The following is a 72,089-nucleotide window of genomic DNA, read 5'->3' on the forward strand; positions in this document are numbered from 1 at the left end:
AGCAAAACGTTATTCGTGCATTCTTTAGTATGGGTCGGCATAAATATGTTGATTGCATCTATTTGTGCCAAACCTATTCTCGTGTGCCTAAGCAGTTGATACGCGACAACGCAAATGTTATTGTGCTTTTTCGGCAAGATGAGCGCAACATGCGACATGTGTATAACGATCATGTTAACTCTGATATGACATTCGATGACTTTAAACGTATGTGTGCTAAATGTTGGTCATTACACCGTTACAGCTTTTTAGTTATTGATAAAGAAAGTGATGTACAGCATGGACGATATCGCATGGGTTTCGATCATTTTATATGCATTAACACAGAATTACAGTAACTACTTGATAAAAAACCATCATCATGTTAACATCTAGCAAGGAGATCACAAAACATATCATCCAAGCTCGAAACAATATTCGACGGAAATTTAAAGAGCTTAAACGTATTCAAGCAGACACGGATTTATTTTTAAAAACACAACTAAGTACACCACTCAAAGAAATTTTTAATTCTACTTCATTACCGCAGTCTACTTCAAGTTTTGCTTCTATGCAAACATCATATCATAAAGAGAAGCGTGAAGAAGAAAAGCATGAAGAAGATACGGAAGAGAAGAAGCAGGATGTAGATCAAGAAGAGGAAGAGGTAGATAAGGAAGAAGAAGAAGAAGAAGAACTTAATGATACATCACCATCTAAGCGTGTTGAGTTTTTAACTACAGATGTTATTGCTGAAACACCTACTACATCGACGCAAAATCTACCATCTTTGTCTGAGGTTATGATTACACCAGAGTATCGCAATCAGTTTAGAACTTTTATTCAAGATACCTATGGATCTCTCTTTGCACCTTATATAGAAAACTTTTTACAGGACAAACTGACACTACCTACGGTATTCGCTACGAAGATGACTGTTTCCGGATAGGAAATTCAAATGTTAAGATTAATAGCAATAAGCTCATTGTAAAAGGTGTTACCTATAAACCTACGAAAGGACTCTTAGAACTTCTTTCCTCACGAATACCTGACAAGGATATAATTTTAAAAGATGATCTTAAAAAATATAAAGCAATACTTTTTGCTACTGACGCAACACGACGTAATTACAAGAGAACAGAAGCTGTAAATGCGAATAAGAGTTACAAGTATCGTGAGTTTATTTCTAAGCTGTTTCCGACTGCACGTAGTCTAGATGTTATCTACAAGCCTTTGTTGCCGTATGTGGATGTAAGATACTGGAATGACCCAAACTTACTCGTTGAACGATTATAACTTTTAAGAGCATCGCAAGAGGCTGGTCACACTGGTCACGGATCAGAAATTCTAGAAATAGAAAGAGAACTACGTTATACCGGTATTATTTTGTAATGGCTCGTCAAGAGAAGATCTCACCTGTACAGGTAAACATCGCACATGAGTTACATAAACCAGCACGTCGCACCTACTGTCACAGACGCGTTATTACACGAGGAAAAGATGATCTCTGGCAAGCAGACTTAGTAGAAATGATTCCATATGCTTCTAGTAATAAGGGGTATAAGTATCTACTTACTGTTATCGATGTGTACTCGAAGTTTGCTTTTGCACAACCCGTGCGTTCTAAAACAGCAGCTCAAGTTAAAGAAGCATTTAAACATATTGTTGAAGAATCGAAACGCTGCCCAAGGCTTCTTCAAACTGATCAAGGTAAAGAGTTTTACAACAAGGATTTTTCTTCTTACCTCAAGTTACTTGGCATTCAACACTACTCTACGTTCAGCAATCTCAAGGCAAGTGTTGTAGAACGCTTTAATCGTACACTCAAAACAATGATGTGGCGAGAATTTACAGCGCAAGGTTCATATCGTTGGATTGATCTGCTACCTAGACTTTTATCTACCTACAATGATACACCTCATCGCACTATCGGAACAAAGCCACGTCTTGTTACAAAGAATACACCTCGTATAAATGCTATTCATCTTGTAATTAAAACAGCTGATCCACGTCGTCATCGCTTTAAAGAAGGTGATTTTGTTCGCATCAGCAAACACAAGTCTATCTTTGCAAAAGGATACACACCTAACTGGAGCACTGAAATTTTTCAAATCAGAAGTGTTAAGCTTACTAATCCAGTTACGTATTTACTTCGCGATCTCAGAGGACAGCCTATTGAAGGAGGATTCTACATCGAAGAACTGCAGAAAACAAAATATCTTGATCACTATTTAGTTGAACGTGTTATTCGACGTCGTGGCAATAAACTGTATGTTAAATGGCTTGGTTTTAATAACAGCTTTAATTCATGGATTAATAAAGAGGATGTACTCTAAATCTTATGTGTGTTTTCGTTTAATCCTCTACGTTTCCTTTCTTCTAAGTCACTAGGATATGCTGTAGGATTAAACAACACCTGTAATATGTTTTGACAATTCATATTTATTTTAGAATATATATATATACATTTTTATCCTTTGTTTATTTTGCGGTCTTTGTCACTCAGTTTTCGTTTTATTACACCAACAACGACAAGTGCTGCTATATTCTTCTGAGCAGCTAAAGCACTAGGTAATAACACACACACACAGCATAACTGTACGAAGAAGATTTTAACAGCTACACGACATACTCTATGCAGGCAGCATGTAACTACGTGGCAGGCGAACGTGTTCTAGGGGCGCAGGGGAGATGAAGCACGAAGAAAAGAAGATCAATCACTCTATTGATGAGTCCACGCCCAATATGCTTCCTCATCTTTCTCCCAGCACGTTTCTTCACCTTTTCCTTGTTTACTCTCTCCACAGCCATGATAAGTGTTTATAAGCGAAGACAACTCGTTAGTTTTAGGTCGTGATACAGTTTAATTAGTTGACATGTACGGCACTGTCTCACAGAAGGTCGTCTACCTAAACTCACGTGTTCATGATGTAAACTACACGTTTGAAGCTCTGACAAAACAGGATCTTGAGTCCACTCACGAGGCAGCTTATCCCAAATCTTCTTTACAGCATTTGCAGCTACATTAACCAAAAATGCCTTTGGTAATGCATTTAACTCTTCTTCAGTAAAAGTGTTTAGTTTCTTTTTGCATGCATAAAACTTTACGATCGCCTTTTCAACTGCGTTATACTTAGTATCTGTTAGAAATGACATGATGTCTTTACTCTACAAATGTTTCTTTTACACTAAGGTTATTTCGACACTGCAGTTTACATATGTTGTTCACTTCCCGGCATGCACTGCGACACAACCAATCAAAGAGCATACATACATGTTGTAAAGACTGTTTACTTGTTTCTCTACTATGCTCTTTCGGAAGAGTTTTAAATGATGGGCACCCCAATTCATGCATGTCGATAACTTCACACGATGATGGTAGAAAATCACGCAACCATTCTTTCTTTTCACAACCCTTTAAAAGAACAAGATCTGCTCTTGACAAATGTGCATTCATCATTAAAGGTAGAAAACGATAAGGTATTCCTTTTTCTTCCCACTTCAAACCTAAATTGTTTTCAATCCACTGAGTCTGCTTTTTATCTCCATCTGTTTGCAAACAGTAAGGGAACAGTGGACTAAATACTAAACTAACAAGTTTTGGAGCCCACAACACAGTGCAATCTAACACAGCCACCTCTTTAAACACAAATTTGTTTCCGTTTACTTTAAAGCCTTGCACATCAACTATTAATGTTTTCGTCATGTTTGCACTCCACACTCTATCACTGTTTCTCGAAGACTAAAGCTTTTAGTCAACGAACGGGTTTAAACATGCACAATGACGTCATCACTGCAGCACGTCCTTACTCTAGCTTGCCCGATGCGTGATTAAACTTGTTCGAATCAACCGCCTCCACATTTCAACTAAAGAGTGCAGCAGCGAGGTAAGCGATGTGAGATGGCGGTAGTTAAAGATGGCAGCACTGTTCTCTCTGGATTAAAGATGGCTGCTTGTCATAAAGATTTTTTCAAATTATCCGCCACTACATAGAGTGCAGCACTGAGGTTTGCGATGCAAGATGGCGGGTGACAGCTTGTCAAATAGATTTTTTTTTCAAAGGTAAGTAGCTAAAGAGGGCAGCACTAAGGTTAGCAATGCAAGATGGTGGATGACAGCTGTGACGTAAAAAATTACCTGCAAGATAGCACCACGATGCTCTTTTCATTAAAGATGGCAGCTTTTCAAATAGAATTTTTCAAATTAACCGCCTCAAAGGTAAGTAGCTAAAGAGGGCAGCACTGTTCTCTCTGGATTAAAGATGGCTGCTTGTCGAAAAGAATTTTTCAAATTATCCACCACCACAAAGAGGGCAGCACGGTGCTCTCTTGATTAAAGATGGTGGATGACAGCTGAAGAGCACATAGAATTTGTTTCTAAACAAGAGTACGTGGAATTTACCACCACCACATAGAGTGCAGCACTGTTCTATGTAGGTTAAAGATGGCGTATGACAGCTGACGAAATTACCCGCATGATAGCAGCAAGTGCTCTGTTGATTAAAGATGGCAGATGACACCTGTCAAAAAAAGCACATGGCTTTGTTTCCAAACAAGAGCACGTAGAATTTGCCGCCACCACATTTCAAACTAAAGAGGGCAGCACTATGCTCTGTTGATTAAAGATGGCGGATGGTAGCTGTCAAAAAAGCGCGTGAGTTTGTTTCCAAACAAGAGCACGTGAAATTTTTCAATTTGCCGCCACCACATTTCAAAGGTATCTAGCTAAAGATGGCAGCACGGTGCTCTCTTGATTAAAGATGGCGGATGATAGCTAACAGAACTTTTCAAATTGCCCGCTACTACGTGCTTAAGGTAGTAGCCATAAAGAGGGCAGCACGGTGTTCTGTAGATTAAAGATGGCGGATGACAGCTGACGAAATTACCCACATGATAGCAGCACGGTGCTCTGTTGATTAAAGATGGTGGATGACAGCTGTCAGAAAAGCACATGGCTTTGTTTCCAAACAAGAGCACGTGGAATTTGCCGCCACCACATTTCAAACTAAAGATGGCAGCACTGTGCTCTGTTGATTAAAGATGGCGGATGACGGCTGTCAAAAAAGCGCGTGAGTTTGTTTCCAAACAAGAGCATGTAGAATTTGCCGCCACCACATAGAGGGCAGCACGGTGCTCAAAGATGGTTGCTGTCATGTGGAATTGCCTGCCACCACAGGTATCTAGCTAAAGAGGGCAGCACGGTGCTCAAAGATGGCTGCTGTCAAAAAGCATTTTTCAAATTATCCGCCACCACATTTCAAAGGTAAGTAGCTAAAGAGGGCAGCACTGTGCTCTATAGATTAAAGATGGCGGATGACAGCTGTCAAAAAACACGTGGCTTTGTTTACCTCGCGCTAGTTAGGTTAAGTTGGTAGCACTAAGGTTTAGACCCGTCAAGATGGCAGCACTGCGGATGAGAGGTGACGAATTTTACATCTACTACGATAAAGAGGGCAGCACAGTGCTCTGTAGTTTAAAGATGGCGGATGACAGCTGTCAAAAAAGCACGTGGCTGTCAAAAAGCACGTCGTTTTGTTTACCACACGCTAGTTAGGTTAAGTTGGTACTACTGAGGTTTAGGCCCGTCAAGATGGCAGTACTGAGGTTAGCGATGCGTTGTTGTCTGTCAAAAAGCACGTGGCTGTCAAAAAACACGTGGCTTTGTTTACTACGCGCTAGTTAGGTTAAGTTGGCACTACTGAGGTTTAGGCCCGTCAAGATGGCAGTACTGAGGTTTGCGATGCGTTGTTGTCTGTCAAAAAGCACGTGGCTGTCAAAAAACACGTGGCTTTGTTTACCTCACGCTAGTTAGGTTAAGTTGGCACTACTGAGGTTTAGGCCCGTCAAGATGGCAGCAGTGAGGTTAGCGATGCGTTGTTGTCGATGACAGCTGTCAAAAAGCACGTGGCTTTGTTTATAAATTCAAATCTCGCGCCAAAATTCAAATTTCCCGCCAGAATTCAAATTTCCCGCGGGAGGAGGAGGAGGCGGCGGCCGAACTCTCCTATTATACTACTACAGTCCTTTTAATGCGACGCATCACGAACCGCCTTATTTATTTATTTATTTATTTATTTATTTATTTATTTATTTATTTATTTGTTTATTTATTTATTTATTTACTATTTATCTATTTAGTTACCATAGCGTAATTTATGGATTTTCACTTTTTACGCTTTCTCAAAGACCATATTCCAGAACAAAGCAACTTCTCCAGATCCTGTCTGCGGTACATTCACGGAAAATTAGCGTTTGTTTACCTATATTTTTCATGTCGTTGTAAAAACACATCTTTAGATCTTTCCTTTCCGTAGATTTGGTCCTGCATGGCACACATAGTGATACCGCGGACAGACTGAATCTGGCTCCTCGTGTCTGAGACAGAAAATGGCTTCCTACGCCATGGACTTAAAATGGCTCCTTGACTTGTAGCCTACTCTATTACCTATCTTACGTACGTTGCCTATTCACAGTGAATCTGTGCATTCAATCTTGGTGACAGCACTTTGGATTGTCATATCCTAACACACGTTTCCGATGGTTTTTCGTTCATAACTCACCAATGAAAGCGAAAATAAGAAATTCGGCTTCGAACTGTATTCGGACCCCCTTCCATCTACGTATGTGCTGTAATTTTGCTCTGCATCGCACACTCTCTCCCTCTCTCTCTCTCACACACACACACACACACACACACACACACACACACACACACACACACACACACACACAAATACTTCCTTTTATTATTGTATATATAGACAACTGATCTGCATTTAGGTATTTCGCCCACGTGGCAAATTTCACATCATTTATTTACCTTTTTTAAAATCATTTCAAGAAACTTGGAAATTTATCGAATATCTCCCTTGGTCAATTACTCCAAGCCGGGCTGAGTGGCTCAGAAGGTTGAGGTGCTAGCCTTCTGATCCCAATTTGGCAGTTTCGATCCTGGCTCAGTCTGGTGGTATTTGAAGCAGCTCAAATACGTCAGCCTCGTGTAGGTAGATTTACTGGCACGTAAAATAACTCCTGCCAGATTAAATTCCGGCACTTCCGCGTCCCCGAAAACCGTAAAAGCAGTTAGTGGGACGTAAAGCCAATAACATTATTATTATTATTATTATTATTATTATTATTATTATTATTATTATTCCTATCGCTAATTCCTCTTCCTATGAATGAATATCGTTCCAATTAGTCCTCTCGAATTCAAACTTTAACTTCCTGTTATGATCTTTCCTAGTCAAGCTTATTCGTTTACTAATGTCATTCCACGCCATCTCTGCTAAAACCTCGAGACATACCGCTTAGTCGAACAGGTCGTCTCCTTACTTCTAAGTCTTCCCAGCACAAAAATCGTTGAGAACCATATTAACGCTTAAGCAGTATTATGTTAATCACCCATCAATTAACGACCAATTGTTTGATATTTACTTGAAAGCCGTAAGAAATAGTAAGATTGACGATATTCCTGACGATAACTTACCTGGAATAATTATATGCCAACCACAGTAGACTTCCTGTTTCGGCCCCAGCTGAGATAGGTGGCACTTCCTCTCCTCGTGGCCCATATCCGCTCCGCATGTTGACAGCCTCAGATTCTTAATTAATTCCTTTCCAACTAGCATCTTTATTTCTCAGTAATATTGTCTGTAGAATAAGCTGATATCTGAATAAAGTATAGAGATCCACAGGGTGGTCGGAAACAACGCGAGCCGGGTATATGAGTGTTAAGCAGTTGGCCATACCGATAAATAATTTGAAAGGAATAATTTGTTATCTCACACCGTTGTCATTTTATCAACTACTGAAGTTAGCCAATCAGATCGCTTCGCGGGCGAATTCAAATGGGCTTTGCGAGGCGGTGTTGCTGAATCTGCGCGAGACGGCATGAGAGCACAAGTCGAAGAATATATCAGCAGGGGAGGGGTTTGAATACGGGCCTCCGAGCTGCCAGGATTGTGCCATACAATTACGGCACGTTGACACCGGCTGAAAACAATGGGAAGGTGTGGCTGAAACCCACGGTATGTTTGTGTCTGATGCCTCTCAGACCGGTCTTAAGCATTTTTAGCAACCCCGCGACCTGATTGCCTAACTTGAGCAGCTGATAAAATCACAAAGGCACGGGATGTCGATTTATTTTTTTCAAATTATTTATCAGTATGACCAACCCTCTAACGCTCATATGCACGGTTCACATTCTTTCCGATCACCCTGTAGGTCTATAGAAGTGTGTGTCTTTGTAACCCCCCGTGCTGGGATGAGTGGCTCAGACGATTGAGGCGCTGGCCTTCTGACATCAACTTGGTAGGTTCGATCCTGGCTCAGTCCGGTGGTATTTGAAGGTGCTCAAATACGTCAGCCTCGTGGTGATAGATTTACTGGCACGTAAAATAACTCCTGCGGGACAAAATTCTGGCTCCTCGGCGTCTCTAGAAACCGTAAATATAGTTGGTGGGACGTAAAGAAAATAACATCATTATTACTAACCCTCCGTAATGTAGCTTGATCACTTGTCTCGACGAGTCACTCCTGCGTATTGTAAATTGCTTGTTGCAGGTTCTCTCCAGATGCAGGTTCTCTTTAGCTGATCTGTCCATCTCAATGGAGCACGTCCTCTGTGCCTTTGGTCAGTGACTTCTCCTTCAATTATCGTCCTCTCCAGTCCGTTGAGTCTTTTGACAATGAGATTAAGTGAATCGGTAAGGATGTGTATATTTCTCCTAAGTAATTTTCTATCATATCTGAGAGATTCATTGATTACAAAATATCCACTTCATAGTCGTATCGATGATGATTTCGTAAGAAAATATTTTCTACCTAATAGATACCTTTTTATTTTGCCTTTGGCAATTTGTAATATCATTAAAAGTAACAGTACATGTTTCGATCGCTTAGCTGATGATGATGATGGTTGCTAAGCGATCGAAATATGTACTGTTATTTTTAATTATATTATAAATTGCCAAAGGCAAAATAAAAAGGTATCGATTAGGTGGAAAATATTTTCTTATGAAACCACTAGAGCTTCATTGATTACAATTGCTTCTGAGGAATAAATCGGTACATGATCTAGAAGAAGAAACTCTGTTCTCAGGGCAGTATTATGGGCATCCTACGCCATTAACTTAGTTCTTGGACATCAGTGGAGATTTGAACGAAGAATGGTCACCGTACATATTAATATTCCAGACATAGTTTTGGAAATTCTGGTCTATTTCGTATTGAATCCATAATCCTAGTGACTGTGAGGGAATTCACAAAAACATTGAAATGGAACTTGGTGTATCATTAGTGCTCTCCTCCGTAGAGGTTGTTCGGAAAGAAATAATGAGAGTTACAGAAAACTTCGTCGCAAAGGACATTTTTGGATGAGGGGAACACGTTCGCTTCGTTTTCCTAACAAGTTATGTACTTTTTAAAGATGGTAAGAATTGCAGGCCTTGGAGAATGAAAAAGCTTTCAACCGTACTTGTCGGAGAGCTTCTAGCAGAAGTGTGTCAGAAAGAGCTGTTTCCATTGCGCCGAGGCATATTCGATTACTCTAATTTCGAATCGTGTTCAGTTTATTTAACAGGTACTTGTTACCATTGTGATAACAAATGCTCTCAAAATTCAATCGAAGAGATGAGCGGTAAAGTTCTTTTTTACAAGTTGCTTTACGTCGCACCGACACAGATAGGTCTTATGGCGACGATGGGGCAGGAAAGGGCTAGGAATGGGAAGGAAGCAGCCGTGGCCTTAAATAATGTTCAGCCGCAGCATTTGCCTGGTGTGAACAGGGAAGCTGCAGAAAACCATTCTTCTGGAATGCCGACAGTGGGTTTCGAACCCACTGACTCCCGAATACTGAGCGGTAAAATAAGAACGTAACAGACGGATGAGCTCTCCACCAAACTCGTGTGAGTGTGAGGAGGATATTAATGCATTTTTCCGGTTTTGAGAGAATCCTTTATGTCAGCCTAGAGTCATATACAAAGTCTAGAAATTGTAAGGTTTGACCAACATATTATGATGTATCAGTAGGAAGTTAATGTACTGGATGATTCATTTTTCTTCTCGTGAATATTAGAGCAGGTAATTTACTTTCCGAGAACTCCAGGCCAAGTTGGAGTTGCCAGAAATGTATTGATTGAATAGCATCAGCAAGTCGACGCCTGGTATCCAGGTGTGTTGTGTTTGTCACAACAGGTCACTTGCTCTTGTAGCTGCCTCTGAGGATCCGTGGTAGAGTGTCGGCCTCCGGATCCCAAGATAGGGGGTTCAAACCCGGCAGAGGTAGTCGGATTTTTAAAGGGCGGAAAAAAGTCCATTCGACACTCCATGTCGTACGATGTCGGCATGTAAAAGATCTCTGGTGATACATTTGGTATTTACCCGACAAACTTAATTAAATCTCAGCCATAGACGCCCAAGAGAGATCCGGTTTACTCTAGGTCCGCTAGATGGCAGACAGAGTAAGCCGGAACGTCGAAATTGACGAGCAGACAGCCAGATGGCGTCAAATCGAAATGTCTGCAAACGGTAGCTGAGGCCATACGATTATTATTATTATTATTACTTGCTCTTGTGACTGAAGTGACTCACAGCATACAGAAGCAATCCACTCTACCGTGTAGTCTTCCGACCCCAACTTGACAGGTTCGATCCTAGCTCAGTCCGGTGGTACTTGAAGGTGCTCAAATATGCCAGACTCGTGTTGATGGATTTACTGGCGCGTAAAAGAAACTCCTGCAGGACTAAATTCCGGCACCTTGGCGTCTCCAAAAGCCGTAAAAAGTAGTCAGTGGAATATAAAGCCAATAAAATTATTATTATTATCATTTTATTATTATTATTATTATTATTATTATTATTATTATTATTATTATTATTATTATTATTATTATAATTTTTTAACGTACCGGTATGTCTTGTAAATATCATTCTCTGCTATCCGTTATGACCGGGGTACAACATTACCTTTCACTCTGTATATCGCTACCCGTTCGACTTTCATTTATTGGTAGTCTATAGATAGATTAGTGGCTGCCTGGCCGAGGCGGTGATCGCGTGTTCGGTTCAGCCGAAAGGACGTGGGTTTGACTCCCCGTTAGGAAGTCGAAAACGTTAAAAAACAATATTTCCACTTCCGAGGTGCACATGGCCCTGAGGTTCATTCAGCCTACACCTAGAATGAGTACCAGGTTAATTCCTGGGACAAAGGTGGTCGAACGTGGAGCTAGCCATTCTGCCCCCACCAATTGCCTTTACTTTCCACCCATCCAAGTGGCTTCATGGCTCGTACACAAATGTCTTTCCTTTTTGCTTTGCTATAGACAGATAGAACCATATTAACAGTTCAAGAGGACAATGCTGTAAGATTAGAATACTGAAGAAAAAGCGAAATTATATTTTTACAATCATTTCAATTATTTAGGATGTGTATTTTCCTAGGATGATAGTATAGTAAGTGAGAGTGTATCAAGATGCAGAAAAACTAATGCAGTGAGCTCGCAGTTGCGATCAACAGCATTCTGTAAGAAGGAAAGCAGCTCCCGGATGAAACTGTGTTTGCATCGGTCTGTTTTAAGAGCATCTTTACTTTACGGGAGTAAAAGCTGAGTGGACTCAGGATATCATATTCATACATTAGAAGTAATAGACATGAACGTAGCGAGAATGATTGCTGGTAAAGCAGGTGGGAACGATGGCAGGAGGATGCTCGGAATGAGGACATAAAGGCTAAATGAGGAATTAACCCTTAAATTCTCTGCGTGTCCATATGGACATGTATGCAGGGCCGGAACTAGCAGATTTGTGAGGGGGCGCAAAGATCAGTTTGCCGCCCCCCCCCCATCCCCTGATTTCCCCCTCCCCCTTCCCCAACCTCTGAAATATAATACCTCCGCAAGCTAGTTTTTAGATGTAGCCATTGAAATTACACACCATATGTATACTGTTAAGAAGTTTTATTTATGAAAAACACTTATATTAATACACTTATACATATTAATACATACATTCCACTTGTATTGAAAAACACATATTAATACACTTATACATGACTAATACAAATAATTTGTTTGTAGTGTAACTCAATTGAAACTACGCAAAAATTTCTTATGTATTGTACCTCAAAATTGAATTCTTCGAGCTTTCTTAGCTGCAAATGTACTGATGATGTCTTCAAAGTTGATAAGGGATGCTCGTTTGTGTTCGGTTGATATTATACTTAAATTAGACAGTCCCTCCTGTCCCATTGTACTTCTCATGTAGTTTTTGATGATTTAGAGTTTGCTAAAACTTCATCCTCCAGATGACACTGTAACTGGAAACGTGAGAAATATTCTCAGTGCAGTAGTAATGTTAGGGTAGCCTTCCTCTAGTTTATTGTTATAAATAAGACTTAACATTTCTCTTGTTCTGTTTCCTTTAAATTTTCGTCAACTGATAAAGCGTGATGCTTGAAACTTCCTATTTCAAATTTAAATTCTCAATGTTGAGATCAGCAGTGCAGATATTTGCCAATTCTTCTGCTTTCATTTTTAGATTTTTTGCTTGCATTTCTTTAATTCGAACTGCATTCAAAAATCCAAACTTGCTGTTTATGTTGTCCAAAGCCTTAAACCTGTCACTGAGTTCCGTAATCATCTGGTCAATAACCTCTAGCATAGTTACTTGGTACACATTCTCAGTACTTGTCGGAGCTTCATCGCCACACAGCTCATCAGGCATTTTTCTTTTTTTCTGAGAACTCAGATGGTAGATCACTCGTGCTTGCTAGTAATTTACCCTCAGTACTGGCCTCAAATGGAGCAAACTCTCTGCAAGACTTCAAGAGCGTTAAAAGACCTTGAAGTTTCCGGGCAGGCAAATCTACTGTTACATCTTTCATTTGCAAAAACTCATTGACATTATTGATCTTTTTGGACAAAGCATGCCGAAAACATGTCAAAACGATGAATTCAAGTTTCCGAATATTTTTAAAAGGGGTATGGCCTCACTCTTAGTTTGAGGTGTTGAGAGATCATGGTTTTTAAGATCCTCTAGAGCCTGCACAACTTTACCGTACTGTTTATACACAGGTTCGACCGCATCTAATCTTGCAGATCATCTTGTATTGCTTTCAGGTTTCAATGTCAGTGGCACATATTTTCGGAGGACTTCCCATCGTGAAGTTGAAGCCGCAAAGAAAGAATACATACTGTTCAAAGTTCCGAAAAAAATCTGAGCCTCTACAGAATCACTGGCCGCATTAGCACCAACTAAATTGAGGGAGTGAGCAGCACATGGGACAAAATATGCTAGCTCGTTCTCCTGAAGTAGTCTGGACTGAACTCCTTTACACTTCCCGGCCATATTTGTCCCATTGCCGTAGGATTGGCCTCTACAGTTCTCTAAGTTTAGTCCATCTTTGTCTAATTTTTTTTAGGATTTCTTGGATGAGTCCTTCACCTGTTTTGTCACTAACTGGGAAAGAATCACTAAAACTTTCTTCTATCTCGGATGTATTTGTTTTGACGTAACGAACTACTTGAGTCATTTGCTCACTGTGGCTGATATCCGGAGTGCCGTCAAATATTAAGGAATAATATTTCGCATCCAAAATGTCTTGTATTATCTTTTGCCTTATGTTATTGGCAATAATTTCTAGGAACTTATCTTGTATTTTATGTGAGAAATACTAGATTTGCCCTTTCTTATGCTGCTCAATATGTTGTAGAAGAAGGACATTGGAATGCTATATAAGTTCTACTGTGTTCAAGAACTTTCCACTGGATGGGTCGCTGAAATCACAGTCTTCTTTAGTTCCTCGGAATGGACTCCCTTGCTTTGCTAGGAATAGAATAGCATCGATAATGCAGCGCAATACCGCCCTTCAGTGAGACTCCTCTTGATGGATCTGGTTTTGGAGTTCTGCATCAATACCTCCCTTTCCTAAACAAGATTCTAAAGCGTTCCACGAACAAAAGCAAAGTTTGTTGGTTGGATGAATTTTCATGTTTGGGCAATTTTTCACTGAGTTTTCTCAAATTAGTAAGTCCTTTTTCTTTAGCTAATGAAAGCACTTGATTTGAACACAATATAGAGCTTTCTTACTTTCACTAGGATAGCCTAACCATGATCTCTTTACTTTTCCTCCATTTTTGAGAACTTTATAAAACCAATCTTTGGTTAAGTTACGTCCATCTCTGCTGCTATTACTTAAATTTGGCTCGGTCATATTTTCAAAGCTCATTTTTGTTAATGTAACACCTTTAAGAATCTGAAAAACTCTGTGGCCATGAACCAGGATCCCTAATATCAAAGGAAAACTCGGACATTTCTTGAAGACCAGTTGTAGGGTCTGGACGAGATAATAATTCATCTTCATTCGCTTCACCAGTAGGACTGAGTTTCTTGCAAAGTTCGACATGTTGCGTACCTTCCTCTCCAGCTTCAACGTCATCTAAAATATTAAAAGCCGGGATTAAAATTCAATCAGTAATATGATATATTACAAAATGAAGTATTAAAAAATTGTCGTAAAGTCCGATAAGGCACAATTAATTCATCTCTTCCCTAATGTGCTATAATTTAATTATTGAAATAAAAATTAATATTTACCTGATTTTTCTTTTGAGCCTTCATCTTCATTAACATTAGGTTTTTTAAATGCTTCTAATTTTGGTGTTTGTGACAGCACATCGCTTTCTTTCTTCCTTTTCTCTTTGGCAAGTTTTCTATACTCGGCTCCACTGAGTAGTTTTCTGCCATCCATAACTTGGAACCTGATAAAAACGCAGCTCAAAGTGTACTGAACAATTTCGTTTTCCAAACGCTGATAAACGGTAACACGAATAAATAATCAACATTCCGAACACTAATAACTAAATACTAAATGCAAATAAAATAAAACAACTGTCGGTTCGTATCAACACACGCAGACAACAGTGTACGCAGGCTACATGTGTAGTCCTCGATAACGACAACGATGACTGCAGGTGTCTGTTTAGTTTACTGTTTATTGGAAGCAGAAAAGGGGTGAGATAGTTGATGAACTGGGCAACAAAATTAAATAAAATTAAACAATATTAATTGAGGTATTATTATTTTGAAAAAAATTAAACTTACTATTTTTTAAATATACTTTTCAAATTTTGCCGCCCCCTGAAATCTGCCGCCCGGGGCACGTGCTCCCCCTGCCACGCCCTAGTCCCGGGCTTGCACGTATGTAATATCATCCTAATTCTTCGTTGGTCATTTTTGTCTTTAGCAATTTGGGTTGGTAAGAATTCAAACTGGAAAGGGAAACTTTAATCTATCTAATGTTTCATTTTCTGTTGCTGGTTCATTGTTGAGTGGCAGTTATGAGCTTCTGAGTTGGGAGTTTAAACTTTGATGTGGAAATGATGGACATTGACACAGAGTAAGTAGCTTTCTTAGTTCATATTTGTTTAAGTTTCTTATTTAGTTGTTTGTGGCAGTATAAAACATTGTAGTTATTACAGGCTATGTGCCTAAATGGCAAATTATCAATTAATCTAGTGTTCAGGACCTAGTTTATCCTACCGTGTCCATATGGACACGGTGGGCAGATGTAGAGTCACAAATTCTATTCATTGCAGTTGTGTTATATGCATAAGATGTATTCAGTCATAAATATAACAGCACATATAATAATACAAATTTTATTATTACTACTATCATGAACATGACGGAGTACTACTGAAGTACTGTACTACTGCTCTATTATCTCCGTAGGTCGCTGTCAAGGATATTTCTGATCTAACAGTTCAGGAGGCTCTCGACATTCTCTTCAAAGAAGACGACAGTACCCCCAGAAACAGATACAGTGTGCGTAGCACGTCTTGATCCAGCAATTTTGACGGATGAAGATTCTGGGGATGAGGATGGAGGTATACCTGACAACCTAAATTCTCGACAACTTCGTTCTCAAGCAGAAGTGAGACTAGTTGACAAGGAAGTGGAAACTGAGCCACGAAACCTTGTTTACTTGACCAAACACAGGCAAAAACAGTGGGTAGATGGTGATTTAGAGTGTAATCTTAGGACATTTCTTGATCCCGACTTTAGTATTTATTGTGCAAAAACCCCAGTTCAGATTTTTGAAGAATTCTTCGATGATGACATTGATAAATTATTGGTTGAATAGTCAAACAACTATGCTGTTTTCAAAAACTGTCCAAATCCGTTGATAACTTGTGAAGAAATGCGTTGCTTCCTTGGTATCCTTATTTTAAGTGGTTACAACCCTCTCCCTAGTAAAAGATTATATTGGGATTCTAAGTATGATACAAGAAATGAGCTTGTAACGCATTGTGTGAGAAGAAACCGATTTGAACAAATACTTCAGTTCCTCCACTGTATAGACAGCAACACAATTGATGTAAATGACAATCTGTGGAAACTTCGACCTCTCCTTGACAAAATACAACTAAAATGCAGAGAACACTTTGTCCCTGAACAGCAGCTGTCTTACGAGTCGATAATAAATTATTTTGGGAGACATTCTATCAAACAATTTATTAGGGGCAAACCAATCCGGTTTGGCTACAAGGCATAGTGTTTATGCACAACGTCTGGATACTTGGTTAATTTTTCTACCTATCAAGGAAAGTGTCGCCATCCCAACACCGAATATGAGACCCACTTTGGAAAGGCAGCCATGCCGTTGATTCAAATGATCGATGACTTCAGTATTGAAATGAAAAGGTTGCCCTTCCTGTTTTTCTTTGATAACCTGTTTACAGGTTTTGACCTGTTGTCATATCTACGTGAAGAAGGATATGGTGGAACAGGTACAATTAGGGAAAACAGGATTCCCAAAACCTGTCCTTTACCTCCCAATAAAAGTATGATCAAGAAAGAGAGGGGACATATTGAACAGTCTTTGTGTAAGGACGATGGGGTTCTGGTAGTAACATGGGTGGATAACTCTGTTGTGGCCGTGGCATCAACCTGCGCTGGTGTACATCCATTGTCTTCAGTAAAGAGATATTCGGTAAAAGATAAACAGTTTATCTGCATTGAACGTCCTGATATGGTTGGAGCATACAACAAGTTTATGGGTGGCGTGGACCGAATGGATCAGAATACTGGCATGTACAGGATAAACATTATAAATAAGAAATGGTACTGGCCGATTCTGTCCTGGCTCATTGATGTATCGGTCCATAATGCTTGGCAGTTGAAAAGGCAAGGAGGAGTCAGACTAAACCAACTAGATTTCAGGCGAGAAACTGTACTAACCTACTTGAATCGATTCAAGAATCCCATCAGTGCAATAGGAAGGCCATCTGCTGGCTTAGGTTCCACATCTAAGAAGCGAGTTCGAAGCGACATCCGGTACGATGGCTACAAACACTACATTGTGAAGATTGAAAAGAAGAGAAGGTGTGTAGGAGCGTGCTGTGCAAAAAAAAAAAAAAAGAAAAGAAATCATCGGCTGTACGCACCAAATGCGGTAAATGTAATGTTGGACTCTGTGTGGAATGTTTCGCGAAGTACTATGAATGCCAATGAACTGACTGTATGTATGACAGATCTTCAATGCAGGCAGCAAGAAGTTAACTAATATCTTCACCGGGCGAGTTGGTAGAGGCGCGCGGCTGTGAGCTTGCATCCGGGAGATAGTAGGTTCGAATCCCACTATCGGCAGCCCTGAAGATGGTTTTCCGTGGTTTCCCATTTTCACACCAGGCAAATGCTGGGGCTGTACCTTAATTAAGGCCACGGCCGCTTCCTTCCAACTCCTAGGCCTTTCCCATCCTATCGTAGCCATAAGACCTATCTGTGTCGGTGCGACGTAAAGCCCCTAGCAAAAAAAAAAGCTAATATCTTCTATCAATGTTTATTTGATTTTACAATAATAAGGAACTCTCAGAATACAGATAAAATCGATTGTTTCTGCCAACAATGTCTCCTTGGTGCATTATTTTCACAATCTCTTGCGATAAATTTATACCAGGAAATCTGTATGATACTTAGAATCAGTCCAGGGTTACTCATGAATAGTGACTATCTAAGTGCCCAGTGTGTCCATATGGACACGTTCAGTTTCACCAATTCTGTGCAATAAATTATTTTAATAACTTATTTTTAAGTTGTTTTAGATGCATTTGAAGTTACTTATCCCAAAACATTACAGAAAAATTCAAATAAAATTATCTGGGCAGTCAAGGGTTAACTCGATGGACGAAGCCATACGCATAAAACGGCTCCGGTGGTGGTGTCATGTGAGACGAGTGGAGGATAGGTTACCTAGGAAAATAATGGACTCTGTTATGGAGGGTAAGAGAAGTAGAGGGAGACCAAGACGACGATGGTTTCACTCAGTTTTTAACAATTTAAAGATAAGAGGTATAGACTTAAACGAGGCTACAGAACTAATTACAAATAGAGGATTGTGGCGGCCTAGTACATACACAGAGGCTTGCAGACTGAACGCTGAAAGGCATAACGGTCTACACTGATCAGCCAGAACATTGTGACCACCTACCTACTATCGATATAAACCCGTTCAGGCGATAGCAGCGTCACATGACGAAGCATGACTGCTAGTCAGACACACGCATAATGCATGTAATATCAGTGAGCATGCTGAGAATGGGGAAGGCGCGCGATCTATCTGAGTTTGACCGAGGGCAGAGTGTGATGGCCCGGAGGCTCGGCACGAGCATTTCGGGAACTGCACGACTTGTCGAGTGTTCGAAGAGTGCTGTGATGAGTGACTTCAACAAGTGGCGAAACCAAGGTGAAATCACGTCCAAACGCCGAGGGGTTGGGCGGCTCCTCTCTCATTACAGATGTCGGACGTCGTAGGCTGTGCAGACTGGTAAAATAGAACAGGTGGCGAATTGTGGCGGAACTAACATCAGACTTTAATGGTGGGCAGAATACAAGTGTGTCAGAACACATATTGCACCGAACACTCCTAAGGATAAACCTCCGCAGCTGACGACCCATGCCTGTGCCAATGTTAATACCACAACACCAGCAACTACGACTGAAATGGGCGCAATGGCAGAGCGTTGCATGGTCTAAAGAATCCTAACCTCCTTGATCATGCCGATAGGAGGGTGCGAATCCGTAGTCTTCCAGGAAACAGCTCCTTGATACCTGTACTGCGGGACGGAGACAATCTGGCGGCGGCTCAGTTATGCTCTGGGGACGTTCACGTGGCCACCCATGGGTCCAATGGAGCTCGTGCAAGGCACCATGGCAGCCAAGAAGTTTCTTACACTGGTTGCGGACCACGTACAGCCCTTCATGACGATCATGTTTCTCAACGGCAGTGGCATCTTTGAACAAGATAATGCACCATGTCACAATGCCAGGAGTGTGATGGAATGGTTCGAGGAACACAGTGGCGAGTTGCAATGGATGTGCTGGCCCCCCAACTCGCCAGATCTTAACCCGATCGAACACATCTGGAATGCGATTGAACGTGGTGTCAGAGCTCATCGCCACCCTCCCCGGAATTTACGGGAATTGAGTGACTTGTGTGTGCAGATTTGGAGTCAGCTCCCTCCAGCGACCTACCAAGGCCGCATTCCTTCCATGCCAAGACACGTCGCCGCTGTTATCCGTGCCAAAGGTGGACATACCGGCTATTAGGTAGGTGGTCATAATGTTCTGGCTGATCAGTGTATAATGAAGATGTATGTATGATGTATTTTTACCATTTGCTTTATATCGCTCCGGCACACATAGATATTATGGCGACAATGGGTTAGGAAGGGGCTAGGAGATTGAAGGAATCGAACGTCACCTTAATTAAGGTACAGTCGTAGCATTTGCCTGATGTGAAAGTGGGAAACCACGGAAAACCATCTTCAGGGCTGCCGAAAGTAGGGTTCTAACCTACTATCTTTCGAATGCAAGCTGACAGCTACGGTACGTAACCCAAACCCCGCAGCCACTTCTTCGGTTTAACTGAATTAAAACGTTGTGTGTTCAGCAGGGTTCCTTCACTTCTTCTACAACCAACCTCGACTAATATAGAATTCGCGACAAGGTTTTGTACAATAAGGAAATGCGCACGATAACCCATAGACTTTTCGTGACGGTTTGCAAAATAACTCAGCACCTGACAAAAGTTCATTTATTTCAAAACAATCATTAAATTATTCTACTTGCTGAGTCCTATTTGGATGGATTGTTTTCGGCCGCCTTGTATGAGCACGAATAGTGATGCAGAAGAAAGGAATGTAGAATAACAGACAAATTACTTGAGATTACTGTATTATCTGCCTAATGACTGTAGTTGTTAGTATAGGTCATTCAAACTTAGAGGACATAAAATGTTATTGCTTTTATTTAAATCAAGATACATCTTCATATTCTATCCTGTGATATTTATGTAGTAATGCGCTGAGCATTGGCTGAATGAACAGCGTCGTGGCCTTCGGTACAAAGAGCTCTGCTTTCGATTCCGAATTGGGGAAGGGATTTCTCCTTCCTCTCAGAGATTGAGTTTTTCTGTTCATCTCTATACATCTCTCATCGTCTGTACACAACACAACCACCACAGCAACATTCGGTAGTGAATACATCCCCCCACGTACATTTGGCGTCAGGAAGGACATTCGGCTGTAAATCTGTGCCAAATTCACATGTAGTGATCACTACAAGAAGGTGAAAAAGGCCACAGATGAAATAAAAATAGATAATAAGTATAATCGTGTGGCGTCCGCTACCAAGTACTAAACTTCTGAGTGGCTGCTATCAAGATGGCCTATTCCGATTGTGTTATTGTCCAGCATAGGAAGTGAAATTCTACTGGACGGTTCCTATTGTAAACGTACAGTGTCCTGTACAGTTAATTGACAGAATCTGATTCTTTCTATCCCATTAAAATCTCTGCAGAAATCACGTTATTTGTAGCATGATGGGCAAACGGAATATCCCAGAGGGTCAATCGGCGTGTGGTCAGAACCGGACCCGCGAAAGATAGCCCGAAAAACAATGGGAGAGTGTGGCTGAAACCAATCCCCACGAGAAAAGCGCTGTCAAGTGTAAGACAAAGTAGGAGATAAGACGCGACGCAACGAACAGTTTAATACGCCCAGTGGTATAGTCTAGTTACAGGGTTCCACACTAAAACAAGAAACTTCCTGCTTTTTCTGCATATTTCGCGAGTGCCAACGTCGAATTTTGGCGCGCAAAATTATGTAATATTCTGATCCAGACATAGGAAAAATATATGGGGGCACATCAATGAATAGAGCGGAATTTTCTGTGTATCCTAGACTGCAAATATGGAATACTTTATTCACGGGTTATTTGAGGTCACCAGATGCCCAGCTGTAGTGTATTGCTAACACGTGTGTATACCGAATCCCCCAAGCCGAGAATTGAGCTCAAAGTTAACTCCTCCCACGAAGGGACGCGGATGCCCTAATTAAAGCCGGGAGCTCGATTACTTAAAAAAGGCCGATCGTATTGTGATCACATTTGGCTCGAGTGAAAGAGGGAATCCAATACGCACCCTTTAAATGTCTTGAACTCCAGTTATTAACGGAGCCGAATTCCTTAATTCAGCGTGAAGGAGTCTCCCGCTCCAAGGACCAGCGATTTGACAATATAAGGTCGGTCCTGGCCCTCACTGAGCAGAGTCTATTGACCACTTACAAAAGACAAAATTATTTTGTCCCTCGCGACCGTAAACTTTATAACCCGGGAGTGCATTTTGTGAACTGTGTATTAGGAATTTGAACAATAGTCAATCGAGCCTAGGGAAGTGGCTCAGTGCTGTGCGTAAATTAAGTAGGCCGCCAGAAAAATGTGTGTAAATGTACAGCGGTAGTTGGCTATGAACAATGCCAGCATAAATTAGAATGTGCTATCAGTCAATTAGTGGTATCCAATTTGGAACAGTGAAATTCGGTGGTAGATTAGCGTCGACGGGGTCAATCCGCTATTCAGAGTAAGGGTTTCTCATACCTTATGAGTCACCCTATTTACTGTGTTAATGCGTGCCGCCGTTGATTAAAGTGACCTGCCTCCATAAGGCAAAACCCTTACGTAAATTCTGTGTATGTGTCGTCGTAGACAAAGGGAATCTGTGGCGAGTGCTGGAGCTGATATCAATTGGATCAGGTTGATGGGCTGTCGCAGACCAGGTTCGAAGGCTGATACTCTCGTCTACATCGCGGAGAGGATGGACGAGTAGAACTCTACCATGCGGTTCCAGTGGAAGGAAAAACGACCACCAAACAGATGAGTTGATGTCATTTTATTTCTTAGCACGATAAAATATAACCTGGATGATATAACATAGAATTTTCTTTTGTTTAATACATAAATGCTGTAAATGATGCATGTCTTAATATGGAATTTGAGTTTTCCTTTGTCATGTTAACGTAAAATTAAGAGAACTAAACTTTTTGGACGAACCATATTTTTCTTTCTGATAAGTATTTCGTGAGGAGTAGTTTGTTGTCAGTTAGTAGTAATATCCTAGTGAGTATGGGAAGCAAGGATAGAACAGCATTCTCAGTTCCCCTAAAACTGGTTGGAAACAGTAGTGAGTGATGAATGAGGGATAACATGTCTATGAAGTTACTATTAATGTTCAATATGGTTGTCGTAGAGAAATGGCCGTGGAACTCACGGGTCATTTAGAAAATGCATGCCTAGCTGATACGTACTATTAAGGCATGTACATAAACAGTGAAGAGTTCTGACTGAGATAGATAAAAAATTGTGTTATTTAGGTAGGTAATATCAGTGACAACATGCAAATTTCCCTTAATTGTTGATTTTTACCAGAATCTGTCTGGATTGTTCTTTTTAGTGCTAAATCAGTGTAAAGTGCTGTGGTATCGGGTGCTTAAAAGAGTAGTCAGAATGTTTACAGTGAGCGAAGAGAAATATAAAGGGATGAGAAAGGAATAATGTAGCCCTATACCCTTTCATACTTTCCTGACACACGTACTTATTTTAAAAATATAAAACTGCATTAAAATGAAAAATATGAAAATAATGTTCATTAAATAAAATAATTTATTAAATAAAATACTCAATCATCGGACGTTGTACTCACACTTAGTTCTTACCTGATTACTTACACATTCACTATTTGATGGGCGCCAACTACAACTCAGTGCAGCAATAATAGAATGAGAGTCTTGAATATTTCTAGGGTGTGGGGTAATAAGCTTACTTTTGACAACATACCATATAGGTTCTGGGAAAAGGAGACTGTCGTTTTGTTTCCCCATTAAAGTTGAGGTTATCTAATTCTACTCTTGAAATAAAACGATAAATTAATATGATAGAACGAAATATATTCTTTAAATTATTTCAAAAAATTGTAAGAACTGCTGCGATAAAACACATGAGAATATAAAAGTATGACATAACAAATTAAATAAACCAGGCATTAATTTGAATTCCTCTTGACCGGACATTTAAAAATTATACAAGAAATGTATCCCTCACTGGTTAACTTGACTGTACCTTCAACACTTTGAGTGTAATTACGACGTATTCCTTTGAGTTGGTGTTTGCTGTAGGTGTATCAAGCCTAATTTGGTGATGTATCCTTTTTGTTTCACTGATGACTAAGTATCCATGTGACTACGCTTCTCCATCCAGATGACTGACTACTATCATCTCAGTACAACACTCCTTGGCAAGTGTCTTCATCCATGTGACTTCATGGAAGTCTCTCCTTTCATGTGACTTCATGGTAAGCCTCTCCCTCCACCTGAACTGACCGACTGAGGTCTCACCTTCCAATCGACTCCACACTGTTCACAATCCATTTGACTCCAACTAATTGACCGACTAAGGCCTCTCCATCCCTTTGACTGAAGCTATAAGACGCTGGTCCAAGTATATATAGCCTTAGTTGACACACCTACGCAATCTCCACAAATAACTATCATATTACTCCCACCCGGTGACAAATGTTACACACTATGGTGAAATTGCCCGGGCCACTCTAGGAACTCCCAAAAAATGAGCTCATCGCTAAATGCACACAATGACAGAGCGATGACTTGGCAGTTACGCTAGCAGTATTGCACAATATTGTAATGTCACAAGTTATTACACACCATACCTCCACATCTGATATCTTACAGCAGTTCTCACTGTACACGTCTTCATTGTTGATCTACAAATACATACATAACAAATCAACTACACTCACGCAAGCGATAATCATTACAGAATTGAATTGAACAATAACAATAGTAACAATAATAGTAATAATAATACAGACATAATAATTATAACAAAAATATAATAATAATAATAATAATAATAATAATAATAATAATAATAATACAGATATCATCTTGTAACGGGATTTAAACCTTTACAACCCAAGGAACTGGGACACGCGGTGTGAGAAGTAATGAGAAGGCTGAACTCACAAAAGAGTCTACGATGATATATGAAATGAGGAATTCGAATGTTATAATGCCCCAAGATAATCGATATGAAGAGTAAGAAAATAGAGAGTAAATGAACAAATAAATTAATAAATTAAGTGTAACCTAGGAAGGGAACTAGTGGCTATAATTAGAAGGTTACGGCCCGTCTTGGCCCGTGAATGGAGAGATGATGGGTGACCATTCACCCGGCGTGACAAAGAAACATTTTGTTTTGTTCCGGTCATCTTTACGCAGAGTTGCTGTGTAGTGAAGTTAAAAGCTATGGACCCTTGGATTTCACACTGTGTTTTCTTTCAATAGTTCGGTTTAAGGACACTTGTGTTAAACGATAGCATAATGATAATTTAGATTGTAGTTAATATATATAAATCCCCGCCCCCACGCACGGTAGTACAAGGCAACAGATAGCTAGGGAGTTTCAGTTGTGTGTCTCTCAGTCAGAAGGAGCCCTGCTCGAATCCAGATGATGGCTAGGTTGAGCCGGCATGCGCAAGCTTGCGTAAAGCTGTTGCCGGGGGCATAAGAAAGTGATATCCATGTTTTTCTTGCAGGAATGGTCCAATTTGTGCATAAAGTGTACATATTATTTAGTTTAGTGTACTATTATATTTCTTTGAGTTCACGCAGAACCGATTTTCATCGTTGTTTGTCTTGGTGTCAGGATTATGGGGAGTCCGGTGAGTTTTGCTCCTTGTTGTGTGTTTCTTTACATACATTAAATACATTATCATGATAGAATGTTATGCCTTCCAGCGTTCAGTCTGCAAGCCTCTGAGAATTTACTAAACATAGCCACAATCCTCTATTTGTAACTAGTGATGTGGCCTCATTTAGTTCTATACCTCTTGTCTTTATCGTTAGAAACTGAGTCTACGGCAATCCTTTCGATACTTAAGCATTTAACGAAACGCAAGGTTTCATTTCTATTAGAGCATAGTAGGATAAAGTAATACTAAATAAATAATCTTCTGTCTACGCGTTTAATTTGTTGGTAATCCTTGAGTATGTTAGTTCTTGCGAATTTCGAACTTTAGGCCTAATTGCAATTTTCGTTCCTATTTGTGCTTAATAATAACCTATTATAATTAGAATACGTCTGAAAGTATTTTTTAAACTGTTGTAGTGTATTGTAGTGACTTATTAGAAATTAGAGTGCTTATTCTATTATTCTGAGTAGTCTTGCGATTTTCAAACTTTAATTCTAATTTCCATTTCAGTTTGTGCTTAGTAATAACCTGTTGTATTATAATTAGGATACGTCTAAACATAGTTTAAAATCATTGTGCTGTATTACAGTAGGTATCTTATTATAAAATTAGTGTGTTTATTCTATTACTGTGAAATATTTGTGTAGTATCTTTAGTATATGTTGTATCTGTATTAACTCTCTTACTAGAATTCTGTTGCAGTAATTAGGGTAGACGTAACTGCAGTTTAGAATTGTGTAGACCTAATTCTGGTGTATTACATTCGGTTTTCAGTAATTAACAGCAATTTTCATTATGTTAGGTTGTTGTAGAAAAAAATTCGTACAACTAAGTAGTATTGTAGTGTAGTAGTAGCTTATATTAATTACCTTCTTGTTGTGTGATCTTTGTGAACTATCCTAGACAATATTTCTTTCCTTTCGTTTTTATAGGCAATATTTCTTTCCTTTCATTTTTATTTGCACAGATTAAGTTATTTTATGTTTCCTTTTCTCCTCACTATTCCGTAAATAATGGATACGCAGTGCAAGTGTAGGAACTGTGCGTGTGGCCAGGCATTAAGAAGTATGAGGGAGGAGTTGGAGAGTTTGAAAGAGATAATTAGGATTCTCTCAGAAGACAGGAAGGAAAGTAGGCCTCCCTTAAATAATGCACAGGATACAGTAGGTGTAAAGGAGGAATGGGGAGGAAATGGGGGAATTGTAGAAGACAGGTGGTCTAATCCTTTAAGGGGAAGAAGGTTGCAGGCTAAAGGCTTTGTTCAGGATCAGAATTCAGGACAGGTGTCTGTGAGAAATCGGTACGAGTCACTGCAGGTAGAACAACCGAGGGAAGATGAGGAACAGGGAACTGTTGCTGATATGTGTGGAAGTAGGAGGAAGGGAAAAGGTAGGAAAGGGAAGTGTAGTGTAGTGGAAAGGAAAAGACAGGTGGAAGAGGGTCATGGGAGGGAGAAAAGGGAGGAGGAAGTAGCTTCTGCAGCTATCAGGAAAGATATGGCTGACCACGAGGTGAGGGGATAAAATGAGGTGGGTAGGATTGGGGCTCTGGTCATGGGGGATTCCATCATTAGACATGTGGGGGAAGTGTGTGGAGGAAAGGGAACCAGGGTAGAGTGTTATCCAGGAATCAGGTTGAGGCAGATGTTGAGGATAGTAGAAGAGAAACAAGAGGGAAAGGAGAAGGTGGTAGTGTTTCACGTTGGTACTAACAACGTAAGGCAAACATGTATAAGTACCAACATAGTTAGGGATGTGTGGGATCTGGTAAATGCAGCACGGATGATGTTTAAGGAAGCGGAGATTGTTATCAGTTGAATACTGTGTAGGAGGGATAGTGACTGGAGGATGATTGGGGATTTAAATGAGGCTGCGGAGTGGGTATGTGGGAAACTGGGAGTGAGATTTCTAGATCTTAATGGGTGGGTAGGATACAGGGATCTGCGCTCAGATTACCTTCAAATAAACCGCAGTGGTACATATAAGTTAGGAAACTTGTTTAGAAGGGTTATAGGCAGGTACATTCAGGAAAACGGGGTGGCCTAGGGGGCGTTGTTAAGCGAACAGGGGAGTAGGGATGACATAAAAATGTTATTGCTCAATTGTAGAAGCATTGTAAACAAAGCAATCGAACTAAGTAATTTAATAGATATATACTTACCAGATATTGTAATAGGAGTTGAATCATGGCTGAGAAATGATATAATGGATGCAGAAATATTCTCACGGCACTGGAGTGTGTATCGTAGAGATAGGATAGGAATGGTAGAAGGAGGAGTATTTATTCTGGTGAAAGAAGAATTTGTAAGCTACAAAAAAGTTAAGGATGAAAAAAATGAAATTCTGGGTGTAAGGCTCATCTCTAAAGATAATAGGCAACTTGATGTCTTTGGAGTGTACAGGCCGGGAAAGGGTAGCGCCGACGCTGATTCAGAATTATTTCATAAGATAATCAGTTATGTGGGAAACGATAAGGAAAGGAACGTGATTGTAGTGGGTGATCTCAATTTACCAAATGTCAATTGGGAAGCTAATGTGAACGACAGGAAGCATGAACAACAAATGGCAAATAAGTTAATATGGGAAGGGCACCTGATTCCGAACGTGATGGAACCAATTAGAGGGAAGAATATTCTGGATGTGGTGCTGAAAAAACCAGATGAGCTCTATAGAGAAACCGAAGTAATAGATGGTATTAGTGATCACGGATCTGTTTTTGTCGTAGTTAAAAATAAATGTGAAAGAAAGGAAGGTATTAAATTAGGACTGATAAAACAGGCATGAGGGAGTTTAAAAAAAGTAACAATGATCGCTGGAAAATGGTAAATAAAAATGTAAACAGACTCTGGGATGGGTTTAAAGCAGTTGTTGAGGAATGTGAAAATAGGTTTGTACCCTTAAAGGTGGTAAGGAATGGTAAAGATCCACTATATTATAACAGAGAAGTAAGGAGACTAAGAAGGAGGTGCAGGTTGGAACGAAATAGAGTTAGAAATGGTTATGGAAGTAAGGATAAATTGAAGGAACTTGCTAGGAAATAAAATCTAGCAAAGAAGTCAACTAAGGATAGCATGATGGCAAGCATAATTGGTGGTCATAACAATTTTAGTGAGAAATGGAAAGGTATGTATATGTACTTTAAGGCAGAAACAGGTTCAAAGAATGACATTCCATGAATCATTAATGAACGAGGGGGGTGTGTATGCGAGGATATTCAAAAGGCAGAAGTATTCAGTCAGCAGTATGTAAAGATTGTTGATTACAAAGATAATGTCCAGATAGGAGATGTGAGTAATACTAAAGAAGTATTAAAATTTACCTATAATAACAATGACATTTGCAGTAAGACACAAAAGTTAAAAACTAGAAAAGCAGCTGGAATTGATAAGATTTCTGTGGGTATACTAAATGCAATGGGTTGGGATATAGTACCATATCTGAAATACTTATTTGATTATTGTTTGGTTGAAGGAACTATACCAAATGAATGGAGAGCTGTTATAGTAGCCCCTGTGTATAAAGGAAAGGGTGATAGACATAAAGCTGAAACTTACAGGCCAGTCAGTTTGATATGCACTGCATGTAAGCTTTGGGAAAGCATTCTTTATTATTATATAAGACATGTTTTCGAAATTAATAACTGATTTGACAGAAGGCAGTTTGGGTTTAGGAAAGGTTATTCCACTGAAGCTCAGTTTGTAGGATTTCAGCAAGATATAGCAGATATCCTGGATTCAGGAGGCCAAATGGACTGTTTTGCGATTGACCTATCTAAGGCATTTGATAGGGTAGATCATGGAAGACTATTGGCAAAACTGAGTGCTATTTGACTAGAAAAAAGAGTGACTGAATGGGTGGCTGTATTTCTAGAAAATAGAAAGAGAATTAGAATAGGCGAAACTTTATCTTGACTTACTTTGATTTATTTCCTGTTGCTCTCTCTGGAGCATAGGGCCTTGGCGAAATTTCTCCACACAGTACGGTCCCTGGCCATTCTCTTCACTTCGCTCCAGGTCTTGTCAACCTCTGCGATTTCCTTTTCTATTGTCCTCTTCCAGGTCTTTTTGGGCCGGCCTCACTTTCTGGAGCCTTGAGGGTTCCAGTCCAGCGCCGCCCTCTCAACAGCTCCATGGCTTCCTTAATGTGAGTCCAATCCAACGCCATTTCCTCTCGTTGGTCTGGATATCAATCGGCTGCTGATTGGTCATGGTCAAAAGATCTTCATTCGAGATTATGTCCGGCAACCTCACATTTGTTATGCGGTGCAGACATCTATTGATGAACACCTGTAGCTTGTTATTGATCTGTTTTGTAACTTTCCATGTTTCACAGCCGTATAGAAGAATCGACTTTACATTGCTGTTGAAGAGGCGAAGCTTAGTCTTCCTGGAGATGTTTCTATTCTTCCACACGGGGTAGAGCTGGACAAACGCACCATTTGCCTTCTGAATACGGCTTCGAACATCCTCCTCCACTCCCCCATCCATTGTAACTATACTTCCAAGGTAGAGGAAGGACTCAACTCGCTCAATTTCCTTTCCATTTACTGTCAAGCTAATCATGACATCCGAATCAATCCTCATCTCTTTAGTCTTTCTTGTGTTGATCATGAGAGCTGCACGTTCCGCTTCCTTCTGCAACCTACTCAGTTTATCTTCTATGTCCCGGTACCACTGTGTCATAAGAAAAAATGTCGTCTGCGAAGTCAAGATCTTCAAGCCTGTCTCTCATCCTCCATTGAACATCCCTCTTCCTTCCTCCTATTACCTTCTTCACCACACTGTCTAGGACCAACAGGAACAGATTGGGAGAAAGAACACATGCCTGTCTCACTCCAGACTTGACGTTTATCTTTTCTGTTAGTTTCCCTTCATGAAGAACCTGACACTCATACCCCTCGTACATCTCTTTCATGATCTTGATAATCTTTGGTGGAATTCTGTATTCCTTGAGGGTCTTCTACATGATTCATTAGTTTACAGAATCGAAGGCTTTGTCGAAGTCCACGAATGCTGGGTAGAGGATATTCCGCCATTCCACATTCTGTTCTATGATGATTCGGAGTGTATTTATGAGATCCACACAGCTGCGATGTTGCCGAAATCCCACCTGTTCCTTTCGAAGCCTTCTTTTTACTGAATCCTTTATTCGATTCAGGATGACTCGCGGCAGCACTTTGCTTGGAATGGAGAGCAAGGTGATACCCCTCCAGTTCTTGCAGTTTGTTTTATCCCCTTTTATCGGTAACTTGACTATCAGCCCCTTATTCCAGTCGGTCGGTATTTCCTCCTCTTTCCATATCTTCTTCAGCAGTGGGTGCAGCAATTTGATTGTAGTATCAAGATCTGCTTTCAGTATATCTTCTCCTTGCTGCTCATTTTCCAGTCCAACATCTCTACTAAACATCTCCGCAAAGTGTTCCCTCCATCTACTCAGCTGTTGTTCGCACGTAGTGAGGATCACGCCTGTCTTGCTCTTCACAGGCCTTAGTTTTTTAAAACCTTTCTTTGAAAGCATCTTTGTGATGCCATAAAGCTCCTTTGTATCCCCCCTTTTTGCTGCCTGTTCTGCTTTCTCTGCCTGCACATCAATCCACCTCCTGTGATCCTTTCGCACACTTCTCTTTATTTCCCTATATGCTATTGAATAGCCAGCTTGTGTTTGAGCCTTCTGCTGTCTGGTTTTGCATATATTTAGCTTGGCCTTTATCTCCTTCCTATAATTTATCTTGTCCCAGGTCTGATCAGATATCCATTCCTTCCGCAGGTAGTTTTTGTACCCGAGCTGCTTCTCACTTGTTTCCACATAAATGTTCTTTACCTCGTTCCATACAGTCTCTACATCCTTCTCTATCTCAGAATCCAACACCTCGAATCTTTTGTTAAATTCCAGTTGAAAATGTTCCAGTGTCTGCTGATTCTTTAGCTTACCAACTTCAAACTTCTTGTGCCGAGTGATGAACGTTTGGTGGACTGCCACGATCTTTATACGGAAGTTGGCGACAACAAGATGATGGCACTGCCAATGTCCGCTCCTCTCTTGTTCCTAGCATCATCCAAACTCCTTCTGAACCTCCTGATCACCGCAATGTGATTAATTTGGTTTTCCATGACTTGATCAGGAGACACCCACGTGACGTTATGACACCGCCTATGCGGGAACACCGTGCCACCTATCACCAAGTCTTGACTGGCGCAATATTCCGTAAACTTTCTCCCATTTTCATTCATCTCGCCAAAACCGTGCATACCCAGGATGTGTTCCAATCCTTCGTTTTTGAGCCAACCTTCGCGTTGAAGTCTCCCATAACTATGAGAATATCCTTCTAACAGTTTTTCATTGTGGCATCTTGCAACATTTGATAGAATTCTTCTTTTTTTTTCAACTCCGATTGTTCTGTAGGTGCATAGCATTGGATAATGGTCCCATTCCTGATCTTGGTCTTGAACCTAGCAGTCAGAAGCCTACTGGAAATCGGCTTCCACTCCATAAGACTTCTCATTGCATTTCTACTCCATCCGTGTGCTCTTCATCCTCACTAACAGAATATAGAAATATAATTCCATCTGTTGTCTGTATCTCGTCAAATACTGGCCACCTTACCTCACTCAATCCCAGAATATCCAGCCCGTAGTTCTTCATTTCCCGTGTCACTTATTTCATTCTGCCTTTCTCCATCAAGGTCCTCACATTCCAGAAACTGGTTTTCATCCAACTTTCTCTCAACGACTGTTCGCACCCTCCCTTCCAAGATGCCAGTGAATACTACGCCAGGTATACTAATCAATGAGATACCTCGATAGTTGTTGCAATCCTTCCTGTTCCCTTGCTAATAGATAGGTGCAATTACTGCTATTGTCCAATCTGAAGGTACCTTACCAACAATCCATGCTAATTTTACTACTCTATGAAGCCATTTCATCCCTGCCTTCCCACTATACTTTTCCATTTCAGATCTAATTTCATGTATTCCTGCTGCTTTATGACAATGGAGTTTATTTACCATCCTTTCCACTTCCTTGAGCGTAATTTCACCAACATTTTCCTCCTCCCATGAGCTTGGCTGTTCGCAAGACCACCAGGAAGATTTCCTTTTACGTCGAGAAGATGTTCAAAATATTCCCTCCACCTCTCCAGTGATTCCTTGGGATCTATTATGAGATCACCTGAATTACTCAACACACCGTTCATTTCCTTTTTCCCTCCCTTCCTAAGATTCTTTTACTGTCCAGATAGATTTCCCTGCTGCTTGACCTAACCTTTCCAGGTTGTTACCAAAATCTTCCCAACTTCTTTTTGGATTCTACAACTATTTGTTTCGCTCTGTTTCTTTCATCTACGTACAAATCCCTGTCTGCCTCAGCCCTTGTTTGGAGCCATATCTGATAAGCCTTCTTTTTACGTTTACAGGCTGCTCTCACTTCATCATTCTACCAAGATGTTATCCTTTTCCTATCCTTACACACAGTTGCTCCTAGGCATTCCCTTGCTGTTTCCACCACAGCATCCCTGTATGCCACCCATTCTCTTTCTCTATTCTGAACTTGCTTACTGTTTACTGTTCGAAACTTCTCACTAATCATATCCAAGTATTTCTGTCTAATTTCCTGGTCGCGTAAATTTTCTACCCTTATTCGTTTGCAGCCAGATTTCACTTTCTCTACCCTAGGCCTAGAGATACTTAGTTCACTACAAATCGGATAGTGGTCTGTATCATCGAAAAATCCCCGGAAAAATCGTACATTCCTAACAGATTTCCTGAATTCGAAGTCGGTTAAGATATAGTCTATTATGGATCTGGTACCCCTAGCCTCTCATGTGTAGCGGTGAATAGCCTTGCGTTTGAAGAATGTATTCGTAACTGCCAAACCCACACTATCACAGTAGTCCAGTAAACGTTTCCCTTTCCCATTAGCTTCCATATCTTCCCCACATTTACCAATAACCTTTTCGTATCCTTCAGTTCTATTTCCGACTCTTGCATTGACATCGCCCATTAGCACTATTATATCCTTGCTATTGACCCTGACCACGATGTCACTCAATGCTTCATAAAACTTGTCAATTTCATCATCATCTGCACCCTCACATGGTGAATACACTGAGACAATTCTCGTCCTAATTCCTCCAACTGCTATATCTACCCACATAATTCGCTCATTTACATGCCTAAAAGAAACTATGTTGCGTTCAATGGTATTCCTGATATACAGCCCTACCCCATACTCTGCCCTTCCCTTTCTAACACCCGTCAGGTACACTTCACACTGACTGAGCAAATGTCATGGGATAGCGGAGCACTGATGCGCAGGTGTGTTGTCTGCGCACCACACGCCCCTTGTGCCAGCGGCAGTTGTATAGGAGACCTTGTGAGCAGTGGCTGTGCATGTGGCAGGTGAAACATGGAACGTCGTCGTGAGCTGACACCGTTCGAACGGGCTATGGTGGTCGGTGCCCAACGAATGGGAAGTGCGATTTCGGAAGTGGTGTGGGAATTCGGCTTCACACGATCAACCGTGTCCAGGGTGTATCGTGAATGGTTGAATTAGGGTATCACCGTCCACAACAGACGAACGACCGGCCGTCCAGCCAGCCTCGATGACCATAACCGGAGACATCTGAGTCGGATTGTCAATAGTGACAGACGGGCAACCGTGCAACAAATTACGGCTCAATTCAACACAGGCCGTGCTAGACACGTCTCCCAGTGGACAATCCGTAGGAACATGGGCTCTATGGGGAATGGGAGCCGGTGCCACTGTTAACCCAACGTCATCGCGCACAACGACGCGCATTTGTCGCTAGTCACTAGGGATGGACACTGGAACAATGGCATCTCGTGATATGATCGGACGAATCACTGTTTCAACTGCAGCATGTCTATGGGATGCACTGTGTATGAGACAGACCACATGAAGCGATGGATCCCGCCTGTCTCGAAGGTGTAGTCCAGGGCGCTGGTGTCTCTGTTATTGTCTGGGGTGCATTTTTCTGGTATGGAATGGGCCCCCTAGTTGTTCCGGAAGAGACTTTGAATGGTACGCGGTATGTTGAGCTGCTCGGAGACCATCTCCACCCATTTTTGGCCTTCCAGCGCCCAGACGGTTCTGCGGTGTTTCAAGATGACAACGCGCCGCCACATCGCTCTCACGTCACCCGGAAATGGTTCCAGTAACATGCAGCGGAGGTCCAACGACTGCCATGGTCACCCAGGAGCCCCGATATGAACCCTATCGGGCATATCTGGGATGTCCTGGAACGCAGGCTCCGTGCCATGGATCCTGCACCCACGAACAGACGAGCATTGGCGGCTGCTCTGCAAACGATTTGGTGTTAGCTGCGTCCAAAGGACTACCAGGGACCTGTCGACTCACTTCCAAGGCGTCTCACTGCAGTTCGCAGGGCCAGAGGAGTCCCCACACGCTATTAGGTGACTATCCCATGACATTTGCTAAGTCAGTGTACAGTATAATCTCCTATCTCTTCCTCGTTATCTCCCCTTACCCGAATATCACTTACTCCTAGCACATCCAGACGCATCCTCTTAGCTGACTCAACCAGCTGTACTTTCTTTCTTCCATAAGCCCCATTAATATTGATAGCTCCCCATCGAATTCCATTTCGTTCGCCAAGTTGTTTCCAAGGAGTCCCTCGCCTGTCAAATGGGAGTGGGACTCCGTTACTCCCATAGGTCTGAGGCTTGCTTAAAATGTTCTGAGCTCGGTAAATGCATGAAGCAGGATGCTACCCTACTTGCACATAGTTCAAATGAGGATCTTTTCTCTAACGGGTTATGCTATTGGCTTTACGTCGCACCGACACAGATAGGTCTTATGGCGACGTTGGGACCGGAAAGGGCTAGGAGTGGGAAGGAAGCGGCCGTGTCCTTAATTAAGATACAGCCCCAGCATTTGCCTGGTGTGAAAATGGGAAACCACGGAAAACCATCTTCAGGGCTGCCGACAGTGGGGTTCGAACCCTCTATCTCCCGAATACTGGGTACTGACCGTAATGGGTTATGGACCACCGGTGAATTGTATATTCCTAGCCGCCTGAGCACAAGGAGGGCCATGACTCAGAATATGTCCGAGATGCCCACACCCATTCCATAGTAACTGGTATCCCTATTCTCAGGACCACTTACTAGGCCACTCAGCTGTTGCCCATGATTCACGAACTAGGACGTAACTATAGTAACCCACATCATGAACCATGTGTTTCTTTAATGTAAATAATTTTTCTCATGTGTTGATTATGAAGCACTTCCGGAGGTTCATATGGCCCTGAGGTTCACTCAGCCTACATAAAAAATGAGTACCAGGTTAATTCCTGGGGGACAAAGGCGGCCGAGCGTAGAGCCAACCACTACCCCGTCACGTGCCAAGGTTAACAATGGTGGGAGCCTTTACCTTCCACTCCTCCAAGGGCTTTAATGGCCTGTACGGAGGTGACTTTCCTTTTGCTTTTGTTAATTATGTGGTGCAGGGACCGGTTAATTACGTGCTGAGAATAGAGCGTATTATGTACAGTAGGGGACATCTTCTCAAATGGTATGGTGATGATTAACTGAAAGAGACCAAATAAAAAACAAGAAGGTAGTTGATGTTTAATAGCCAGACTTCGATTGTTAAGCTTGGGTCTCCTAGTCCAGACTAGGAAGGGTGTACTATGACTGACAATGGGAGGCCACAATATGGAGTCACCCATTTCGTTCAAACTTGGGAGGTTGGTCTATGTAAAAAATAACCAGATACGTGTTCGAGGGTTTGTGCCTTAAGCCTTTATTTAACTGGAAAACAGTCATATACATTTAACATCCTTCATATCTGCTGGCAGTCTGGTTCGTGGCTAAATGGTTAGCGTGCTAGCCATTTGTCTAGAGGGTACCTGTTTCGATTCCCGGAGGGGTCGGTGTTTTTAACCTTCATTGGTTCGAGGTCTGAGTGTGTTTGCCATCTTCAGCAGTAGACAGACGCGTAGGTCAATTCGGAGACCACACGCCATTAAAATTAACCTACTCGCATTTTTCGTATGGACATATTTTGCACGGTTAGTCCAGTTATCTGCTTCCTAGATTTGTACGCGGATGTCTGTGGTTCGATACGCGTCAACGCTACATTCTCATGGCATTTTCATCCACGCATATTACTACATTCGTCACACGTAAGGACATAGAACAAGATTACAGTAGCATAACAGTTCGTGCAAGAAGTTTTTTCTTTCTTAACGTCGCACCGACACGGATAGGTCTAGCAAAGAGCTGGGAGCGGGAAGGAAGCGACCGTGGCCTTATAAGTACTTGGTGGGGAGGAAGTGAACAAATCTATAACAGAGAGAAGTGTGGAATGAGAACATATTTGGAGCAGCGATTAAAACCAATGACATGTTAGCACTATCTCACAGAGGAGAGAAAGCTACTGTTTGTATGTTGCAGTCTGTACCTAAATTTACATACAGCTATACAGAGCTATACAACTGATGTGGCTTTGTTAATGAATGGCAGGTTAGCTGACAAGCTGTATGTCTGTTTTTAAGAGACGCAAGACACTTTCGGCATTTGTGTTTCAATGAGACATGAAGCAATAAGATTACGAAACATTCATGTGGAGGCAAGCAACATTGGAGAAAATACAACAGAGCATATGAAACATTTTCCAACTTCAGTCCTTGGTGAACCTGTACATCAAAGGGGCATATTGCGCTGCGATTTCTAGTAAGGCGTTACCTCCGAAAATAACAAAATATCCTCCTCTGGGGTGTAGTGGTTGGTATGGTTAGCTGCCAGCCCCGGAGGACCTAGTTCGATTCCCGGCCCTGCCACGAAATTTGAAAGGTTGTATGAGGACTGGAACGAGGTCCACTCAGCCTCTGGAGGTCAACTGAGTAGAAAGGATTTGATTCCTACCTCAGCCATATTCGTGGTTTACCACTTCTCCTCCAGGCAAATGCCGGGATGGTACCTAACTTAAGACCACAGCTGCTTCTTTCACGCTTCCTTGTCTATCCTTTCCAATCAACCCACCCCCCATAAAACCCCTCTTCAGCATAGCAAGTGAGGTCGCCTTGGGAAGGACACAAAGTCTCACGCTCCAGGACACTAACCTCTAGGCGGTAGAGGTGGGATCCCTCTTTGAGTCCGGGGAGAGAAATCAAACCTGGAAGTTAACCGGATAATGAAATGCAACAACAAAATATTGCCACCCTCTTAATGTGTACTTCTTTCGACAATAGACTATAAGCTTCAAGTGAGAAAGATCGCTGATTTTGTGAGACAACAATGTGAAAAACCACAAGTAAAAGTTGCAAAATGGGTATTTCCTCATTAGAATTCACTCTATGATACACAATCAATTTTATGCACCACACTGCAAGACTATGTCAAAATATGCTTAGTAAAAGGCAGATTGTGACATTGGCATACCGTATGATCATTTGAAAATATGTCCGACTCCGTGGCTAAATGGTTAGCGTGCTGGCCTTAGGTCAAAGGGGTCCCGGGTTCGAATCCCGGCAGCATCGGGAATTTTAACCATCATTGGTTAATTTCGCTGGTACTGGGGCTGGGTGTAGGTGTCGTCTTCATCATCATTTAATCCCCATCACGGCGTGCAGGTCACCTGCGGGAGTTAAATCAAAAGACCTGCACCTGGCAAGCCGAACATGTCCTCGGACACTCCCGGTACTAACAGTCAAACGCCATTTCATTTCGTTAGAAAATGTTGTACCGGGAGGTACACCTCATCCCCGTGCATTTAAATGAAGCGACTTCAAGAACGTTACCTATCATATTAAAATTTAAAAAACTAGTGCTAGAAGTTGGGACGTTGATCAAAAGATGTCACTACTAAAGTGATAGAGTAATGTGTCCTTTTAAAGTTTCCTAAATTGACTGGATTTCTTTTCCTTTTATTATTATTATTATTATTATTATTATTATTATTATTATTATTATTATTATTATTATTATTATTATTATTATTATTATTTTGGTGTTTCACAGGTTGCAACAACTATTTGAAAAAGTTCGGACTTTTCTCCATAGAAGTCTCTATTAAAGAACTGATGTCATGCACTCTGGTGCAAAGTGGAATAACTAGAAATTTAAAGAAAATTTGTGTTTATAGGTTTTCTGAACTGAATTGTCTTTCCTTATTTTTGATACTTTAAGGTTTTCAACACTTCTTACTCATCCCGACAGCGTTGGTTTCTGACCAATCAGAAAATTTGGGTATTTATTTTTCAGCCAATCATAGGCTTCTTGTAACTTTTCGACTCTCCAGTAAAAATGAGAGGGTGTGTCCGGATTTAGTCCAGTGCCTTCTCGAACCTTCCTCTCGAGTATAAAAGCTGACGTCTTTTCGAGCTAACTTGTCTTATTGATCATCGTATTACTGAGTGTGTGTGTTCAGAGAAGAGGCGTGTGTTCTCATTCTTCGGCAGGCAGAAAACCAGCCCAGTTAATGGCCACGAGTTTTCTATCTCTGTAGTTATCTCCGCAAGCTGAACTCGAGGGGAATGTTCCAGTCTTTATCTATGTAACAGTCAATTTCCTAAACTGTAAACTTTCTTCCTTCTCATGTAAAATTTCATGTAAGTCCTAAGGACTTAAACTGTAAATCGGGGATAGAGAGTGCGTTACCCTCTCGAATTCCCGTTCAATTAATCTTGAGGTTACTACGATTATGTAACTGTTTTTCTATAAATTGCAAATTAACTTGTCAATCTAGTCACCTCAGTAGTTTGGGGTTAGCTTCTGCATCATCTGGCCACAAACCCAAGTAGAGTTTTAATTTCTGATTTCGAGAAGCGCAAGTGTTTGCCAGTAATTGGACCTGTTATTATCCACGAAGGCCCGGTAGAATGGGTACTCGATACTCCTGTATTGTTTCTTAAATCCAACTGCTACAGTCTTGTCTAAAGTAGGTTGTGCCTAGAGAGGACAGAAATTGTAAAACATTATGCAAATGTAAAAGTTAAAAGTTGCCTTGAGTAAGCCGTAAGTGTTTGGGAGCGCAGTCTCCTGGGTAGAATTTGTAGAGCGTGTAAGGTCTTTTCTGGTAATGTAATAGATATTGGTGTGAATATTGAATAGTGCCTTTGGAAGGCCATAACTTGTAACATTTGGAGCAAAGTGTTAAAAATTGTTTTTTAAATTTCTGTAAAAGAAATTGGGAGATCCTTCTCCTTCTCTATCTGCTTTAACGCAACTATAGTGTTGTTGGGACCTTTGTAAATTATGAGCTTGAAGCTCAAGTTGTAACCAATCTCGTCTAAATTTTTCCTTTTGTTTATTCCTATTTAGTACCTGAAATCTTTTTTTTTTTTTTTTTTTGCCTAGCAAATTGTTTGTTAAAATTTAACATCTGAAAAGAAATATAACCTGTATTTTAAAGTTTTAATTCCCTCTTTTACTGTCGTAGATAGATCCATTCCAGCCCGCATCTTCTTCCACCTCTGTGATCCACGAAAACCCCCGAACAAATGTAATTTGTGTGGCTTTTGATATTGGACTGCCTGAATGCGAAAGTGATGTTAAGTGTAAAAATGTGGCTGTAGTGAGATGTATATATTGTTCTTTTCCTCTTTGCTTAAACCACATCGTTGAAATCCCACATTTGTACTTTGGAGACTAATAGCAGCACGATCAGGTCATTGAAACAAAAGGCCTGTACGATGCCTGTTTTTTAAGTTATTTATTACAATGTCCGGCTCCTTGACTGAACGGTTCAGAGAACACCGGGTTCGATTCCCGGCCGGGTCGGGGATTTTTAACATTAAATGGTTATTTCCCCTGGTTCGGGGACTGGGTGTTTTTACTTTCCCCGACATCCCTTTCATTCAGACACCACACACAACAGTACCTCCACTGCACTAAGACGCAGTTTCGTACATATGGAAGATGCCACCCATCCTTGTCGGAGAGTTTGCCTTACAAGGGCTCCACCTCGCTAGAAATAGCCACACAAATTATTATTATTATTATTATTATTATTATGATTATTATTATTATTATTATTATTGTTATTATTATTAAATCGGTTTACCGTCCACTGCTGGTTTTTCCCTCTGTGTCAGCTAGGAATTCCACCTCTACCGCCTCGAGGACAGTGTCCTGGAGCATGAGACTTTTGGTTGGGAATATAACTGGGGAGGAGGACCAGTACCTCTCCCAAGTGAGCTCACCTGCTGTGCTGAACAGGGGCCTCTTGGGGGTTTGGAAGATTTGAAGGGATAGCCAAGGGTGTGAGAAGGAAGCGGCCGTGTCCTTAATTTAGGTACCCTCCCGGCATTTGCGGGAAGTGGGAAACCACGGAAAACCACTTCAAGGATGGCTGAGGTGGGAATCGAAGCCCCTCTAGTCAGTTGTCTACTTAAGGCTGAGTGGATCCCATTCCCGTCCTCATAAAACTTTTGAAATTTCGTGGCAGAGCCGGGAATCGAACCCGGGCTTTAGGGGGTGGCAGGTAATCACACTATCCACTATACCACAGAGGACCGAGCAAGTGACCGTGCGGTTAGGGTCGCGCAGCTGTGAGCTTGCATTCGGGAGATAGTGGGTTCAAACCCCAATGTACCGAGCTCGATAGCTGCAGTCGCTTAAGTACGGTCAGTATCCAGTATTCGAAAGATAGTGGGTTCGAACCCCTTTCCTATCCCATCGTCGCCATAAGACTTATCTGTGTCGGTGCGTGACGTAAAGCCAATTATAAGAAAAAAGAACCACACTGTCGTCAGCCCTGAAGTTGGTTTTCCGTGGTTTCCCATTTTCATACCGTGCAAATGCTGGGGCTGTACCTTAATTAAAGCCATGGTCGCTTCCTTCTCACCCCTAGACCTTTCCTATCCCATTTTCGCCATAAGACCTATCTGTGTCGGTGCGACGTAAGGAACTTGTAGGAACAAAAAACACACAGAGGCAGACAATTATTATTATTATTATTATTATTATTATTATTATTATTATTATTATATTGCATGAATGTCTTCAGCTCCTGCTCCTCCTTCTTCTTCTATCGCCTTTTCCAAACCATGGTGGGATCGCGGTTGTGAACTGATCGCAGATATGGACTTGGCTCAGTTTTACGTTCGGATGCCTCTCCTGACGCCAACCCGATGCGGAGGGATATATTTGCTATTGTATGCTTTTCTGTGCTGGTTCGTAATTTAATATGTTGTGTGTGTGATATGGAGAGCATAGGTAAAAACACGAACGCCCAGTTCCCGAGTAAAAATAATTAACATACGCGATTAAAATCGTACTCGGGGCTTGCAGAATCGAAGACATCGACACTGACAATTTAGCCAATGAACCAGACTATTGGGAGTATTTTGTTATTTTTTTCTATCTCGTAGCTGGGAAGGTCGAAAACTGTGCGTGAGAATTGTATTTCCCTGTTTTATTTATCAAATAGTGTCCTGCGAGCTGGGTGATTGGTCGTAAAACATCTAAATTTTAAGAACAGTATGAATGTACTTCAAATGAGGACTACTTCTCCACGCAATGTCCACACACATGGTGACGGTGACACCTAGCCTGCACTAGACACGAGCAGTTCCGACCTGCTAACTCCTCCTGATGAGAAGTCTGCATAAGGTGTTGTTATCTGTATTTAGCAGGAGCACTGAAATACAGTAAGTCAGTCACTTTAACACATTAGAATTCTCGTTGACGTCTAATATTAGTCATGTTTGCACAGGACCTTGCTAATGGCCTCCCGACTTTCCCTTGGCCGATGTATTGAACCTTGTGGGGAGATTTGTGAAGCGCCTTCTGTGTCCATGACCTGGCAATTCATAAACAAGCGACATTCAAGCTAAAATAAGAAATCAAGATTTACATAGCAATACAACTTCCAACTGAAATGACATTCACTATATAGCAGCCCTATAGTCCCGTAGATCTACTGTAATATTTTAGAGAATAGAAGTACCAATATTTCAAGAGGTGAAAGTCTAATATTGTCCATAATTAACTTTCTTCTTCTTCTTCTTCTTCTTCTTCTTCTTCTTCTTCTTCTTCTCCTTCTTATAACATTAGACACGTTGATTTCACTGACGTCTTATCGCTTACCTCCCTTAGAGCCAAGATCTGTTCCCTTGTGACTGTTACAATCATCAGTGATCTGCATTTAGTGTTGTCGCCCAGATGGCAGATTCTCTATCAGTTTTTACTTAGCATTTTCTTAAATATTTTCAAAGAACTTGGAAATTTATCGAACATTTTTCTTGATAAATTATTCCATTCCCTTACTCCCCCTCCTATAAATGAATATTTGTACCAATCTGTCCTCTTGAATTCCAACTTTATCTTCAGATTATAAACTTTCCCACGTTTAAAAGCTCCGCTCAAGCTTATTCGTCTGCTAATGTGATTCCACACAATCTCTCCACTAACAGCTCGGAACATACCACTTCGTAGAGCTGCTCGTCTCCTTACTCCCAAGTCTTCCCAGCCCAAAGTTTGCAAGATTTTCGTAACACTACTCCTTTGTCGTAAGTCACCCAGAACAAATCGAGCTGCTTTCCTTTGGACCTTCTCCAGTTCTCGTATCAAGTAATCCTGATGTGGATCACCCAAAACCGGAACCATACTCTTACCACAGACTTAAACGCCCTCTCCTTTTCATCCTTACTACAACCCCTAAATACTCTCATAATCATGTGAAGAGATTATAACCTTTCTTTACAACCTCGTTAATATGATTCCCCCAATGAAGATCATTCCTTATATTAACACCTAGGTATTTACAGTGGTCCCCAAGAGGTAGGCCTACTATCACTCCATCAACAGAGTAATTAAAAGTCAGTGGACTTTTCCTCTTGGTAAAACAACTTGATTTTTCATGCACTTTTACCATGATCTCACATTCACTCACAATCCTGCAACTTATTTATAACTCTATAACAAAGGTGCTCACGCTGGACATTGCCTCTCGCGGGCACACATCACGTCAGGCGATGAGGGTACTGTATGTTATTCAAACCAAGCGACGTTGTGGTTACGTCACAGGCAGCGAAGGTTAAACGAAGTTCTCCTAGTTATAGTTCTTTTCACTGATAATTTTAACTAATGCACTTATTATAACTTAAAAACTATGTACTGTACATCACCTCATTGTAAATTTTGTCTTACTAGTAGAGTGTCTAATAGCTAAGCGTCTAACACACAAAGCAGAGCAGGATCTTGGAGAATATCAGTGTGGATTTCGTGCAAACCGTTCAACAATAGATCATATCTCTACAATGAGGATCATCCTGGAGAGGTGCTATGAATATAACATACCACTGTATCAACTATACGTTGATTTTAAACAAGCGTACGATTCAGTGCTGAGAGGAAAACTACTCATCGAAATGAAAGCCCTTGGTTATCCTGGGAAGCTGATTAGGTTGGTAAAAACAGCTTTGAGTGGAAGTAAATCTAAGGTATGCGTACAAGGGAAAGTATCGCGAACCTTCGACGTAAAAGTGGGTTTGAGACAAGGAGATCCAATGTCTACTGTCCTCTTCAACATTGCTTTAGAAACAGCTGTGCGTACCATCACTGCAAATCGTGAAAGGAACATATATCATAGACTAATTCAAATATTGGCATATGCAGATGATGTGGCCATAATTTCTCGTACAAAGAATGCACTTCTCGAAGCCTATGAAGAATTGGAGAGGGGAGCACAACAAATTGGACTGGCAGTGAATAACAACAAAACTAAGTTCCTAGTGAGTTCCAGATCTAGTCAACCTCCAAATGCACTGTGGTGTGGAGAAAAGTGTTTTGAAGGGGTACAGGAATTTAGATATCTAGGCTCTCTGATTACTTCACAAAATGAAACAAAAAAGGAAATAAACTCTAGACTGGCTGCAGGAAATCGATGCTATGCTGCCTTAATTCCAACATTAAGAAATAAACAAATATGCAGGAAAGCTAAGTTGACCATTGATAAGACTGTCATTAGACCAGTGGTTACATATGGAGCTGAGACCTGGGTATTAAATAAAACAGAAGAATATAGATTAATGACATGGGAAAGAAAGGTTTTGAGGAAGATTTTTGGGTCAGTTAAAACTGAACTGGGATGGTGTATTAGATCTAATCAGGAGCTTAGAGACCTGTACCAAGAGCAGGATATAGTATCCTTGATGAAGACTGCTAGAGTGCGTTGGCTAGGACATGTCCATCGAATGGAGACTACAAGAGAACCTAAGAAAGTGCTGGAGGGGCATCCAGGTGGAAGACGATGTAGAGGTAGACCAAGAAAGCGATGGATAGAAGAGGTGGAGACTGATCTACGTACCATGGGAGTCCGGAGATGGAGGACCAAGGCAATCGACAGAGAGCTTTGGAAGAAGATTGTTGTGGAGACCAAGGTTCTGCAAGGACCGTAGCGTCAAGGAGTAAGTAAGTAAGTAGAGTGTCTCCTATTATTGTAGCTCTTTTTGGGGAGTGCAGTTGCTCACGTCCGTAAGTCTTAACCTAAAATTACCCTACACGTGCTCCCTGGGTGGTGCTAATCGAGCAACAGCGATCAGACTGCCAGATTATCCTAGTGATATCCTGGCTATTTTACATGAAAATGAAAGATCATTCAAATGGTTCTTTCCAGAACCAATAGGCAAAGACTTTCGGGCCTACACTTAAAGTCTTTCATCTAAATATAGAAGGCATAAGTAAATCCAAATGCCAATACTTGTCAAGAATCCTACGAGGTGGAAAAGTCGGTGTGGTTGCCATTCAGGAAACATATGCTGCGGATGAACACCAATTACAAACGAGAGGGCTAATATCGGGATATGATATCTTAGGTGCAACATATGACCATGCATTTGGTACAGCTACGTATGTCCGTAGTACTATTGAAAATGCCTCATTGCTTGCAGCTAAATCAAAAGACGACATCAAAGTTGGAGATATCACCATCATATACATCTACAAGCCTCCACATTCACCATGGCCCTCCCAGATGATTCAGGTACAGGACCGTCCAGCCATCTATGTGGGTGACTTCAGCAGTCACCATGAAGAATGGAAATATAGTGCCACTGATTCTAATGGAGAAACTCTCATGAACTGGGCAGAGGAACATAATATTCATCTTGTATTTGATGCAAAAAAAAAATAGAGGAACTTTTAGATCTGCTGCATGGAAACAGGAATATAACCCAGACCTATGTTTTGTTTCCAGTGATCAGAATAATCAACCTCTGCTCACATGACGGGAACTACTTCAAGATTTCCCACATAGTCAACATCGACCTATATGTCTTGAGGTTGGAATGCAAATGCCCCTGGTAACTTCTTATCCTCGTCCACGATGGAACTTCAGGAAAGCAGATTGGAAAGCGTTCTCGTGTGACCTTGATAAATATGTTATTTGGATACCACCAACAAGTAACAATTATGAGAGATTCATGGGTGCTGTAATTGCCACAGCAAAAAACATTCATTCCTAGAGGCTATAGGAAGGAATATATTCCTGGCTGGACTGATGCAACTGAAAAGTTATACCAAGAATTCCTTGCCAGTGGTGAACAAGAAATCGGGGATGAACTGCTTCACAATCTAGATCAGGGATGGCGAACCTATGCCACGCGTGTCACTAGGTGACACGCGAACACGATTACGGTGGCACACCACATGAACATAATATTTTTATATATATCTTATAGAGTTACACGTATAAGAAATAAATATCGAAAATCTAAATACTAGTTCCACCCGGACGTGCAAAATGGCAACACTGCTGTATTGATAGGTCCGAAAGTCAAGTGAGATAACAGTGTCGTTATCTGGTGGTTTTGCATACGGACCGCGTAAACATGTTTCCGGAGCCGAAAAGAACAGAAACTTAAAGGTGGTGACCGAATTTTTCAAGAACAGTGGACAAGGGAATTCGGACTGATAGAAAGATGCGTGTCGCCTGTGTTGGGAAACAATTGTATCCCTCACATTTAATGTAAAGCGACATTTCGAGACTAATCATTCAAATGTTCGTTCCATGCCATATGTAGAAAGAAGACAGTTCGTGTCACAAAATATCAAACTAGTTCTTTCGTATCTTCTTGTCGGCCAAGGAATGATAGGTGCGGCTGTTTCCACCTGTATCACTGCATAGTACAGCATGCATGGGAAACCGCTTTCTGACGGTAAGTTCTTGAAATAAACTTCCTTACTGATGTCCGACAGGCCCCAGGGGCTCTGAACATTGGAGCGTGGGTTGGCGACCACGCGGCCCCTAGATGAGTCCTGGCATTGCTTCCACTTACTTGTGCCAAGCTCCTCACTTTCATCTGTCCTATCCGACCTCCCTTGGTCAACTCTTGTTCTTTTCCGACCCCGACGCTATTAGGTTTACGAGGACTAAGAAGTCTCTCATTTTCACGCCCTTCGTGGCCCTTGTCTTCCTTTGGCCGATACCTTCATTTTTCGAAGTGTCGGACCCCTTCCATTTTTTCTCTCTGATTAGTGTTATATAGAGGATGGTTGCCTAGTTGTACTTCCTCTTAAAACAATAATCACCACCCCCACCTGATGTCCGACACATTGTTTGAAAACTTCCCTAACAAACAACAAATAATTAACAGAATGAAAGGAATGCCAGCCAGCTGAACTGCTGTCAAGGATAGAATAATAAGAATGAGTGAAGAAGTTTCGGAGCAATTGAAAGCTAATTTGGATAACTAGATATATGCAGTATGTTTTGATGAAAGCATGGATGTGACCTTACAAGCAAAGACAGCCTTTATTTTTTTTTCTTGCAGAAATGTGATGAGGTAGAAATAAGTTAAATTGTTAAGCATACAAACTACGAAAACATGGAAGGATAATGAAGCTAAGGAAGTGAAGTCCATTGGCAATATTAGTATTTTTGATTTTTATATCTAATAATATTTATCTTTTTACGATTTGTTTTACGTCGCACCGACACAGATTGGTCTTATGGCGATGATGAGATAGGAAAGGCTTACGAATGAGAAGGAAATCGCCGTGGCCTTAATTGAGATGCAGCCCTAGCATTTGCCTGGTGTGAAAATGAGGAACCACGGAAAACCATCTTAAGGGCTGCAGACAGTGGGGCTCGAAATCACTATCTCCCGGATGCAAGCTCACAGATGCGCGCCCCTAACCGCACGGCCAACTCGCCTGGTAATAATATTTAATGACGAAGTGTGTTACAACAGGAGCTTATTATTTATTTATTTACAAATAATAATATGTATTCTCAAAACTTACATATTCAAAAATGTATTTTTTTTGCAGTATTTGCAAAATACGATCACAGAACATGCAATCAAATGTATTTACAAGATATATAGGCCCTATCAGATAAATAAACAAATAAATCAGTAAATAAATAAAATAAATAACATATCATGAAACATAATTGGGAATTTGGAAAGGAAGTCGCGTGGGTGTGGGGTGGGGTGTTGTAGGTTGTTGCCATTCCTTTTAAAGGAAAATAACAAGTGGCACAGTCAACATTTGACAATAATAAACCATTTTTAAAATGGCACGCTAGTTGGAAAAGGTTCGCCATCCCTGATCTAGATAATGCCTGAAGAGAAAGATGGACTAAAACTGTAACATCTATGAATTTCAGAGAATCGAGCAGAAAGGCATGGTCATTGTTACGGAAGCTTGGTGGGGCCACTCCCATCTTTCGTAAAAGTTCTGCAGTCACTCCAAACAAAATTGCAGCTCATATAGTTGATATGTCTAAAATACCGAGAGACAGAAATCATACAAAAACATCAAAAAGCAATTAACCAGTCTTAAGTCCACAAACCCCCATGATTCGGAATATACGAGACCATTTAGAGTGAAAGATATTGAGGCAGCTTTAAAAGATTTAAAAACGGGAAAAGCACCGGGATTTGATGGGATACATCCTGAGTTTCTAATTAATTGTGGAGCAAATACGAAATTATGGTTATCTAGATTTCTAACCTACATTCTTCGAACAGGTAATCTACCTCGCTTATTCAAAATGAGTAAGATAATTGCAATCCTAAAGCCAGGAAAGCCTAATTATGCACCAGAGAGCTATAGACCAATAGCATTGCTTAGTGTATGCTATAAATTACTTGAAAGGCTAATCTTGGATAGAATTGCTACAAAAGTGTTTGAAGCGATCCCTACTGAACAAGCAGGATTCAGGCCACAAAGAAGCTGTGCTTACCAAGTCTTGTCACTAACTACCTTCATTGAAGCAGGATTCCAGCAAAGACTAAAGACTTCAGTAGCATTTATTGACTTAAAGGAAGCTTACGACAGAGTATGGAGAGAAGATGTAATTAGCAAACTCCTTAAAGTGATTCCATGTAGGAGTCTGGCTCATCTTATAAATAACATGTTGAGTGACAGAACATTTCGTGTGGTCATGGGGGATGATATCAGTAAACCCAGCAAACTAAACAATGGACTCCCGCAAGGTTCAGTGCTTGCCCCATTCTTGTTCAGTTTATATATTTCAGATATACCCTCCACAAGATCCAGGAAATTTGGGTATGCAGATGACTGGGTCTTGCCACTAAAGACGTATGCTTCGAGCAGACAGAAGAAAAGTTGACAAAAGATCCTCTCTGCTTTAGGAAAATACTTTCGAAAATAGAGACTCTAACCAAGTATGAGTAAAACAGAAGTTTCTTGTTTTCATCTGAACAACCGAATGGCTTCAAGGGACCACAAAGTATACTTCGATAACACTCTCCTCCGCCATAATAGACACCCCAGATATCTAGGTGTTACACTCGACAAACCACTGTCATTCCAAGAACATCTGAGAAAGAGCGCTGCCAAGATTCAGACACGTAACAACATAATTCGAAAACTGTGTGGTTCTTCTTGGAGTGCAAGTGCAACTACTCTGCGCTGCTCAGCTCTAAGTCTGGTTTACTCTACTGCAGAGTATTGTGCCCCCGTCTGCATCCGTAGATGCATTGCTCTGATGAATGAATACAACAAGATCCAGAATAATCAAAGATTGCCCATTCATGAGGATATCATCAACCTACACATAGACAGAGTTAAGTCAAGACCCATCCGCACGGTGGAGAACCTTATAGCCAGTAATTTCAATCTGACTGAGAGATGGTCTAGTGAATGGAGACAGTTTGCTCCAGCAGAATCCTTAGAAATGCCATGCATTACACAGAAGGTACCTGGCTTTAAACAACCTCGGAAAGTATGGTCCAAGATAAACCGGATCCGGACTAACCATGGTGTGTGTACAGATCTGCTGTATAAATGGAGGAAAAAGTCATCATTCTGCTGCGACTGTGGTGCTGGGAGGAAAAATGTGAAGCATATCACACAAGAATGCCCACTGAGACGTTTTAATGGAGAAACAAGTGAATTTTTCCTGGCGACGCCATAGGCAATTATCTATGTAAATAACGTAGGTATAAATCTGTAATTTATTGTACTGTTCATATATATGCCATACGATAAATAAAATAAAATAAAATAAAATAAAATAAAATAAAATAAAATAAAATAAAATAAAATAAAATAAATAGTAGCTCTTTTTCATTCATAGTATTAATTAATGCACTTATTATAATTTAAAAACAAATTATGGCTGCACACACGGAGATGCTCTGTTTGTCAGCGAGACAGACTCATCTTGTTTATTTTTTTTTCTGTTCTCTTTTAGTTTTTTCATTTTTATCTTTCTTCAACCTTTTTAACATTTTAAAACTTCTTACGATGTATTTTTAAATGTCCTATGTATGTACTATCTATTGCATTTTGTAATTGGAGGCAACCTCTCTAAGACGCAATGTTTAAATAAATAAAATAAATAAATAAATAAATAAATAAATAAATAAATAAATAAATAAATAAATAAATAAATAAATAAATAAATAAATAAATAAATAAATAAATAAATAAATAAATAAATAAATAAATAAATAGATAAATAAATAAATAAATAAAATGTTTGAAATGGAGGCAGAAAACATGAAAGGAAGAGGGCATAAGTCCACGTAATTTTCAATCACATAGGTGATTTATGTTCATCGCACTTTATGTATTTTGACCGAACACAATAAGGAGTTAGGCCAAAAACCAGAAAAATATTTTGTATTGTACGTACTGACTTACAGTTTTCAGTATTATATTTTAAGAGGTACTTAGGAAACATTTCTAATATAATACGGAGTTAAGATGGTTAAGCTGTGGCTTGTGCTTGCTTGGGTTTAAATTATCTGATAGTTCACCAACATTGCAGCCATGCTTACCGGGAATAACATCAGTTAGGTTATTTATTTGATGGCATACTGTATATCTGTTTGGCATTTACATTGTTGTTGTACTTATATCTTGGATATTAAATATCTACGTGTGTCCTCACTCGTGAAGAAACTCGCTCGCCATTCAGAGGCTGTCTACCGTATTATCATCGGACGCCTGTTAGTTTTAAATACTATTTTCAGAAATTAACTGAACAAGGAAAGTCACATAACACTGTGCAAAATCAAGCGTTAAACTTGTTGAATTATATAAGTATATTACGTTTTGCTGAATGAATAACAGGAGTTTTACTTTTTTAATGGAAATACTTCCATTCACATCCAAGGAATTGTAAATCGTAGCTTGCACGCTTAAACCCTGTTTCTTTGTAAATTGTAACAAAAATGATGACGTGTCAGTTATCTCCCAATGTATAAATATAAAAAAATAAAATTAACTGTTTATATCAAGGGCAGTATGAATCAAACCGGAATGTGATGAAAAGGTCGATATTGTTGCGATTAGCGTTTTTCTTATTTTTAATACTATACCCGAATCATCATTTCGCTGAGTAGTCGCAGTCGAACGAAACTTCTTCACTTCTCTGCCAAGCGTGTTCGCTCTCTCGCTTTACTGTGACGTATGCTTGCTACGTAAGCTGCCCGCATTTACGTAAGGCCAGTCCGGCCGCAATAGGCTAGCCTCAAAGGGCACCCAGCTGAGCACCTCTGATATATACAGTATAACATCAACAGCAAATGGCCTTTTCTGTGATTCCTCTTCTTTACTTATATATATATATATATATATATATATCAAACCATAAGTTCCAATAATACTGCCTTGTGGACCTCCCCTCTTGATGAAATAAAACTTCACCGACTCTATGTACGCAGGGTATGTCTAGGTACTTTAAGGCAGAAACAGGTTCCAAGAACGACATTCCAGGAATCATTAATGAACAAGGAGAGTGTGTATGCGAGGATCTTCAGAAGACAGAAGTATTCAGTCTGCAGTATGTAAAGATTGTTGGTTACAAGGATAATGTCCGGATAGAGGAGGTGACTAATACTAAATTAGTATTAAAATTTACCCATGATAACAGCGACATTTACCATAAGATACAAAAGTTTAAAACTAGAAAAGCAACTGGAATTGATAAGATTTCTGGGGATATACTAAAGACAATGGGTTGGGATATAGTACCATATCTGAAGTACTATTGTTTGCATGAAAGAGCTAAACCAAATAAATGGAGAGTTGCTATAGTAGCCCCTGTGTATAAAGGAAAGAGTGATAGACATAAAGCTGAAAATTACAGGCCAGTCAGTTTGACATGCGTTGCATGTAAGCTTTGCGAAAGCATTCTTTTTTATTATATTAGAAATGTTTGCGAAATCAATGACTGGTTCGATAGAAGACAGTTCGGGTTTAGGTAAGGTTATTTCACTGAAGCTCAACTTTTAGGATTCCAGTAAAATATAGCAGATATCTTGGATTCAGGAGGTTAAATGGTCTGTATCGCGATTTACCTATCTAAGGCATTTGACAGGATAGATCATGGAATACTGCTGGCAAAAATTAGTGCAATTGGAGAAGACATAAGGATGGTTGGATGGGTGGCTATATTTCTAGAAAACAGGGAATTAGCGCAGGCGAAACTTTATCTGATCCTGTAATCATTAAGAGGGGATTCTTCAAAGCAGTATTACTGGACCTGTATGCTTTCTAAAATATATATAAATGATACGAGTAAAGAAGTGGAATTTTTTTTTTTTAGCTATTTGCTTTACGTCGCACCGACACAGATATGTCTTATGGCGTCAATGGGATAGAAAAGACCTAGGAATTGGAAGGAAGCGGCCGTGGCCTTAATTAAGGTACAGCCCCGGCATTTGCCTGGTGTGAAAATGGGAACCCACGGAAAACCATCTTCAGGGCTGTCGACAGTGGGGCTCGAACCCACTATCTCCCGATTACTGGGTACTGGCCGCACCTAAGCGACTGCAGCTATCGAGCTCGGTAGAAGTGGAATCAGAGATAAGGCTTTTTGCGGATGATGTTTTTCTGTATAGAGTAACAAATAAGTTGCATGATTGTGAGCAACTGCAAAATGACCTCGATAGTGTTGTGAGATGGACGGTTGGCAATGGTATGATGATAAACGGGGTTAAAAGTCAGGTTGTGAATTTAAAAAATAAGAAAAGTCCTCTCAGTTTTAATTACTGCGTTGATGGTGTGAAAGTTCCTTATGGGGATCGCTGTAAGTACCTTGGTGATAATATAAGGAAAGATCTTCATTGGTGTAATCACATAAATGGAATTGTAAATAGAGGTTAGAGATCTCTGCACATGGTTATGAGGGTGTTTAGGGGTTGTAGTAAAGATGTGAAGGAGAGGGCATATAAGTCTCTGGTAAGACCCCAAATAGAGTATGGTTGCAGTGTATGGGATCCTCACCAGGAATACTTGGTTCAAAAAATGGAAAAAATCCAAAGAAAAGCAGCTCGAATTGTTCTGGGCGATTTCCGACAAAAGAGTAGCGTTACAAAAATGTTGGGAAATTTGGACTGGGAAGACATGGGAGAAAGGAGACGAGCTGCTCGACTAAGCGGTATGTTCCTAGCTGCCAGAGGAGAGATTGTGTGAAATGACATTAGTAGGCAAATAAGTTTGAGTGGTGTTTTAAAAAGTAGGAAAGATCACAAGTATGAAGATAACGTTAGAATTCAGGAGGACAAATTGGGGCAAATATTCATTTATGGGTAGGGGAGTTAGGGATAGGAATAATTTACCAAGCAAGATGGTCAATAAATTTCCAATTCTTTGGGATCATTAAAGGAAATGCTAGGAAAACAAAGAAAATCTGCCACTTGGGCGACTGCCATAAATGTAGATCAGTAGTGATTGATTGATTGATTGATTGATTGATTGATTGATTGATTGATTGATTGATTGATTGATTGAATCATTGAAATTCTCTGAGATCGTACAAGAACACACATAATTAAGTAATTATAGTGTATACACATACCCGCGCAGCTGACGATCATACATGGCCATAATGACCTCGTTCCTCGTGTACGAACGCACTCTGCGACATTGCGGACATGGATACGTCAGAACATGTATTCATTAGAATGCATCGTTTGAGATGGGAGACGCGTGGAGCAGAACAAGTCTGTTACCTCGTTTATTATTTTCAACTTAACGAATCGACTATTACTTGCCAGCAAATCATTTGAATGTATATCCTAGTGACTTGTAAAAGCGTGCACGGGTATGTCATGAGATACTCCGTCGTTAAAGGTGGGAGTGGTAGAACGCGTCAACGGGATCCCCTGCCTGTCGTAAGAGGCGACTGGGAGGGGAACCATCAGGGTTTCCCAGCTTGGCAGCATGCGGTGGTGACCACGGGGCCTCTAGCTGAGAGTGGCATTGTTTCCGCTTGTCTCAGGCTCTTCCATTTCCTCTTTCCTATCTGACCACCCTTGGGGAAGTCCTGTTCTCTTCCTACCCTTATGGTACAGTAGAAGCCGGCTAACACGACTCCTGATAACTCGACAACTTGACGAGCGTTAATTCTTCTTTTTTTAATTGCTAACTGATTTTCGCTCTTCAAGATATAGGAGTAGTACAAAAAGCGTAAAGTGACATGGACATTGGTGTTGGGGGTATATGTGGAGCAAACGAACAGTGTTTCCATTTTTCGTCGTTTTACGGGCTGGACGTGCTTTTGTTCGTTTTACCTGATTTCTTTTTATTCATCTATTTACCATCCAGGGTCGGTTCTTCCCTCAGACTCAGCGAGGGATCCAACCTCTACCACATCAAGGGCAGTGGCCTGAAGCTTCAGACTCTGGGTCAGGGATACAACTGGGGAGGATGACCAGTACCTCGCCCAAGTGACCTCACCTGCCATGCTGAACAGGCGTCTTGTGGGGGGATGGGATGATTGGAAGGGATAGACAAGGTAGAGGAAAGGAAGCGGCCGTGGCCTTAACTTAGGTACCATAGCGGCATTTGACTGGAGGAGAAGTGGGAATCCACGGAAAACCACTTCCCGCATGGCTGAGGAGGGAATCGAACTCCCTCGACTCAGTTGACCTCCCGAGGCTGAGTTGACCCTGTTCATCGAAGTGGATTTCCATGGTTTCAAACTTCTCCTCCGGGCAAATACCGGGATGGTACCTGACTTAAGGTCACGACCTCTTTCTTCCTCTTCCCGTGCCTATCCCTTCCAATCTTTCCATCCCTCTACAAGACCCCTGTTCTGCATAACAGGTGAGGCCGCCTGGGCGAGGTAGTGGTCACCCTCCCCAGTTGTATCCGCGACCCTAAATCTCACGCTCCAGGACACTGCCCTTGAGGTGGTAGAGGTGGGATTCCTCGCTGAGTCCGAGGGAAGAACCGACCCTGGATGGTAAACAGATTAAGAAAGAATAATACTACCGTTAATAAAGCTGAATAATTGAAATGCCATTCATCCACAATAAATTCAAGCTGTAAAGACTTTAAAAATACGAAAAATGCGTCATCGGGATGGATAACCACGTCACAAATTATTAAACGACATTCTGCTTAAACAAATAAGCAGCCACGATCTCATGCATAATATGATAATATGAATTAGAGCCTAATATCACTCACACGCATATGCTGCAAAATTTACACTAACCCAATGACATTTTAATCCTCATTGCTTTATTAAAAAATTCGCACTCTATTTCAATAGAGGCGCCAATTTATAATCCACACTTAAAAACAATCCAAAGCGCAACAGTCCCGAAGGGTCATGGCCTACTCAGCGGCCGCTACTCAGCCCGAAGGCCTGCAGATTACGAGGTGTCGTGGCTTTCTAGACCGGGGCCACTATCTCACTAGCTCCTCAATTGTAACCAGGACGCTGGGTGGACCTCGGCAAGCCCGGTGGCCTTGACCGTTAAGGCGTCGAGTCTATATGGTCTTTTTTTTTTTGCTAGTGGCTTTATGTCACACCGACATAGATAGGTCTTATGGCGACGATGGGATAGGAAAGGCCTAGGAGTTGGAAGGAAGCGGCCGTGGCCTTAATTAAGGTACAGCCCCAGTATTTGCCTGGTGTGAAAATGGGAAACCACAGAAAACCCTCTTCAGGGCTGTCGACAGTGGGATTCGAACCCACTATCTCCCGGATGCGAACTCACAGTCGCTCGCCGCTAACCGCACGGCCAACTCGCCCGGTTCTATACGGTCTGGCACCGTGGTTAGCCGGTTCGAGTTCCGTTGGTTGAAGAAATGTTCACCATCAGAATGTTGGCCGACAGGGTAGGAGAGGTGGTGGTACAATTTCTAATCACTAGATTGCGTGCCAAAGGCTGCATTTTATTCTAAACCTCTCCGCAGTGTTCATATGGAGTGAGGGCATATGGCGCTGTTGATGGTGATTCGTCCGTCGGATGGAGACGTAAAGTTTTGAGCTGAACCCTTCCTGTTATTCGACAGGAGTAGACTGCGTGTCAATACCGGTTTCACCCTCTCCTTGCCTCATTATTAACAACTTGCTTTACATCGCAGTGACACAGATAGACCTAGGTCTTATGGCGACGATGGGATAGGAAAGGCCTAGGAGTTGGATGGAAGCGGCCATGGCCTTAATTAAGGTACAGCCCCAGCATTTTCCTGGTCTGAAAATGGGAAAACGCGGAAAACCATCTTCAGGGTTGCCGACAGTGGGGTTCGAACACACTATCTCCTGGATGCAAGCTCACAGCTGCGCGCCCTCAACCACACGGCCAACTCGCCCGGTACCTCATTATCATCATCATCATCTCCTCGCAGCCATACGCGCAGGTCGCCCATGGGAGTCAACAACAAAACAAAAACAAAACGAAAGGAAACAACTGAAACATAAAACAAATGACAACAGGCGAGCCGGACATGTCCTGGGCACTGAAAGCCATACCAAAAGTAAGAGGACCTCGAACCAGCACTCAGATCTAGATAAAAAAATCCCTGACCTGTCCGGGAATCGAATCCGGGTTTTTCGGGTAAGAGGTAGGCACGCTACCTCTACACCGCGGGGCCGGCAAAAACCACACTTAGCACAAAAGAAATGAAATGAAATGGCGTGCGGCCTCCGGAGAGGCCTGGTGCATGTCTTTTGATTTGACTCCCCTAGGCGAGTTGCGTGTCGTGATGAGGATGAAGTGATGATGAAGACGACACATACACCCAGCCCCCGCGCCGGGGAAATTAACCAATTATGATTAAAATTTCCGACCGTGCCGGGAATCGAACCCGGGACCCCTGTGACCAAAGGCCAGCACGTTTACCATTTAGCCATGGAGCCGGACATTACATATAATTGAAAACGAGGCGGAGTAGCTCGTCAAAGAACGGTACTGCTATTTCACACACGCCATCCGCAAGTGATGGCACTGACAGTAGGTAGTAGAAGTAGTAGACTCTTTGTAAGTAGCCAAGTTCTTTGTTCGTTCGTAATCTGTTTACCCTCCAGGTTCGGTTTTCCCCTCGGACTCAGCGAGGGATCCCACCTCTACCGCCTCAAGGGCAGTGTCCTGGAGATTCAGACTTTTGGGTCGGGGATACAACTAGGGAGAATGACCAGTACCTCGCCCAGGCGGCCTCACCTGCTATGCTGAACAGGGGCCTTGTGGAGGGATGGGAAGATTGGATGGGACAGGCAAGGAAGAGGGAAGGAAGCGGCCGTGGCCTTAAGTTAGGTACCATCCCGGCATTTGCCTGGAGGAGAAGTAGGAAACCACGGAAAACCACATTCAGGATGGCTGAGGTGGGTATCGAACCCACCTCTACTCAGTTGACCTCCCGAGGCTGAGTGGACCCCGTTCCAGCCCTCGTACCACTTTTCAAATTTCGTGGCAGAGCCGGGAATCGAACCCGGACCTCCGGGGGTGGCAGCTAATCACGCTAACCACTACACCATAGAGGCGGACCGTGTTCTTTGTTGTTCTTCTAAATAATCCATTTTAATAGAATTGTTAATATCCCTAGAAAAATTGTTTAATGAGCAGTTATATATGTTATAATTTCAAATCTGTCTAATCACTCCATTTTTTTTTTTTTTTTTTTTTTTTTGAAGAGAAGACTGCATTCTGAGTTTTTGTGGAGGGAGTCAAATAGGGCTAGGAGTCTGTCGTGCCACGAATATTAAGCACACAAATGTCGAATGGCTGCATAATACGTGCCTATGCTTCATCATGCATGCTGGAGACTTCTGTTTAAACTCTATAGAATGTGGACACGATCAGAATGATTATAGAATCGTGCTGTATTCTTTAGCATGGCCTGTTTTTTAAAGTGTCTACAGAATACTCTACCGCTTGGAATGTTAAGCTTTTATTATTACTCCCTTTAAGGCCCTCAACACTTTCTGATCAGTCCAGCTCCATGGCTAAATGCTTAGCGTGCTGGCCTTAGGTCACAGGGTTCCCGGGTTCGATTCCCAGTAGGATCGGAAATTTTAACAATAATTGGTTAATTTCGCTGGCGCGGGGGCTGGGTGTATGTGCCGCCTTCATCATCATTTCATCCTCATCACGACACGCAGGTCGTCTACGGGTGTCAAATGAAAAGACCTGCATCTGACGAGCCGAACTTGTTCTCGGACACTCCCAGCACTAACAGCCATACGCCATTACATTTGCCTTCTGAAGAGCATCAACGAAGTAAATAAGTAAGGAAGGAATTCGGACTTGAAATAAACATTCAGAAAACAAAATTCGTGGTAATCAGCCAGCTAAAAAGTTTCGTATTTTTTCTCCGCTAAAAGGAAAATCATATAATCGTGTATATGTTTTTATGGGACTTACAAGTCGAGACAGCGATTTCATATCCACAATTGCGTACAATATTTTATTACATACTATGGTGAATTTAGTTCACCACTGTGGTGTAGTGGTTAGTGTGATTAGTTATCAACCCCGGAGGCCCGCGTTCAAATCCCGCCTCTGCCACGAAATTTTATAAGTGATACGAGGACTGGAACGGGGTACACTCAACCTCGAGAGGTCATCTGAGTAGAGGTGTTTCGATTCCCACCTAAGGCGGGGTGGTACCTAATTTAAAGCCGCGGCCACTTCCTTTCCTCTTCCTCGCCTATCCCTTCCGATCTTCACATCCTCCACAAGACCCCTGTTCAGCATAGCAGACGAGGTCACCTGGGCGGGGTACTGGTTCTACTTCCCAGTTGTATCCACGAGCAAAAGTCTCACGCTCCAGGACACTGACCCTGAGGGTATAGAGGTGGGATCCCTAGCTGAGTCTGAGGAAAAAACAACCCTGGAGGGTAAACAGGTTAAATAAATAATAACTATGTCGAATGTACTTATTTTAAATGAAATATTTAATTATAAATAATTTTGACACGTATTCTCCGAAATTAGCCATGTTTAACTCATCCAGTGACGTTTTTCTTGTTTTGTTGTAAGTTGCTAAGAAATATATAAGTGGTGTGTATATGGAGTTATATTGTAATAAAACACAAACATTAATATTATTTGAAGCAGCGAACAGTCCACTAAGCTACTAGAGTCGGAAACATGGTGCTCTGGTCCTGGATTATTGAAAATAATACGAACTTATGATACACTCTGATATATTTTATTCCTTAATCTGTTTACCCTCTAGGGTTGGTTTTTTTCCTCGGACTCAGCAAGAAATTCCACCTCTACTGTCTCAAGGGAAGTGTCCTGGAGAGTGAGAGTTCGGGTCTGGGGATGAAAACGGGAAGGAGGACCAGTTCCTCACCTAGGCGGCCTCACGTGCTATACTGAACAGGAGCCTTGCGGGATGGTGGGAATATCGGAAGGGATAGACAAGAAAGAGGGAAGTAAGCGGCCGTGGTCTTAAATGAGGTACCATCCCGGCATTTGCCTGGAGGAGAAGTGGGAAACCATGGAAAACCACTTCGTGGATGGCTGAGGGGGGAATCGAACCATCCTCTACACAGTTGACCTCCCGAAGCTGAGTGGTCCCCGTCCCAGCACTCGTACCACTTTTCAAATTTTCATGGCAGAGCCGGGAATCGAACCCGGGCCTCCCGGGGGTGGCAGGTAATCACATTAACCACTACACCGCTGAGGCGGACTAGGACGTGTTTCTACTGTACTTCACTCTCAACCAGACGGGAAACAGCGAAGAGGACGCGGTGGAAAGATCGCGTGATGGCAGCTTTGGAACAGATGGAGCTGACACGGAAGAAGATGCGAAAGACAGATAGCAATGCGTACATCTGCACCAGATATCTCTCCGTAGCTGCGGCGCTGTTACCTCCCGCATGACTGACACTTTTTAAACGTTGAAAACACTTCTTAACTGACAAAGTGGAGATCCCCATACTACGAAAAACGTAAAATTAAGCATTTTCCTCAATTGTGCCGAAGGTTAAAGGGCTAAAGGGACCGAAAAGATTTCAAATTGTGTGTCTTGGATAGATCTACCTGTCGAAAATAACTTCCGGCCTAAATGCAATTCTGGACAAACTGTCTAAAAATGCTCGTTTTTACTCGTTTCCGTCTTAAATAAAGAATCCTAGCCAGATTAACTTATTTAGATAATTCTATCTGTAATGTGTTCCTTGGTTCGATACCCTCAGGCATTTTTGATTTTACAGAGTGGCGCACGAATAGTTGACAAATTTGAAAAGCAAATATAAAATGAAACTTGTGTTGTTCAAATTTCGTGCACACCTTCCCTGTTTCATGGACATCACTGTAGAGGTGACATTGCTGCTTTGTCTCCGAACGCCTGAATTCCAGTGAGCTTTCTGCCATGGCCAACCACGGCCGACTATCCGTTCAGCAGCGTGCCAAATCACTAAGCTTTCATTGCGAATCGAAAAGTGTTACGGCGTCACAAATAAAATTCCGAGCTGTATTTCAGACTAGGTGGACACCATCGAAGAACACCATCCTTCGCTTATACAGAAACTTTAACAAAAAGGCAGTGTGAAGGAAGAAAAGCGACCACGTGCACCAGCAGTTCGGTTTCCCCTGTGGGTGGGAGCAGTATCTCCTGCCTGTCGTAAGAGGCGACTAAAAGGGGCCCCAGGGGCTCTGAACTTTGGAGCGTGGGTTGACGACCACGGGGCCCTTAGCTGAGTCCTGGTATTGCTTCCACTTACTTGTGCCATGCTCCTAACTTTCATCTATCCTATCCGACCTCACTTGGTCAACTCTTGTTCTTTTCCGACCCCGACGCTATTAGGTTTGCGAGGGCTAGGGAGTCTTTCGTTTTCACGCCTTTCTTGGCCCTTGTCTTCCTATGGCCGATATCTTCATTTTTCGAAGTGTCGGATCCCTTCCCATTCTTTCCCTCTGATTAATGTTATATAGAGGATGGTTGCCTAGTTGTACTTCCTCTTAAAACAATAATCACCACCACCACCATCTCCGGGGGTGGCAGCTAATCGCACTAACCACTACACCACAGAGGCGGACATAAACATTAATCAATTTTATTTTAGGTGTCTAAAATAGGCTCCCAAATATAAAACTAAATCTCCTAGAATATATTTCAGGCAGCTTCAATTTTGAGTATTTTAATAAGGTTCTATAAATTGAAATTCTACTTTATTTTGCGAAATTCATGATTTCCTTAGGGAAGGGGGGTGAAGTGTGTAAAATATCACTTACCTCTTTGCTAGAAACATCACGGAATATAATTTTACCAACCAATGTGAAACGGGGAAAGGTCTGTAACCACTGTTTAATTAAGACTACTTGGAGGGTGAAACTTTAGGCATAACGCACACACTGAACAAGCGGAGACACTGAAATGTTCCCACACAATGAAATGGAGAGGGTATACTGTTCATGATACTGAAAACGAGTCGGAAAATATTTGAGTTTCTCGAAATAAATTAAGAGGTTTTTAATCGATTTAGTAATAAAAACTAGAAATTATGGGAATATAGGTTCTAACGTCGATTTAGGCATTTACAGGCACTATAGGACTACCGTTTTCAACTTTATAAATACATGAGACGTGTAAATACAACTTGACATTAAGCCATCTCTTTAGGAACAAAATAGGTTTTTGCCTAAAATCCGAGGTCTAGTTATGAGTTAAGGCGTCAAAGGCTGGTCGCTAGAGGCTTCGTCAAGAAACAGATTGCAGGCCTTTGAAATGTTGATGTACCGCAGAGAACTCAAAAACCTATGGGTAGGCCATATCATCAATGAAGAGGTACTCCATCAAGCCAGGAAATCATGTGAAGTCTTAACCTCACAAAGCGCAGAAAAGCGGGCAATTTTGGCCAAACTTTCAGAAAAAAAGAACCCTGCCGGATATAACTGATAATAGAAGACAATATAGACGTGGGTAGATGAGATTATCCTAGACGGGGAACTTGTGACAGTAGTGTGACATCCTCGAAACAGGAACTGTAATATGGAAAGAAAAAAAAATACGAAAACGTATTCCATGGTCATCGCCAACCTTCTGTGTGGAGACGAGACAAGAAAAAAATGGGTTTTTCACTATAAATATTCAAATTTATTGAATATTTCCACGGTCCTTTTGCGGAAAGACTTATGCCCTACGTTCCAGGTCGGAATTCTAGATGCTTCAGTGAACTACTGGGAATTTCTCATATTTCCGAATGATCTTACTATTCAGCAACTACTACCCCCTACTACTACTTCTTTTACTAAAACTGTTTTTATTCCTCACCTCCTAGATGGTAACGCCGTCTCTTAGGCCGGAAGATTTGTATCGGAGAAGGAGATATGCAATTCAAGGACTGTGCATTCAAGCTATTCATGCAATCTATTTACTGTATATCGATAATATTCATATTTTGTGTCTTTCACAGCGATATCCAAGAACAAGTATGTTGTTTCAACAGCTGAAATTGACACCAGATATAGGATGTTATCTTCTTTTTACACAAATAATTACAAGAAATTATTCGGGGCTTCGATTTTTATATTTAATCATATAATAATAATAATAATAATAATAATAATAATAATAATAATAATAATAATAATAATAATAATAATAATAATAATAATAATGTTATTTGCTTTACGTCCCGGTAACTACTTTTACGGTTTTAGGAGACGCCGAGGTGCCGGAATTTTGTCCCACAGGAGTTCTTTTACGTGCCTGTAAATCTACCGACACGAGGCTGACGTATTTGAGCACCTTCAAATACCACCGGACTGAACCAGAATTGAACCTGCCAAGTTAGGGTCAGAAGGCCAGCGCCTCAATCGTCTGAGCCACTCAGCCCGGCATTTAAAATAAATACGTTTCCTTCAGAGAAGTGATTGTGCCATATTCGCCAAATTGACGCACATAGTTCCACCTTACGTCATGAGTTCAAACTAGGCCCAACCGTGAGCTTTTTTGCCTTCCATATCGATACTGAGAAAAAGAAAATGTCTGGAAGTGTGAAATTGGCACCAGGGTACAAGAACAATATAATGCTGACTGTTACCGTGGTTCCGTAGCTCACAGAGGAATAGGAAACCTGTGGTTTTTTATTGTTTTTTTTTTGCTATTTGCTTTACGTCGCACCGACCCAGATAGGTCTTATGGCGACGATGGGATAGGAAAGGCCTAGGAATGTGAAGGAAGCGGCCGTGGCGTTAATTAAGGTACAGCTCCAGCATTTGCCTGGTGTGAAAGTGGGAAACCACGGAAAACCATTTTCAGGGCTACCGACAGTGGGGTTCTAACCCACTATCTCCCGGACGCAAGCTGACAGCTGCGCGCCCCTAACCGCACGGCCATCTCACTCGGTTCCTCCTCTGGGTTGAATGGGCAGATAAGCAAGATTCAAAGTATCAGTTAAACTAACAAAATTTAACAAATTTTCTTTTTTTTTTTTCCTACTAAAACTTTAACCAATTTACAATTTCGTCCATAACCATTAGAATACAAAAATAAATTGTGAAATGGTACCTTTTTTATAACTTAATTAAGATGTTTCTTTAGCAGGTGTAATACTGCTACCATACATTATCGACAGTCTGAAGAGCCTAAAAGTTATAAATGAACTGAGTCGAATGTGATTCTTCTTCTCCTTCTTCTTGCGTTAGGGCCTACTAGGGACCACGTTTAAATTTCAATTCTTCATCATTGGTTGTTGTTCCTTCCTTTTCTTCCAATATTCCTTGATTGTTTCACTATGTTTCTTTTTTGTTTCTTCAGACCACTTTGTGCCGCTTTTCTTTGCCTCACTCCCTTGGAATCTTTCCATCTTTCTTCCTGAAAATTTCTCTTTCCATTACTTCTTCTCTGATGTTGTTTCTTTCCAAGTTTTTTTGATCTCTTGAACCCAGGTGGATGTTGATTTTTTCTTCCAGAGATACGTGAAGGTCATTTTGGTTAGTTTATTGTCGTCCGAAACTGATCATATTAAAAAAATCTTATATTTTCGCAAACTTTTCTTCATATTGTGCCTGTCTTAATTTATAAGAAAATGCTACAATGCCTGTCTTAATTCTATAAAATGGACATGTATGCAACACGGGAAGTGCAACCCTTATTCATAAGATAGAATATATTAACATGTTCATTGTCAAATTTTCAGCTACTTCTCAAATAACAAATGCGACTGTCGGAGACAGGCTTTCATACTTGTTACAACATAACATTTTTAAGAAGTTAATTAACGTAACAGTAAATGCGCCCTAATAAAATGAAATTAAAATATTCATGCGGTAAATACTACTGACAAAAATGACCTTTATTGGACTAGACAAAAGACTGGTTGAATGAGTGGCTACATTTCTAGGAAACAGAACACGGAGAATTAGAGTAGGAGAAGCATTATCTAACATTTTAAAAACTAAGACAGTGGTCCCCCAGGGTAGTATTATTGGACTTTTATGTTCTCTTATGTATATAAATGATATGGGTAAAGAACTGGAATCATAGATGAGGTTTAACTCGATCACGTTATACTGTATAGAGTAAGAAATAAGTTCCAGGATGGTGAGTGACTGAAAAAGTACCTAGACAATGTTGTGAGATGGACAACAGACAACGGTATGACAGCAAACGGGGTGAAATGTCAGGTTGTAAGTTTCACCAAGAGGAAAAGTCTTATCAGTCTTAATTACTCTGTTGATGGGGTGAAAGTACATCACGCGGATCACTGTAGGTCCCTAGGTGTTAAAATACGAGAGGATCTTCATTTGAATATTCATATTAAGGAAGTTGTAAATAAAGGTTACACATTCTCATCACATGGTTATGAGGATATGTAGGGATTGTAGTAAGAACCTAAAGAAGGGGGCGAAGAACACCAAGTAGAGTATGATTCCAGTATATGAGATTAACACCAGGATTACTTGATGCAAGAACTGAAAACTATTCAAAGGAAAGCGGGAGGATTTACTTTTGGGTGCTTTTTTTTAAAAAAAAGATTGTGTTACGAAAATGCTGCAAAGTTTAGTTTAGGAAGACTTCGGAGTAACGAGGTGAACTGCTTAACTAAGCAGTATATTCCGAGCTGTCAGTGGAGAGAAGGCATGGAATGACATTAGTAGACGAATAAGCTTGAGTGGTGTTTTTAAAATTAGAAAAGATCATAGTTTGAATACAAAGTTGGAATTCAAGAGGACAAATTGGGGCATATTACAAGAAGAAGAGTTAGGGGTATCAATAATTTATCATGGTATTTTATTCTATTGCTATTTTTATTTGTATTTCCTCTAAATAGAGCCAATAGGTTTTTAACTGTAAATATCTGAAGAAAATAAAGGTTTATGTATGTATGTATGTATGTATGTATGTATGTATGTATGTATGTATGTAATTTATCAAGGGCAGTATTCGATAAATTTCTAAGTTGTTCGAGATCATTTAAGAAAATACTAGGTAAACAACTGATATGGAATTTGCCGTGTAGGAAAGTGCATATTATTATTATTATTATTATTATTATTATTATTATTATTATTATTATTATTATTATTATTATTGATTCGTTGTGCCCAACTGTGGAGCGCGTTTGAACTTATTTTGCACAATGTTTCTTCTTCTTTTCTTCCCAATATCTTTTCATTTTTTCACTGTGTTCCTTTCTGCGTGTTTCTGTTCAGCCTGTATTTTTTCTTGTTGGTTTCTCTGCAAATTTAAGTTTGTTTACTGAAAATGAAAATGAAAACCTACAACCTGTTTTCCAGTCATTGACCGGGTCAGGGATGTAATGAATGAAGCAGATATAGGCTGTTAGTTCGATGGGGTCGCCACTCCCAAAGTGATTTATTAATGACTGATAGATGCTATGAAATGAGGATGGAGAGTGTTGCTGGAATGAAAGATGACAGCGAAAACCGGAGTACCCGGAGAAAAACCTGTCTCGCCTCCGCTTTGTCCAGCACAAATCTCACATGGAGTGACCGGGATTTGAACCACGGTGTCCAGCGGTGAGAGGCCGACGCGCTGCCGTCTGAGCCACGGAGGCTCACGTTTGTTTAGTAAGATTCTAAATTTCATTCTATCTTGAATGGTTTCGTCCTCAACACCCATTTCTTGTAGATCTTCATGAATTTCTGCTAACCAATTGTTGCGGATTTTCAGGGTTAGAGCTAGATTTAGAATTTTCTTTGTCAGCCTGTTGTTATCCATTCTGTGTAGGTGTCCGTAGAATTTTAGTCGTCTCTTTCTGATGGTATTTGTGATTTTTTCTGTGAATTGAAAAATTTTGTGTGGTTCCTTTTTCATCCAAATTCCATTTTCGAACTTTGGTCCTAGAATTTTTCTGAGAATTTTCCTCTCTTGTTTCTCAATGCTTTGCATTTGTAACCTGCCGCCAATGATCAGTGTTTCAGATGCATAAAGTGCCTCTGGTTTGATGACTGTATTGTAGTGTCGTAATTTTGCATTTTTTGATATACATCTTTTGTTGTATCTGTTCCATGTGATTTTGTAAGCCTTTTGCAGTTTAGCAGTTCTTTCTTTGTTAGCTTCCTGATTTAACCCTGCTGGCTGAATAATTTCACCTAGATACTTGAATTTGTCTACTTGGGAAATCATTCCACATTTGGTGATTAATGGTTGATTGTCGAATCTTGATTTAGTTCCTTCCATAAACTGCGTCTTTTCAAATGAAATTTGAAGTCCGGTTTTTGCGGCTATTTCATGCAATTTTTCTATGGAGTGGATTACTTCTTGTCTGTTGTTCGAAAGGATCGCTCACAGTGGATTAGGAAGCGCCCGGGCTGAATGGCTGGACAAGGAATTACTTAGAAGAACTTTTAATATAACAAATTTGAAAATGTTATTTCTTTCCTTTTTTGTTTAAAATTGATAGACAGAGAATCTGAAAGAGTAACAAGTTAATAGAACAGATTATTAATGAGCTTATCAGCTCTAACAATAACAGGGACTTAGAAGTCCGAAAATGAGGCACAGAACTTGAGATAATTATCAATTAGTTAATTTACATAGCAAAGAGCCAAATTGCTCTTTCCAGGTACAATATTTTATACGAGCAAGAAGTGCTCCAGGAAGGTACACTTTGTAGGAGTCTGCGCTCCAACTATACTATAGTCTAGCCTCGCAGAGGCAATCAGTTTCCTTTGCTATACAGAAATTACACTAGGAAACCCATCGGGTGACCTCACTTCAGAGTTTTCATCAATTATTCCACAATTACAGTGACACTAAGCTCTGTTCCTAACTGGAAGCAACACGCAGAAACAGTTACCGAATAAATGGAGGCATAATTGCCCATAATAAATGGCCTCAATGAAAAAAATGGTTGCACATAACCATAAAATGCAAGGAGACGAAACATTTACACTCCTAGAAATTGTTAAAACCCTAAGTGGGCTTATGGCCCAAGGAGACAGAGGCTATTCCTATAATACACCGGCGTGACTAAAATGAGAAATATAAATGCCAAACCAGATTTACGAAATTTAGTTTTGATCACCCAAAGCAAGGTTGAATGGGAAACGACAGAGGGTCATCACTCTTTGTTCCCTTAGCCTACATTACATATCTCCAAGTAGGGAATAGAACAGATTTCTCCGACTTGCCAAACATTATACATTTAAACCACCAGTCTTACAAAATTACATTAAGAGAGAAGAGATTTAAACTTTCCCCTCAAACTACTCGCAGGAGCTATCACATGTCGAGGTAAAATCTGTCATTACTGTGCCGTTTCACAGTTCTTTATAAGAGCTGTAGGAACAAAGATGGAGTCTCTGCGATCAAAATGTTAAATAAAATGCATTTAACGTCAGTACGGGCCGAAATGTAAGTATTTTCATCAGTCGGTTACGGAAATAACCATGTATAGAAGGCGCAGGAAAAGAATCACAAATGGACATTATTTAAACCTATTATTCAAGAGAAAAATTTGCTCATCACCTACTATATAATCTGACCTCGAAGCAGTAAGAAGATGCAAGACTAGATTGAAAAGGATTATCCAGCTGAACTAAATCTTGTAATTTGGAAACGAAATATAATTCGCGACTACACGCCAAACAGCTGTTATCAAGATTTAATCGCTGCGCGGAAGATTAAATACGTTAGAAAGGAAATAAACAGATTACAATAGAACTACGTCACGAAGTGGCGCAGAGCTTCAATAAATTTGCCCGATACCGCTTAATAGGGAAGGAAACTTACTGATCAGCTGTTGAGTGCATTCACACCAACAAAAATATAGAGGAAAGAAATTCATTTTCAAATTGGAATAAATATTTAACATCTATATTGGTCGATTTGGAGCTAGTTTATTGGATTAACTGTACCATAACGAAATCCATACAATCTGAGCTTCACAAGAGATATATTAGTTGAAGAATGACAGCAATGAATCACATATTTTGTTATTATTCTGTTACATACGTACGAGATTCCACTATGAGCCTGTAAAGAAGCAAGGCAACGCTATTTGGATCCTGATGAGGCGATACGATGTTGGCTATCCCGGATGACCAGTAATCAGTGTTGAGGAGCTACGATGTACTGTGACCGTTCACAACGTCACCTATGGTATGTCATGATATCCAGGAGATGAAATATGCCGTTTTCCGCGTTATTCTACGATAAAAACTGCCCAAGTTAGAATTTTTCTGCCCGCTCCAGGACTCGAGTTGCAATATCCAGAGTCGCGCGACCCAGCTCTAGTTGCTGGTAATTAGCAGCAAGGCGGTGGAAGAGCGCTTGTACTGGAAGTTTTCTCACTCCCACCGCGAGCGAGATGAAACGATACGCGTTATCACTTGACAAAGAATCTAGGTCACTAGCTGAGCCCAGAGAGTACATCCAACGTGAAAACTAACATTATACCCTGTTTTCCTCGCTTATTCACCACTGCCAACTTAACGCATTCAACTGTTTTATTTCTGTTAATTTTCATAAATCGCAAAATACCCAATGGATAATTAAGCGCAAACATTCATTTGAATCAGGGAATTTTACGCATAATTATGGGACCGAGAAGTGCTCTACTTAACTGACAGAGCGGTAACTACGCTGTAAACAAGGGCGCGTCTTAATGACTAACAGATGTTGGACCCTAACCGTGCCAAGGAACACAAGGAATCCCCTGTGCTCGTCATCATTCACCGCCAGAGACTAAAGGACGCTTTTAAGATTGCTTCAAAACCTACGAAGTTATTTTAATAACAGTCACTCAGTGGAGATGGGAATACAAGAGCTACATTTTGATATCCTGTTCGTCACTGTACGTTGCGTATTAACGGACCAATGTGTGAGAAAGGATTGCATTTTTCCCCCACCCTCAGCATTCGGGTCTCTAGCGTAGCGCGCCTATATATTCATGAGCTGAGGAGGAGACACTACCCAGTGCATTTGCAATGTAGCGCCAGTACGGTAGTATTTCGTCGTGGTTTGTGTGTGAGTCGTTTGTGAAGAAATAATCTTGTAATTTGAGCAGTGTAATACAGTGATTCATTAAAGTCTGTGAGTATGTGGAAATAATCACCCTCTGAGTGAGATGTTATCGTGTACAGTGTGCCGCAAATTAATAAATAGGAACGGTACGAAACCGTAATAACCGATGTCCGTGTGTAGAAAAGGTCGTACATCGAGCCTCCTATGTGTCTAAGTTAATGCGGCTCAGTTAACATATATAGGGACGTACTTAGCGAAGTGGGTGGAGCGAACGTGCTTGATATCAATATGAATTACCAAGAAAGTCAGTGAACGGCTCAGTGTAGACCTAATTGAGGACAGCGCCAGGTTAAAATAATCCGTAGTACAGTTGAGAGCTCGACTTACGGATAAGTGCATTAGAACAGGCCTGAACTTGTATCATGAATACGAGAATGCTAATACATTAGTGGCCTAACCACTGTCGTTTCTAGGGAAGCTAGTGAAATTTCTGGGCCTATAATCGCTGCCTACAAGAAGAATAGATAAATGAGAAGGGATTAATGTCGGGCTTCTGGGACATTACCGACATTGGGTTGGAATGCTCGTGCTATTGAGCAAATCCAACCATATGTTCAAATTGTGGTGTGTGATAAACTAACGTATTCACTTGAGATAATTTCCCCTCATTTACATGTCTACGTGAACGCCGGAGTGAACGCCGACGTCCAGTTGAATGCCAGAATTTTGCCTGTGTATCGGTGTGAACGAGTCATCTAGCTGTTTGCCGGAATTTCGCATGGTAGCCGAGAACGTCTGGAACGTCGCTGTCATGTGTATGACCTGCCAGGAAGTCATCATGGGTCTTCACATCGCCGATGACGTGATGCAAGCAGTCTAAATCCATGGAGTGCCCTCCTGTAAAGCTGTGAACGTGGTATCCAGAAGGCTGAGTACATTTCCAAGTATTTATTTCTTTGAAGGTCGTGTCCCATTGTAAATATGTAAATTTTTCACTTAGAAATAACGTAGACTGCAAGCACGCCATTTCAGAGGGATAATAATAATAATTTCATTTTTAATTGGGTCTTTTATAGAATACTTTCTTCATGGTTTGGGAACGACCATACTTTACTTCCATTTTTTTTACAAGGGTTTGATAATGCATGACGTAAATTTAAGGGCCTCAGATTAATTATGCGTGAAGTACTGTCAAGTAGAAGGGCTTAAATATTCTACGTAAACGACTCCAGTTATCATCTTTCTACAGCCAATAGGAGTTCTCAAATATATCTCAGTAACTGATTTTTTTTGTACTTCACAAGCTCTTAGGAAATCCTCCTTACTAGAAATTAAACTGCTGGAACAATGAATGGAGCATGAGATTGGGGTATATATCTTACATCGCTAATTAGTTCGCGAATACGCAAGTTAATTTGGACCCTGGTGGCAGGAGATCATCAATAAATCTGCATCGTAGTCAATGTACCGAGAGGAGAAATGAAATGGGTGAACAGGCGGTAGCCATAATATATAGTGTGAAACGAAAATGTTAAGTTCCCTTGGAACTCTTTAGTAATGTACACGAAGTGGATCTCGTGTTGTGAATATGTTAATTACGGCCGGACATAGCCGACATTGAATGTGAGGCCATAGTGGCTTGAAAAAAAAGAAAGCCAGGTCGTTTACCGCGAAGTCATTGTATGAAGACGGCCCAGTGGCCGCCCTTTAGAAATGGGTCTTGGAAGGCTATCAGCTGAATAGATTTACGAGCCTGGCTGTAGGGACGAAGAGAAGTGTTTTCTACATTGAAAGTAAACAGATACAAGTGGCGAGTTTCTTTCCTTTTCGGTACAAAGATTACGCGTGTTAATTTAAATAGAGCCAACGTCGCAGAGATTCCAAATGAGCATTAAATGAAGGATCCCTCCAATTTATTTCTTTAATTATTCACAGCGTATAGGGAATTCCAGGTCAGATATACCCTGTCTCAGAAGGTCCTGAGTTCATTGCAGGAGACAGTAAAGCTTACTGTCACAAGCTGCAGGTAAATAAGGCCACCTGCGGCCCATTGTGTGTATGTGAAATGTATATATTCTTGTCCATTTGTTGTAGGTAGTGCTATAATACTTTGTTTATGAAGTCTGGTATTGAAGTCGCTAAATGCTTGTCCATAGGTAACATCGTTGTGTAAATATAGTCCTGATATATGTGTTGATAAAAATCCTAATGAAATGAGCGTGTTTATCATACTGCATATTTGGCAACGTTTAACTTAAGGTAGTGTTGTAACGCGACTTTCAAAGGATTGGGAGTGTAAATTGCCTATTTCAGTTCATACGATACTAGCAAACTTATATCATAATTTGATGCAAGTTGAATATATTATTTTTCGACAAACAAACAGAATTACAACTGGGTATGCCTATGTTGAATAGATGTGTGTGTAAAGTGATTAGTGTAAGTGTAAAGTGAAATAATTAGAGAGAAAACGCCTCTCTAAATCTGAGATAGTGTAAATAACCCAAGAGGGAACGCCTTCTTAAGTTTGAATATTTAAACGTATAATGAAGTGTAGAAAGGGACTACCGAACATTTAAACGTCAAGATCACCCAAGTTACTATATGTAAGGTGTTCGTATGGCATACCCATGTAAATAATGTGTTTCACTAGTATAAGTAAAATTTGTTATACAAGATATTGTCTCTCTTTTCATTAGTAATGAAATGGTATTCCTCTCATAATTAGCTTTTCCCCTACTATAGAGACTATTACTAAAGGACTTACCGCCCCATCGGACAGTCCACAGACCCGAAAATGCGATATCGACTCGGCTAGCGAACTATTCCAGTAGGGGAGGGTGAGGCTTCGACAAACCGGGCTGAGTTCGAAGCTCACCAATGGTGCTCCATTCTAACGTCATATTTATGAACAATG

The sequence above is a fragment of the Anabrus simplex genome, chromosome 1, assembly GCF_040414725.1.
Source record: "Anabrus simplex isolate iqAnaSimp1 chromosome 1, ASM4041472v1, whole genome shotgun sequence".
Taxonomy (NCBI): domain Eukaryota; kingdom Metazoa; phylum Arthropoda; class Insecta; order Orthoptera; family Tettigoniidae; genus Anabrus; species Anabrus simplex.